Source organism: Rhineura floridana, chromosome 1 (genome assembly GCF_030035675.1).
Source record: "Rhineura floridana isolate rRhiFlo1 chromosome 1, rRhiFlo1.hap2, whole genome shotgun sequence".
Classification (NCBI taxonomy): domain Eukaryota; kingdom Metazoa; phylum Chordata; class Lepidosauria; order Squamata; family Rhineuridae; genus Rhineura; species Rhineura floridana.
In genome coordinates this window covers 238463196-238533797 of record NC_084480.1, presented here as the reverse complement: position 1 = coordinate 238533797, position 70602 = coordinate 238463196, and the positions used below count along the sequence as shown (strand labels likewise).

At 39.4% G+C, this 70602-nt stretch overlaps 1 protein-coding gene across 1 annotated transcript; it reads right to left on the bottom strand.

Moving 5' to 3' along the window:
- Nucleotides 1-10735: 10735 nt before the first annotated feature.
- Nucleotides 10736-63808, bottom strand: APCDD1 (APC down-regulated 1). Its single transcript, XM_061595306.1, has 5 exons — nt 62984-63808; nt 50194-50377; nt 42355-42886; nt 17917-18238; nt 10736-11780 (listed from the first exon to the last, which is right to left on the bottom strand). The coding sequence occupies exons 1-5, from the start codon at nt 63039-63041 to the stop codon at nt 11329-11331; spliced, it is 1548 nt and encodes a 515-aa protein (XP_061451290.1). The 5' UTR covers nt 63042-63808; the 3' UTR covers nt 10736-11328.
- Nucleotides 63809-70602: the final 6794 nt, after the last annotated feature.

The following is a 70602-nucleotide window of genomic DNA, read 5'->3' as shown; positions in this document are numbered from 1 at the left end:
CTAAAACCAATAAGACTCTCCATACTGTGGTGTATAAATGGTATGTCAGAAGAAATTTATTCCTTAAAGGAAGTTGATCTTTGGAAGGTTATGGTTGGGAGGGGGAGACTAATGTACAGACTGTAACTTCTAGATGCATTTGGATATTTCTGTGTGGAAGAAGAGAACTTCAAAGTTATGCTTACTGTTAAAGTAGTGTATACAAAGGCTTATAGTAATAGCTATGCATTTTGGGGTTAGAGAACAGAGTAATTTATCAAAGGCAAACTGAACTTAGAAGCTTGGTATTGAGAAGTATCTGGTGTGCAAATGATCTTATGGCATAAAAATAATGGAAGTTCCAGAGACTACCATCTGATTTTCAAAAGAAGTGAACAAGTGCTAAATTAGGTTATGAGAGCGCATTGGGCTACTTAGTAGGGTATAAAACAAGCTGCATTTGGGTGTCATATCCAGTATACAAAGAGTGAGGTACTCCTACTTATATGGGTGCACATCTGGTTTCTAATAATCCTTTCATAACTGTATATAAAATGTAATGCTAAACTATTTTGCTCTCAGGAGTGATTTTGGATGATATCGATTGTATTCAATGAAATTATGTAACATGGATTAAATTGTCTGTTCCTGAAATGGTTAGAACTTTGCCTGCTTGCTTGTGTACATAAATGTGAGAAAATCTGTTCTTATTACTAACAAGTGCTTGAAAACTGTGTGAGAGCCATCTGTCCCCTGACATTAGATTCCATGTATATTGTTAGTTACTTACTACTGCAGCCTAGGTGGCACAAACCTTACATTCAGAATTTGTAACACGTCTTAGTGGCTGTAGTACAATATAGGCAAATACAAACAAATTATGATAGAGAACATTGTGGATTTCAAATTAATAACAACCAATTATTTGAAAATGTTGTAAAAGTGTTACAGTACCTTGGAGCCTTTCTAAGCCTTAAGATTGGTATTGTGCACAGTAAGTAGAATATGCTAAAGCTTCATAGTAGCTGCATATAACTGCTAATACATGGTCTAAAGAATCAGGCCGCTACTTAGATGGATAAATCATTGCTTTGAGATTTTCTGTTGGTGTAAATATTCTTCTAAGTATGCTGGGAGAAGGCTGATTATTGCAAGTAATTTTGGAACGGGTGGGTGGTGAGGTGCATACATACTTGTTCCTGCAGCATTTCCAGTCAGGTTAATTAAAAGGCCCTGGTTGTGCTTGTCTGTTCTTGAATCTCAAATTCTTCAGCCTCCAATTAATCTTTTTATATTTTATAATATGATTATAATAATTTATAAATTAAAGAGGGAAGCCATTTCTCAGGTGGTTATCAAATGATACCTTGTGCATACGCATTCTTGCTGTGCACAGCTGCAAAAATTCTGGACTTATACACTAGGTGGCAACCTAATATTGCAAGTGGGTGAGATGAATGGGTGGTATCTGTAAGAACAGAGGTTACTACATTTGTTTTCCAATAGCTTGACTATTTCTTACATAAGATAGACTTTGATGGAAGTTGCAGTTTATCAAAGTATATAGATTTTTTCCTTTAGATGATTGCTATATTTTAGCTTATGGTAATCATATAATGGTTTCAGACTGCCAACTTAATCTCCACAAATCAATAGAACTATTTTTAGAAAGGGCATAATGATTCCACATACATCATGCTCATATAAAACCTTTTCATAAAATATTTCCCTTTTTAAGGTTGTGGTTGCATGAAGTCTGAACTTCAGAAATCTTAGCCATGGAGCCAAAATGGACATATAGTGGATGATTATGTCTTAAGCTTCAAATCAGGTCACTGAACAGTTTGCTTGATGTAGTGTAGATGTTCAGCTGGTATGGATGTTCACCTCTTCATAAACAATGGAAATAATTTATTTGTACTTAGTGGAATTCCAAAGTATCAAGTATCATTCATATGATTTCATACATCAGGTGTCTTGGGTAATGTGAAAAATCTGTAGTCATGCTGAATTTGGTTGTATAGGCAGAACCCAGGTAGTTGCTAATGAGATTGATGAGAATATTAATATTCTGCCTCAATCAAGATCTGCTGTTCTGCTTAAAACTCTTAAAACTGAACACTTGCGGGAGTGGAATGGTTGGTGTGATGCGCTTATTATGCTAGCAGCAGATCACATTCCATTTTACTTGCTCCTTTTCATTTGCACGCATTTTGTGTCCTCTCCCAAATGTCAGAGTATGGCTGTCTGGCCACAGTGACTGGATAACCTGGACAAATATCAGGCTCCATAATGGAGCTCTTATACCAAATGGATCATCCTGAAAATTCTTGTTAGGAGAGTGAAGAAGGGTGTAGATAGTTATGCTAGAGGTAGGAATAAGTACCTTTGGTAGATAGTTGCTCCCTGTGGCAGGCTGGACCTTATATCCCCTTGGCCCTTTCCTGGTTCTCTTTGCAAGCCTCTGACTCCACCTTTCTGCCCTCCTGTTTTTTGGTAGTATTTGCATTCCATTTTTTTTTTAAAAAATACACCTTTGTAAGTACAAAAGCAGAATATACATAGCTCCCATGCAGAGCTTACAATCTAAATTTTGACTGTTGGGGGAACAAAGAGGGGAGGGGAAGAGGGAGATTAGGATAACAGGGTGGATAGGCACAAATGCACTAATATATACTTCAGATGTTTAGTTTGGGATGAGAACTGGACTGCGGTTTTGTCTTCTCTTCCTGCCACCTCAGTACCCTGGTTTGCTGGGGCCTTAAGAACATGAACTGAAAAATGCTTAACTTGTGTTCATATTCACCCATAAGCATAACTCATCGGTGTGAGTTTCCATTGATGCGCATTTTAAAACTTTCCAAATGTTTAAAATTGCCATTTTATTTTCGTAGCGTTTCTACAATCACTAACACAGTTTCTGAGTGGTACTTTGGATTCTATCATGGCTCTATATATTCGTAGGTCCTTTGGTCATAGTGTTTTTGAATTTTACAGCAGCATATGTTATGTGAAGCTGACCCTTGAAATTATTCAGGGAGGTAACAGTGATATATTTACTTCAAATCAAAATGGTCTTCAATAACCACCATAATTTGGTTATTCTAGATTCAGCTCCCATTGGTTGCTGTTGGCCAGTTGCCCAGGAATGTTCTTTGCAGTAACGTGCTTCAACACTGCACATTGCACACATGCATTCCCTTGACCACACCATTTGTCTGCTAGGCCACAGGGAAGTATTCTTGAGTTGTCACACAACTGAGACTAAGCATTTTCTAGAAGTGTAAGATCTTGTTTTTATTGATACTGACTTCCAACAGAGTAGCTGATGCACAGTGATAATTTGTTTTATCTTTTTTTTTTTACTTTGAGGTCTTAGCTTTTTAAATGCCTTATACATTGGAGAAAATACAGGAAAGGTATCTGAATTTAACTAAGCTTGTGCCCAGTTTATTTATTTTATTTATTTATTTTTTAAAACTTATATACCGCCCGACTAGCAATAGTTCTCTGGGCGGTGAACATAGATACAATAAAATACAATATAATACAAAAACATCAGTCTAAAATCAAATTTCACAATCTAAAAACAGCAAAGGCTAAAATCAAATTACAAACATTACAATCATTAACAAAAAATTAAAATGCCTCGGAGTAGAGAAAGGATGATAGTGTCGGCGCCAGGCGAACCTCCTCGGGGAGAGCACGAGGTATATTCAGCTCAGAAAATTGTACAAAGCAATATAATTTTTCTGCTTAGTTGTGGAGCCCTGAATATACCAATATTGTGTTCCACTGAAAAGTGCTTTTTATATCTGATATTTGACTGGTTCTAGCAAGTACTAAAATTGGCTTGTGTGTCCACTGTGCCCTCTTAGGGTAACTTGACTACATTAAGTGAACTAATGCAAGGAGGTCCGCATGATATTCAGGGTTGGAGTGATCATAATTCACAAAGAGTTTTGTTCATGTTGTAAGAGTTCTGTTTGTGATAGATAAAATGCTTAATCAGTTTAAGTTATTATATGGTAAATTTGGTTTTGTGAATCACTCCCCTCTACAGTACTGGCAGTGAAACTACCAATAAAATTATCATCTGTTTCTTTCCTTGGCTTTCTATCCCTTTAATTAACCAAGTTTTGAATATAACAAACTGTTTCTACTTTGAAATGGGGAAAATACTTTATATAAGCATACCTTTGGTTGCATCTTGTTATGAATCATTTGTCTGAAAGTTCAGGGTGTCATGAACACATTGTCCTTGAGCATTAAGTGGCCTTTCAAGAGTTTGCAAAGTGGCTTCTGAAAATCATTTATGGGAATTGAGAGAGAAGTTCTGAAGGCTTTTTTATTGTCTATTTTAGTTTAAGTCACTGAAAGCATTGACTTTGAAAGTGTAGTTTCAGTGCAGATTAGAAGACGTCAGCATGTCTGTGTTAGTAATTTGCAGCGCCAAGAACTGTTATGGATTCTCTTTATTGAAAGTTGGAAAGAAAGTGCTGTTGACTAGATGTTGTTTCTGAGACCTGAAAATTTTCCTAATTGCTGGAGTTTTGATGCAAGCTTGAAAGAATTGGGAGAAGTTATTATAATAATTCCCTTTTACACTTTTACCAGAATAGCTACTTAGAAAGGCCTAAAACTGATTCAATGGAAAGTAGGTTATATGAAATGTTAAAGTATAATCCACATCTTCTGATGTAATCTAATTTATTCTTAGTATCTTTATCTTAACCCATTTTGTGTATCATTGCTTTCCTAAATTGTAGCATTAGAGGAAGGAGAGAAAATTCTACACTAAGGTAAATTACAAGTGTACTTACTTTATGAAGTTCTGAAAAGAATGCCAAGAGCTGAACTCATTTGATTTCCTTGAAGAGTGATCCCCCTCTCCTCCACCTTAGCAAAGATTTCTAGTTGATGTGTTTTAAAAACAAGGCATCTAATAGGTAGCTTAAAACAGTAAACTGGAGGAGCTTCATACTGAAGTAGTAATTTCCCATTCTCATTACGCTATGCTTGGCTTTTTCTCAGAGCAGAGTTGCATGCTAAAGTCTACTAATCTCCACTGGTGTTAACGAGCAAAGAGCTCATACCTTTTGAAGACGGTAATCCTTCAGAGTCAAAGGCAAGATGTTACCACTAGGTGGCAATACTTTATTATACATCAGTGGTTCCCAAACATTTTTCTCCATGGACTGTTTGAAAATTGCTGAGGATCTTGGCAGACCACTTAATGATTTTTCTCCTTGTCATAACAATTGTAATTCCATAGAATTCAAATTGTAATACAATACAATAAAATATAAGAAAAGAAGCAATAAAATAAATTAAAAATCAATATATTCAAAATTATGGTTGTGCCATCTCCCATTTTCAATTACAAATCCACAGACACACTATGGGCCACCTGAATGAAGCTCATGGACCACTGATGGTCCACGGACCACAGTTTGGAAACCTCTTATACAAAATGCCTTTTGGAGGCATTCAAGCAACTTCCAGTGTGGATTTATTTTTGTGTGTTTCGGACTAACAGCTGGTATAGCACAGCAGGGAGGAGAGGCTGGCTGGGAGTCCAGAGTTTGTGAGTTCAAATCTCCGCTCATGTCCCCTGAGTGTCAATGGCCAGCTAAAGATCACCCCCACAGTGAGTGGCTCAAGGATTACGTGCCCTGCCACCTGTTCAGCCGTGGGCAAGCTGCATAGTCCCAAGGAGCCCCGTTGCCCCCCAGCTGGCAGTTGTGGACAAGGAAGGGGCTGGCTTGTGCAGCTGTGGCAAGCTGAGCAGGCCCTAGACAGTTGGGGAGGACTAGCCTCAGAGGGAGACAATAGTAAACCCCCTCTGAATACTGCTTACCATGAACACCCTATTCATGGGGTTGCCATAAGTCGGGATCGACTTGAAGACAGTCCATTTCCATTTGGACTCTAATGGGGACTTGTGCTTGTCTCCTACTACCCTACTATTTTAAGCAAATACATATTATGTTTGTATAGCTTATATTTCTAAAACATGCTTCTAATATAGTGTTACCCACCCATATGACTTGAGAGGGGTCAACGTCTTAATGGAAATGAATATGTAAGCATTAACATTAGGTAATTGCCGGTAGGTCCATCAATTCATTAAACTGCTGTGCTTTTAAAAAATAGATTAGGGGTTGCTCAGTAGCTGCTGAAAGGTATAAACATAGGAAAATGTTATCTGCGTACCTGCAACTTGCTGGCTGTAATATGGCTAGAAGCCAGTTGGATGAGGTCCTGAGTTGAAGGAAAACTTTAAAAATATTTAGTCTTCATTTAATTAGGGATAAAAACTTCCATGGTATTTTTTTAAAAAGTCAAAGGAAATTAAAGAGCAGTTTTGAGATCCTGAAAAAGAATCTCCCAGAAAAATAGAAGTGCTTGTATGCCCTTTTGTGTGCTCATCCCTCATTATATGAGCATGCCCATGCCCTATTTAGGGTATCTAAGTATAACTGTGTATGGACCATTTAATCTAATTGAATCAGATTAAATGGCTAATTCCTATCAAAAGGTTAATATTCAACTTCAGATGGCCTGTTTTCTGGCTGTGGATAGTACAATGATTTAATACAAAATCTGCTTTTTTGTGTGCACACATAAAGAGCTTATAGTTAAAATTGTTCACGCTGGTAGACTGCAACTATTCAGTAGAGAAAAACACAATCGCGACTGGTAAGATGGCAGAATTTTAGTTTTATTTACTTTTTATTTAATCCGCATTTTCAACAAGTGCTCAAATTTCCCAGACACTTTAAACTAGAAAACAAAGTTTGTTTGTTTTTAGTATTACAAAAATAAAATATATTAAAAACTCCTGGCCTTTATGCAATTATACAACCACCTTGAAATCTAAAACTTGCCCCCACCTCTACCTTGACAGTCTTCCTCTCTCTCCCCTCCAAAAAGTTCCTAAGCAAAATTATCCTTGCAAAGAGAAAGTGCAAGTAGCAGGGATGGCTGATGGACAGGAGAGGCTTCATAGCAGATTCCCAGATCAGAACTTGTAATCCACCCCATGGGAGAACATTAGTCATACAATCTGCAGCCCAGAGCCAAATATAAGCAGAGCTTTCTCCTTTCTAGTTATGGCATATGTAGCTTTTCACACATGGAGTTGTTTTTCACGGTCACTGTCAGAAAGCTGAGTTCTCTGCATTGTATTTTTGATTGCTTCAGAATAAACGAGCTCCCCTTCCATTTACTGTACTAGTGAAGATGACAAAAATCAATGGAAAGGGGTTGGAACTTTGGCTCATAGTAGGAGTTTCCAATGCATGTTTACACATTATGAGTATAATCCTGCTATTAAGAATGGTTCTGTTTCCCTAAATTTTGTGAACTCTGTTATCTCCCACACTTTCTGTTGTGTCTTACCATGGGTTGTATACAGTAGCGTTGTTTTGCTCATGGAAGGCTCTGTGATCCCATGGAGGCTGCTGTAAATGGGAGTGGAAGAGGCATTTTTTGCTCTGCAGCCCTGCTTCCGCCCCCCCCCCCGAAAATCTCCAGAAGCCTTGTGGACAGCTTCAAACTGTATTGGAAGTGGTACAGGGGGCTGCAAGAGAAAGGGGGATTTTGTGAAAATCCCTCTCCCTTCGATTCATAGAAGCCTCTGCTGGAGCGAAGTACCTTATGTGAGTAGAGGGACAGAGTTTGGTAGAACCCTGTGTGTAAAGAAAATTCTTAACATCAGCTTGTTTCTCAATATAGTTTAAGATAACAACAGTTCACTTCTAAGGTATGGTTATTTCGTTATAATAAATGTCACACTGCTGTTATAAATGTTAATATAGCCTTGGATCTCTAATGTTACACTGAGCTGTAAAAGCAAACTGCTCTAATATGTGTTTTCTTTAAAACAGCCAAATGTACATGATTCCTATTTGGTGATGAGCAACGTCTTCCAGCTTGCCTTGTTAATTAACTCAGGTTTTTCAAGCTTTCCCAGAAAATTCATGGGAAAATATGGTTTCTGAGAGAACGTGGAAAGACCAAGTCCAGGAGAACTTGCATTTCCAGTAGAAGCCTGCAGGACTCCTCCTGACACTTGCAGGGGGTGCAGACACAAAGGTCTGACTGCTAGCAATTCTATTATGAGCCAGCCCCAATTGCTGGGGGAGGTTTGGGTTTTGTTCCTAGTGGATTTGTGATTTTTGAGCTCCCCCAACTCAGTAACTGAATGGCATCAAACTGAAGTTAATACATCGTTATGCAAACAGGTAAGTTAATAAACCTAGTTAAAGATACTACAATTTTAAGAATTCATACTGACTGGCAGCTTACAATGTCTCAAAAGACAAACAAAAACTTTGCTAGAAAGGTTTGCATTAACTCATTTGCAGCCTGACATTATTCAAATACATACAAAGACCCCTACCCTGCGCACGTTTGGGAATCTATCAGTATTTGTTTTTTAAAGAATGCAGTATGTGCCATATAACTTTAACCAGTATTATGAATGAGAATATTAACTAAAAAGCCACTGCATGCTTCTTGCACACGTGCTCTTCAATGTTAAACACAGATAGTGAGATATTTCACTGATCACATTCGGAGCAGAAATGGAAGTCTTGAGAGGAGCAAGTGGAATACGTGCCAAAAAGATGGAGGTGCATAGGAGCCAAGAAAGTGGAAGAAGTCTGGACTTAGAAATCTAAGTTGACTAGAGTCCAGTTTCCCCCACTTGTATGGCTCTTGCCTAGCCTAACAGCTGAATGTTGTTATTAGAGCACTTATTTTGGCTAAAGAATCTAGTTGCCTCACTTAAAAGAAACCATGAACCAGCTGACTGGTGTTCTCAGCAACATCAATTGAGTAAGCAAACAACCAGGAGCTAATAGGATTGATGGAGCAGAGAGATTAGGATTCCAAGTCCGAAGTCTGAAGATTTCCCTCTAATGTTTGGTATCGAGCAGCCTCTGCATATTCAGAAGAGAAAGCGAATTGCCATACCACTCCCTCTTCAACCAGTTACCAACTACTTTTGTAGTCTGCTAATGATCAACATTTTTAAAAGGTTTAGAAGGTAATTTCTGCTATTTAGCTAATCTAAACTGCATTTTTAGGAATTTTACAGGTATTGACTGGAGTGGATTTCTTCTACAGTATTCTGAAACCTGCACATTTGAAAAACTTGGAACGTCTTGATGTATGAACCCAGAAATTGAGTTGAAAAACAAAGCTGAGGTGCTTTTGAATTGCTTCTGTGCTTGATTCTTGAATTTATCACATTTTCAAGGGTCTGTATGGGAATGTGTACTAAAACCAGGCCACATTCATACAGTTCAGTGCCCTTAAAACCATTGAAATTAGTGGGCTTTAAGCACGTCTCTCTCTGCTTGACTGTGGCTAGTCCTTTTCAGTTTAACACAGAATTGGGTACATACAGAAGTATCCTTAAAATGTGATGTGTTTAAAAATATTTTAAAACTAATACAGATGGAGATTTAATTACTACTGCTTTGTGTTCCAAACTTATTTTTAAAGGTCAAACGTGTTTTTACAAATAAAGGATTCTGAAGAGTTGCTATTCTGCTCCAAGAAGTGAAATCTTTATAGAGATTCCTGAAAATGTTTCAAGGCAGGATACACTTGTAAATTTTCATGCTATCATCCCTGTAATACTCTTCAATATGGTCAGCCCAAAGATATGACCAACTGCTGATAGACTGTAATGTTGGCTTTTAATTATGTTTCAAAATTTTCAACATTTATCAGAATTTTTCTGTCACCTTCAAGAGAGAAGCTGGCATTTTTTTTTAATGAAAAGGAGACAAGTCCAGTAATGTTCCTCATTTGTGCAATTGCCAAAGTGAAAGGAGAGATGAAATGGCTAAATTGTATTCTCTACAAGTCTTTAAAACAGGCAATTGGGATCATAAGGGCTGCTTCCCCTCTTCCCTGGTATTCCAATCTGCATGTTTGTGCTTGAAAATAGAACAGTCCTAGAAGGCAAGAGTACCTTCTGTTATACTAAGGGCCCTACCCAACATGGTGATTTGGTTTAGCCACTGCTATTTTTCATGCCTTGATTTGAAAACTGACATATTTACCGTCAATAGATATGTATACATGAATAAAGAAAAGTGATAATTCAGCCTTTAAACTACTGGCTTTAAATAAGATGACATTTAGAGAGGGTATCTTTCGATTCTGTGTATCATGGCCTTGTCATTAGGGCCATATATAAAGAGGCTACTATGAGTCTAAAGCAGGTGTAGGGAATCTGATGGAGTTTATAGGATACCCTGCCCCATTCCCAGTGGAAAAAAAGAAGCACATTTAATCTTCAGTTTCTGTCCTCTAACCAAAGCATTCTACTACCAGTTAAACTCCATTCTTTGCAACAATTCACTGTGAATTCTTTTTAAAAAGCTATCATGTAAAAATAAATATATATCGATATATATTTAGCCCTCACTGCTTCATTAAATTGCCCAGTCTAATAAAATGAGTATTAACAGAAGCATATTGCATTTGGCAAACATTCCATTCACCTGACCTTTTAATGAATATATGGCACAAGTCACGTTGGCTTCACTGTGCCTATATCTGATAAATCTTGTCATTTTCTTCCCTTTGACTTGCTTGTTCAAAATTTGATGGAAAACATTTGGTGGATCCCAGAAATGGTTTTGAACTATCAAGTGTTGGGCAACAATATGAAACAATGTTGGTACCACATGTCACTAAATCTTTGATTAAGTTCGCAACCTATATAAAAATATTAAATTATCTGTGCAGGTTTAATTTGAGATTTTCCATTCAGCATTCTTGACCCTAAAGAGCATTTAATATTTTATGTAAACTCTATAAAAGTGTATTTAGATACATCCTTAGTTGTTGTTTTCATATATACATATATACACTGTAGTATAAGAATGATGCAATTTACCAGTATTGACACAATACAATAAAAGTGTAATTCCAGATAATTAAACTCAAAGAAGAAATTCACTTGAGGAGTAGGATCAATTGCAACAGCAAAGTTGACAGACGAGAGGTTGTATAAGGCATTTTAGTTCATCTAAGTAGTTTTTTTAAAGAGGGGGCAGGGAGAGAACACCTGCAGTTCTAAAGTGCAATTCCTGCTGTGCAGTCATATCAGGCCATGGATCAGACTGGATGAATTTCAAAGCAGAAGCAAACGTGCTGTTGATGATTCAAGAAGGAAAAAATGAACAACAGTTCTCAGGCATTCAAGTGTGTTAAGAAAATAATGTCCTTTTTTTTGTCTGGAAAGATGCCTCCTTGCTGCCCTCCCCCATGTATCCAAAGTCCTACACTTGTCCTGATACTGAGTCTTTTGAAAATGTGCTTCTAGCTGTAAATGTCCAATTTTGGCACAGTGCTAACCGCCAGCATCATAGCCAAAACAAATGCACAGGGATTCTTTGCTGGTACCCCACTGTTGTACCATCCTAGTTTGTTTTCTTCTAAAGTTTCATCTGCTCTTGGTGCTGATGAAGTACATTGAATTAAGGGCATTTGATAGGAGGTAGCTCTCTTTTCTGGTCTGTCTGGGCTGGATCCATCGCTAGGCCTCTGGCCATTATACAGCAAGTATCTCCCTCTGGCATCCTGCTCCATTTTGAAGATCTCATACTCTGTATGAGGCAAACGAATCCCCAAAGCAATACAGCCATTGGTATGCGTAACATCTTGCTGCACCCCAACTTGCCATGATCCTTCTGCTCCACACTCATTCCCATTGAAGACATTCAGTAGTGAGGCAGTAGCTATGTCCATGGGAGTAACCTTCATATGATTCACTGCAAAGAAAACAAAGAAGGGACTGTTAATTGTGCCTTGAGTAATATGATTTTGTCAACACCCAGATTTCTATTTCAATAAGGGCTTGATTTTCTTTTGTAAAAGTTTCCAAATTCATTGACCTTGAAAGACCCAACATTTAAACTGGACCTTTATAATGTGAAGTGTAGCACAATAGCCAAATGTATGGAATGAAAACAGTGGTTTAAAACCAAAATCAGTAGGAGTTGCAAGCTAAGTCATAAGAGCCCTGGTTCATAAGCCCCAGAGTCTATCTTGTCTAGCATCCTGTTTCCAATCGTGGCTGGTCAGATACTTTTGGGAAAACCACAAGCAACAGTAATCCCTTTGCTGTTTGTCCCTAGCAACTGGTTTTCAGAGGTATGCTTCCTCTAAACCATTTCACTATCATGACTAATAGCTATTAACAGATTTATCCTCTGTCAGTGTGTCTAATCCCCTTTTAAAGGCATCTAAGCTAGTGGCTATCAACATAACTTGTGGCAGCTGATTCCATAACTTAGTTAAATAATGCTCTCAGATCTAATATTTAGTACTGACAAACACTAGGAATGTACACAGTTTCGTTTCTTACTAGTATAAACATGTTGGGGATTTCTGGTAACAACTGCATTTATGTTTTGTCTAGATAAAGATCATAACAGATAGAGAGAAATTCTCCATCTCTTAAAACTCTATTACTGTGGACATCCAGCAAAGCTGAATGTTGGCAGATTCAAAACAGACAAAAGAAACAACTTCACACAGCACATAGTTAAAACTACGGACTTTGTTCCCGGAAAAGGCAGTGATAGCCACAAACATGGATGGCTTTAAAAGGGAATTAGACAAATTCATGGAGGATAAGGCTAACGGCTACTAGTCATGATGGCTATGCTCTGTCTCCATAGTCGGAGGCAGTACGCTTCCGAATATCAATTGCTGGAAACCTCAGGAGGGGAGAGTGCTCTTATCCAGGCTTCCCTTAGGTATCTGGCTGCCTGCTGTGAGAACAGGATGCTGGACTGTTGGACTGGCCTGATCCAACAGGCTCTTCTTAGGTTCTTTTTTAAAAAATGGAGAAAAATGTAGATAAGATACATTTGATCACACTTCTTAATTTTTAATTTGGTAACAGTGTTCAACAATTGTTTAGGGCTGCATCAGAAAACAAAGCTTAGACAGCTTTTTTTTTTATAAGCACCTCTTATGCCTTTTAATTTCTTCTCTCTTCTGCCTTGACTAGTTCTAGCAAATCAGGATCACACAGTGAATGTGGTGACATCACTGAGAGCTAAGCTGATCTGAGAGTGAGGGCAGTACTTCCTGAACTGTTTGCATAGGTAACCTCGGTCAAGTAGGCCATTCCCCGCCCCTGAATGAGCAAAGACTTTTTTGCCCACTCCCTGAGTACTGTAACTCCTGAAAAAAATTCACATGTGACTGTGATGGGGGGTTGTTTTTTGCCGCTATTGGAAGACTTTTGTAAAAAGTACCATTCCTTTTAGCTGAGTCTTGGCGACATGCAAAGGAATTAGTCCTTGGACATGCCCTAGCATTTGATATATACTCTCCCTCATGATATACAAAACAGGTTGCATCACCTCCTGTGCTATAGTAACCATTCTTGGTCTGTAGTGTGCATGTGATCCCCCCCCCGACTATTCTTTTATCATTCTCTAGTCAGCTCCTTACCTCTGTGGCAAATCAGAATGGTTGTGTCAATAGCTGAAGAGGGACCATGGATGTTGTCACTGGAATATTGCATGACTTATTTTTACAGCAATGGTATAAGAAAATATTTAAATTGACTTTAAAAATAAAATCATGCAAGTGCTGTGCATCACGTGTGTGTAGAATTGCTACATCAGAGGACAGTGAGCTGCCAATTTGACTGATCCACTGATCATGAACAAATATTTCAGCAAGTTAAGAACATATCTTCATTTTTCCTTGATTTAATGAGTATGGTCACTGCAAGTATGTAAATTTGTTATCAACAGTGTGGTGTAGTGGTTAAGGTGTTGGACTATGACCTGGGAGACCAGGGTTCAAATCCCCACATAGCCATGAAGCTCACTGGGTGACCTTGGGCCAGTTACTGCCTCTCAGCCTCACGAAAACCCTATTCATAGGGTTGCCATAAGTTGGAATTGACTTGAAGGCAGTACATTTATCAACATTCACATCTGTGTATCTCTTCTGCATTAATTTCAATGAAGGACTTGAATCAAACACATGAATGGATAAGCTTTATGAGCAAGAGCTCTAAAGTGGAGTTCCCTCATCTGCAAGCAGTCACTGGTTTGTAGAGTTGTCTGTTCTTGTCGAGATTTTTTTTATGCATATAATATAGGAAATGGCATAAAATGTGAGGCTACATTGCCGTCTTCTTTCACTTAGGAACAAGTAGCATCTATTTTATACCTTTACTCTTGAGTTTAGATAATGAGCTTACTAGAGTGGTTCTGATCTAAGCGTCAGACATACATGCATCGAAACTTGTTTCAAAACATATTTGTACCCCCAGCTAAATTGGGGGTGTTTCTGTCCAGATGTTCAATAACAGCTCTTTAAAATAAGCACAAAAATTAATACACTTTTAAAAATAAGCTGCCAGTTAATTTATTTTCTATTAACTATAATTCATTTTTCTAGTTTGATAATCTTACTACTTTTTGAAATATGCATCTAAATATCATCAAACAATTGAATTCTATGAATTCTTAAACATGCCTAACATTTTAAAAAGTAAAACTCATACTAATGTATTTATAATAGGTAGCAATACTTGGACAGTATTTGACTCAACTGGCCAGTTACTCTTGGAACAGTCAGTTACTCAGTCTTTGCACCAGTTTTCAAAAGAATTTCAGCTTCTGTGTTGTGAATGTGTTCAGCAAATGGACTAACATTGTTTCACGATTTACGCACAGTTAGTCTTCAAGGGAAAAGAAAGTTACACACACACAAAAGACTGATGGGAAAGTCAAAGATTAAACAGTTTCTATTTCACAATCCCCCTGCTCCAGGCAAGCCTCCCAAAAAAAAATCAAGTTGGTTTTCATGACAGAATAAAGGAGAGAGGATGCTATAAAACTGCACTCAAATTTCATTTAAAAATTGTTCTATAGCCAGGATATATAGTTATGTCTTTTAACATATACTTGCTCACAAAGCTAATGAAGTAATCAATTCCAAATGCCAGCTCCATTACCATCGTATATTATCCACACTTTTAAAGCTTCATGTGCACAACATATTGAGCATGGCTAACCGATAAACTTCAGAGCTTTAAAGAAACAACCTTGATTTATATCAGCCATGTTCTGATCCTGAGAAGACTGACTAGATTTAATTTGAAAGTAATTTAAACAACTTTATTTTGACTTCCAGCTGAACAAAATGGACCTGATCAAAGGGAATTTCAAATAAAGTTAAACTGATCTAGTTTCAGGTTTGGGTGGTATGTTTTAATACATTTTAATGAACAATTTCAAAATATCCTAAAAAAAATTCAGGCTCCCTTGCATGTAAATTTGTGCTGTTTGATTTCACCCTGTATTGGGCATAGTTTTATTTATTTATTTATATATTATACCCCACCCCATAGTCAAAGCTCTCTGGGCGGTTTACAATAACTAAAAACATTAAAAACAAATATACAAATTGAAAAACACAAATTGAAAAACAAATTTATGATCTGTGCTTAAGATCGGAATGTAAGTCAACTGTTCATGAACCCAGGAATGCCATTATGGAAATAATGGGTGAAGTTAACATTTTTGTCATGATTTGACAGGAGTGAAGGCTTTTTGTTCTTCAGGTCTGCAGGAGTTTGGTGCGTTCTCTCATTATTTTGGAAAAAGAACTCATAGCCCTGCCCTTTAGGCACAACTGCATTTCATTTATAGTTGCCATGCATATTTTCATTTGATTGCTTTATTTAAAGAACAATTCGTAGGGTTCTATATAAAAGGCTAAGGAGAACTGCTTATGTAAGTAACATAGCTGTGATAACAATAGTTTAGAATTTAATTTCATTGGGCAATATCCAATGAACTTGTTCAGTCAATGCAAGGATTTCCACTTGTGCAACAGAATTCCTCCCTCTCCGCTCCCTGTGCCCTCCTCAGATCTGCCCTGGAGGGTTGGTGGAATCCCCAGAACAGATTGAGGGGGGACGCTGGGGGAGGAGAGGAGGAGAAAATTCCATTGTACAAACAGAAATTTCTGTGCTGACGGAATGAGGTAGCTGGATACCACCCAATGTTTCATAACAGGTATCTTAAAACTTGAATTTTTGTAGTTAGTTGAAGTCTGTCTTATAGTACTTCTAAGCTTTAAGTATGTGACTTCTTTTACCACTATTTGACCTTGCTGTATTGGAGCAACTTTCTTCCTCAAATTACTGTGGTAGCACAAGACAGGAAGCATGAGAACTACAGGGATATAATCCACTATTTGAAGGTAGTAGAAAGCATAGGTAAGATGCTGCGTGGTCACATGATACTGAGCTGGTACAACAGACAGCCAGGAACATAGTGGGGAATTTGGTGTGATATTAATCCCTTCACATATGTATCACTTGGCACATACTTAAAAAATCTGCTACATCTTACTTTGGTTTCAGGAATGGAACCATTTTTGGGCTGAGTCTGAGGAGAGCATCATTCCATTTACTGTGTTTATATTGTCTACCTAGCTTTGAGGAGGTGGCACCTGCAAGATGTTTTTATAAAAACATGTACTGTCCTTTCTATTAATTCTTAACCCTACAGCCCATTTTACTGATTAACATTTAAATCTCTTTTCCGCTCCTCTTTTCTGTGCATACTGAGGGAACATTTGACTGAACTTCTACCATGCATATTTCACCCTTCTACCCCATTATTTCATTCAATTATTTATTTCCAAGTTTTCCTTTCTTTTTATTCATTATTTATTCCACATTTTGTTTCTACAGTAAGCCTAAATAAACACCAATAACAAAAAAATAGCAATATAAGCAATTTAACAAACCTACGGAATTAACATTAACTTATACAAACTGAACATTAACTTATAAACTGTTAAATAATAAATCACAATAGCTTAGCTTTTCTGGAACCGAACCAAACCAACAGTTCAATAACGATAAGCAACTACCTAACCAAGTATCACTGTAACATTAACTAATCCAGAATTATTTAATTTCAATAAACAATTGTGCTTTCTACTTCTAGCTCCATTTATTTTGCTGACATTTTCTCTAGCCATACATTTTTCACCATTAAATTGTCTTCCCCATTGCACACCACCAATCATCCCATTTCCTCTGGTTCACACTATCAGTCACATTTCCATCCACTCCAGCTATCATCCATTCTTCCCTTCCCTTCCCATGTAGAGTCCTTATCCGGCAGTTTAAATAACTCTCATCCAATTTGCTCCTTTCTAAACTCAACTCAGTCTGGTTTTGGTTCTTTGCACTGTACTGAAATTTCTCTTGCAGAAATCACTAATGATCTAGTCTACTGGACACTCAGTAAATGAACCTCTATTCTGATCTCTGCCATTCTTGGTTCATTTGATTGCTGTCATCTATTTACCCACCCCACTCCAGGGTTTAGGGATTCTGTTCACAGCTAGTTTGCTGGCATGTATTACAGTCTCTCTTATTGGTACATCCTCCTTCTTTCCTGCTCTTCAATCCCAAGGTTTAGTCATCAGCCCTCTTCCCTCTTTGGCAAACACCAAATCTTACAGTTTTCTCTCTCCAGTATAATGATATCACTTTTTATATGTTCCTCTCTGCTTTTACCCTTACAGTTCAATAAGATAAACGTCCTCTTACCAGCTCTAATTGAATATATTAAAATCTGAATCCTTCACTTTCCCTTCTAAGCTTGTGCCTATCTTCTATGTTCCCCTTTATTGTTCTACCCTTTTCCTAGTCCAACCTTAAATGGTGAAGCCCTTTTGAACAAGATCAAGAACATTAATGCTTTTTTGAAGTTAAGTGTGCTTCCAGTGTCTACTTCATAGTTTAAATATGACTTTGCAAAGTTTTCCATACTTTATTATATAGTCAAACGATCCTGACAAGTTCTTTTACAGCCCATGCCTAGATCATATTAAAACTTATAACCTTACCTTTAAACACAAATTCTGTTCCACCCATCACTCTGGATGAATGTACTCCTCGGCTGTAACGACCCTTGGCATAGATGGTGAAAGTTGGGTGCTTGCAGATTGGGTCAGAATAATGATAGTAGTGACCTTCCCAGGTGTTGTTGTTGTCATGGAAGATAAAGTGCCTGGTTAGAAACAGCACTTCAGGACGCACTTCACAGCGCTGGCTCACCCATTCCCCATGTAATCCAATAGTCAAATCAGCCTTTGGAGGCAATATTGGTGGGTGGTGTTCATCTGACCGATAGATGATCCTGCATGCTATACATGAATGGTCATGGTTCTGAAAAAAAACCAATAGAAAGCTTGTAAAACTGGTATATACCTTGTAAGACACAGAGCCAATTGCTAGCAAAAGACTTTCTTATAGGTTCAGTAGACAAATAAGGCAGGGAATCCAAAGATTCACACAACTAGTTTGAGTGCCTAAGGTGGGCAGGCAAGCGTGCATTTTTGAAACAGCAGGCCCTCATGCTACAGGGTTAAACCCTTTTTGAAACCAGAGACTTTCACAAGCAGTTTGCAATATGACATAGGGGCAGGAGGAGCTTTTCTTAAAAAAAAAATCCCACTGGGCATGTCCAAATACTTGAGCAAATCTAAATCACTTTAGGATGCTTAATGGGAAGTGAATAAAGTAGTAGTTCTGTAGATCCCAGCCTATAGATGAGAGTTGGTGAAAATGAATCACTTTTTTTCTTATGTGACAACAGCAACAGATACAATCTTTCCTTGATTGATCATAAGTCACTGAATTAAAAGTGTCACATTTTCATTGTCTCCCATGGGTTCTTTCAAGCTATTTTATAAATTAACACATGTTTAGCTTCTCTGATTTTATTCATGTATGATTTAGCTAACAATTGTGGAAAACTAACATTCTGATGCTTCTATCTTTTCATTCATACGCCAATATCCTATCACACTCTGAAACTGGTAGAAGGCATTCTTATTTCACTGGGGCAGTGTTTTGTTCTCATTCCCACCAAGAAAATTTCTCAAGCAGTATGCATTTTGAAGAGGCATGGATTTGACATGGGAACTGATGTTTCAGCTGGTTGAGATGTATCACTGTGTCTCTTCACTTAGCACACCTCCAGTATAATCTTTCTGGTCAGTGCTGTATTTGTAACCAGTTTGTTTTTTAGAAATCAATTTTAAGTTGTGCTAAAATTCATCAAAAAATAAAATTAAAATAGTAACATCACTTAAACAAAAAGGTGTTTTAGCAGAAATATTTAAATTGATCTAAAAAGCAGCGCACTGCTTAAATGTTTTGTATTGTCCCTCAATTACTTAATACTCACTAGTAAAAAAAAAATCTTATTGGAATGTTTGCACACAAAAAGTGTTTATACTCACCAAAGTGTGGTAAGTCAGTTACAATTCTGCATGTATAACAGAAGAACAATATCTGGATAGTGCTAAAAGCCCCAGAATCTACTGGTTCTATATCATGTGGGATAATCCTAATGATAGGATTATACTGTGTATGTCACTGACACTGTATAAACATAATAGGCAGATGCTTATCCAGAATCAACATTTGTCATGCAACTTGCAATAGCCATTGGGATGCAAGCATGCCCTTATGCCAGGAACAGGGAACCTATAGCCCTCCAGAGGTTATTGAAGTCCAATAAGCTAAGAGTTGCTTAGCCCCAGCCACCAGGATCAATGGTAAGGACTGGTGGGAGTTGTAGTCCAACTACATTTGGAGGGCCACAGGTTCTGCATCCCTGCCTTATGCTATGACATATATTCTCTTCACCATTTTGCATTAATAATACTCTTCAGTATAACCATATTGATTTATTCCAGTGAATGGTTTACTATCTTTCTGAAAAACAAATCATGTATGTCATGTCATTTTTCTTTGAAAACACCCTTGTTCTTTTGTGATCCAAGCCTTGCTGTTCAATCCCATGCAAGCCACCACCTGTTTCAATGTAACTTTTTTTTTTAGTCTTTAGGAGAGCTCTGGGCATTTTAACAGGAAGTAGTAGCCATACGCTGTCTCCAAATCCTAGATACCAAATGTAAATTGCATGAAATGAACAAAAGAAGGAAATGCAGTATTTTGTTCTGCAATGACCAGAAGTAATGAAGAAGTCACTGTACAAATTTTCTTTAAGGATGGTTAATTCTTATTTTTATGTTTGCTGTTGTACATTTTCCCCCAAGTGTATTTTGTTATGTCACCCTGGAACATCTTTGTGTTCACTACTTTTCTGTGCATGTCTGACAAAGACAACAATACTGTCTTACTTAATGGGGACAATAAGAGAAAGCAATAAGCACCACTCACTATATGCTCAGAGGCACACATTACCAAATTCTTTCAAGCTACACAGGAAGTGGATTGGACTGGGAAAGATCAACCCAAACTGTGTTTGCATTTTTACAAATTTGTGGGAAATGGACTGCCTTCAAGTCAATTTCGACTTATGGCGACCCTATGAATAGGGTTTTCCTGGTAAGCAGTATTCAGAGGTGGTTTACCATTGCCTTCCTCTGAAGCTGAGAGGCAGTGACTGGCCCAAGGTCACCCAGTAAGCTTCATGGCTGTGTGGGGATTTGAACCCTGGTCTCCCAGGTTGTTGTCCAACACTCTAACCACTACAACATCTCAGAGAGGTGAACAGGTCGCCTACTCCCCTGATGCATTCACTATAGCTGCCCAATTTCCCTGCTTTTTAAAGTTTGATAGAAATATCTGTTGGCAATAGGTATGTTCTAAAACCACAAGGTTTATTTGCCTATTAGTGAACATAATAATTATGACTACTGAAGGATGCCTAAAACCATGTTGTTATTTGCCTACAAGTCGATTACAACTTATGGGGACCCTATGAATCAGCAACCTCCAATAGCATCTGTTATAAACCACCCAGTTCAGATCTTGTAAGTTCAGGTCTGTGGCTTCCTTGATGGAATCAATCCATCTCATTTGGTCTTCCTCTTTTTCTACTCCTTTCTGTTTTTCCCAGCATTATTGTCTTTTCTAGTGAATCATGTCTTCTCATGATGTGCCCAAAGTATGATAACCTCAGTTTCATCATTTTAGCTTCTAGTGACAGTTCTGGTTTAATTTGTTCTAACACCCAATTATTTCCCTTTTTCGCAGTCCATGATATGATACACCACATTTCAGATGAGTTGATTTTTCTCTTATCCGGTTTTGTAAGTCCAGCTTTCACATCCATACATAGAGATTGGGAATGCCATGGTCTGAATGATTCTGTCTTTAGTGTTCAGTGATACATCTTTGCATTTGAGGACCTTTTCTAGTTCTCTCATAGCTGCCATCCCCAGTCCTAGCCTTCTTCTGATTCCTTGACTATTGTCTCCATTTTGGTTAATGACTGTGCCGAGGTATTGATAATCCTTGACAAGTTGTCAACTTTAAAGTTACATAAATCTTCTGTTGTCATTACTTTAGTCTTCTTGACGTTCAGCTGTAGACCTGCTTTTGTGCTTTTCTAACTTTCATCAGCATTCATTTCAAATCATTACTGGTTTCTGCTAGTAGTATGGTATCATCTGCATATCCTAAATTATTAATATTTCTCCCTCCAATTTTCACACCTCCTTCATCTTGGTCCAATCCCACTTTCTGTATGATAAGTTCTGCGTATATATTAAACAAGTAGGGTGATAAAATGCACCCGTCTCACACCCTTTCTGATTGTTTCTCCATATTCTGTCCTTACAGTAGCCTCATGTCCAGAGTATAGCTTGTGCATCAGGACAATCAGATGCTGTGGCACCCCCATTTCTTTTAAAGAAAACCATATTTTAGCACAAAACATTTAAGTGACTATTAAAATATTTATATTCCACTTTTCAGTCCGTCACGGGACTCCCTAAGATGGCTCAGAAGCAAGTAAAACACTACAGACTAAACAAAAAATTGATTAAAAAGAAGGTGAAGTTTTCAATTTCTGCTTCTCTAAATGGAATGCGTCTGTAACTCAAAGACGATAGTTCTCAGGTCAGTAATTATAGAAACTTCCCTTGCAAGTCTGGTTTGATTTTCTTTCCTAAGTAATGCTAAATGCTCTGTGTGCATTGCTGTGATGCACTTGCTCAAATGCTTGTAAAGCACTGTGGCCTGGACTGTAGATTAATCCCAGAGGGTACTGGTAGATGGATAGGTTTTCCTTTTATGCAGGGAAACTAGCTTACCTTTGATACTTCGCATTCCACTGGAATAAGCTTGCTCCAGAATATGTGGCTCAAGAATGGGTGTAGGTCTTGAAATACAGCACAGCTACTCATTTAGTTCATTTAGAGTCCATCTGAAACATCACATGACCCAAGAGTTGTACCTCAACATTCTCTGTGGTATTCTTGCACGTTTTTAATGCAGTTGTTATGGTAACAAAGAGTCTTGGGCAAGCCTTCTATGGTGGTCATATATTATGTAGGGTTCCTACATACAGAGTGTACACTGCATATTTGTCTCATGCGCTGCATACAGTTTTTCTACAGTATTTTTTGAATAGAAAAAAAATGTGAAACGGCCCTAATTCCAGAATAAATACAGGACATGGACAACTGCATGGCATATGGATACTTCCAAGGGGAAAAGATGTCTTTCTCCAACCACAAAATACTGCCTTAAAACAAAGGAACCGTTTTGCAAGGGAACATTTATTGCTGTTCCTGTGCGGTAACACAGCCAAACCTGATTGAGATATAGCATGTAAAACTGAAATGGCTCCAGGAAGGCATGAGATAATGTGCCTTGCTATGAAGTCCTGTTCAGCAAAATAGATATAAAATATATATTCTTGGGTGAAAGCCAACAAACTATCTTGAATGTCTTGGAATTACTTTCCTGTCATTGAACCTCATATTTATTAATCATTTTCATGTTGCCATCCTACAGATGCATATAATAAAATTCTTCATGCTACCCTCATTCCAGGTGACTGATTTTCCCTTCTTTATGCTTAATCAACCAAAAAGCCCAAATATTTTCCCCTTGCATACTATTTTTAATGAAACACCATGTTAACTCTAGAATCTCCTGTTCAAAGCCAAAACAACGTCACATAAAAAAAATACAAAAAGGTACACAGAATACAGATTTTAAAACAATTAATTAATCCCTATGTGAAAACAAGCATGAAAAACAAAGAACTGAATTTTAAGTCATGGAAAAAGAGAAACAGTTTAGAAAAACGTTTGTCTTCCTTATATGTTGCTTGTAACTCTGATGCCAACTTTATCGGGAGCTGTAATATGCTAAATGTATCCTTTCCCAAATGACAAAGGCAGTAAGTAAAAACACAGTCAAGCTTTCCCTACTGGGAACAAAAAAAAAGAGCAAATGTTTTTCTTTATCCTTCTTGCTGGCCTTGAAGTCTTCTTTATCCCATTCCTTCCTCTTCTAGTGATGCCACAATAAAACATCAACCCAAGAACTGTACACAAGTGCTTGTAATTTTCTGTAATATCTCACTTGTCAGTACACATTTCTGTCCCTCTTCCCGAACTTATCTGTAACAGTTCTTTCTTCTTGTTAATGACAACAATTCTTCTACTTCAGCTGTGGTGAAGGTACTTGCACCATAATTCTTTCTAAGAACTTTGTAAACTTAAAGTAAAAATATTTCAGGAATTCTCTTTCTGCTTTCTCTTTGTGTGCACTCTTTGCGTGCTATAGCCTGGCACGCAAGTTAAAAAGTCCAGATTCTCATCTGGTGTAAATAATCTTCAATCCAAAAATTTTAATGGAATTGTGTTGATATGCCAGATGACATTTGTAGACCAAGAACTGGAACTTGTTTTGATTAAAAAGTTGAGAGTATTGCAAAGAGTTAAGAACTAGCAGTTTTAGCTTATTATGCATATTGACTAAGAGAATTGTTTCATTCAGCTGACTTTAGTTAGCCTTAAAAGATGTACTTAGCAGCGAACCATTAAGCCCATAAAATTGTTGAGTTACAGGCACACCTAACTAATGGCATGTTAGGTCAAGATTATACTCAGTAATTTAAAGGCCTATTGTGATAGCTCTTGAATCTGTGTCCAGGTCTTTTGGATAAGATTTCCCATGATGAGCCCAAGAGAAAACTCTAAAAGTGTCTAATTCAAAAAGAGATCTGAAAATGACTTAAAACAAATGGAAAAGTCTGTAATTGTTCACCCTATGTTGCTGTGAAGCCGATCCCATATAAAAACACTTTCATGGATATTTAGCACAGTTTCCCACTACAGTGTTCCAAGACCCGGATACCTCAAGCCCAAGAGAACACTTTAATGAACGGTTAGAATCTCTCCCCCACAAAGTGATAAGTAGCAGGCTTTCCATGACCTCATAGATGAGGCTAACATAGATAACAAGGCAACTCGCTAGGAAAGTACCCTGAAAAATGAATATATAACTCAAGCTTACAAATGATGCACAAGTATGATTGCTAAGTAATGATAAGGGGATGATACTGGAAAGTCATTTTTTCGGAGCTCCAAAGTTCAGGGTATCTTGAATAGTAAGGTGGCATTAAGAAATCAGCTGCAACTCACTTTAAGTGATATTTTGAAACCATTCTGTCCCATGAAATGTAAGCTAAAGAGCTGAAGCTGTCTGGATTCTCTCTTTCAATAGAATTTTATAATTCTTTGAAGACAAATACTTCTCAGTCTTTTTTTAAATGCTCATTTTTCTTTGAATTTCAGCCTTAGCATATTGGGTGAAATATGAGAAATGGGGCAAACAGTGTCTTTCTCAAATGTAGCATGTCTACATCTGTTATCTGTTCTACTGAAGCAATACTAATTTGCAATGACAAATGTATATATTTTGGGAAAGAGTATTGCAAAGGGTTGTGTTTGCTTTTTGCAAAAGGTTAATCGGGAAGCTATAAGATACAGGGGATAGAATGTGAGAATGTTTTTCGTCACAATTATTTTCTGCATTCAAATTTGATATCAAATTGATTGATGATAAATTCTCTTCATTCTGTGCTTAACCTGAGTACTGAATAGACTGCAATTAGCTGTATGCTATGGTGAACATGATACAAAAACAAGTGCATTTTTGCTAAACTAACCAGTGTGGAGTCTTTTTTGTGTACTCTTGTTGAACAGTACTTGTCAAAAACTTGTAATAGCCAACTTTCAAAAGCTGCCTTCTTTAATATTTATCATTAATTCAAGATAACAAATTATATTTATTCTGTCATTCAGCTGTTTTAGGATATCCACTGCAAGCACAAGTCACAAGGTAAGTACACAAATAATACAAGAATATTCAGTCAAATTCTGGAGACAAATGTTATGAGAACCCCATATGACTCTTGTTAAAATACTGAACACTGCTCAAGGAAATGAAAATGCCAGAAAATCATGCCCAGAAAGTTGAGAATGTCTTTATTTGTTCATTTATTGCTCAATCAAGGAAGGATCCTCCAATCCTATTTTTAAAAGCAATTAGGCAGGGCTGACATAGATATCACTGCTTTTATTATGTACGAAACTAATACTGATTTTTTTTAATGTTCTGCAATGACCAACTGGTTGATCTACGACCTGGGAGACCAGGGTTCGAATCCCCACACAGCCATGAAGCTCCCTGGGTGATCTTGGGCCAGTCAGTGCCTCTCAGCCTCAGAGGAAGGCAATGGTAAACCACTTCTGAATACCGCTTACCATGAAAACCCTATTCATAGGGTCACCCATAAGTTGGAATCGACTTGAAGGCAGTCCATTTTATTTTTTTCATATATTTTTACATATCCAGTTTGTGTATGTACATGGAGTCTTCCCAATAACACTGTAAGGTAGGGTTGGTGACCGGAAACCAAGGCAGCTCACAACAAGAAATAAATCCCCTTAAAATCCAATAACCATAAAAACAAGTATAAACAGTTGCAAAACAGGTTAAAGTGGCATGATTCTGAATTTTGGGGTTGAGTGAACTTTGTTATCACTTGAGACTGCAGTTCTGTGCACACTTCCCTGTTTGAGTAAGCCCCATTGAATACATTGGGACTTGCTTTTGAGTAAACATGCATAGGATTGCACTACAAATATCTTTACAGGTTGTGTAAATAATAAACATATTTGACAGTCATGCTTATATAAATATTTCTTCATTTAAAGCATGACATCCCCTAAAGAATCCTGGGAAGTGTAGTTTCCCCCTTACTGTTATAGTTCCCACTACCCTTAACAAACTACAATTCCCATGATTCTGTGGTGTGATTCATGTCCTTCAAATGTGTGTGAATGTGCTTTAAATGAATGGTGTGGATCTGCCCTAGGTATGATGTGCATTCATTAGTGAACTGAAAAGAACGAGTTTAAAAGATACTTTTTAAAACACGGGCAGGACTATAGTTCAGTGATGGGGCATATGCTGTGCATGCAAAGGTCCAAAATTAAATTTCTAGAAAAGACTATTGCCTGGAATCATGGAGAGCCAATGCTAGTTCATGTCATCAGTACTGAACTAAATGGTATCAAATGGCCTGAGTTGGTATAAGGCAGAATCCTTTATTCCTAAAAGTGGAAAGAAACCCAAGGGCCATAGTGACTCCAAAATTTATGTATGTATTTTATTTACAACATTTACATACCACTTTACTGTGAAAAATCTCAAAGCAGTTTACAGAAGGAATTAAAACAGTAAAATTATTGGCAAAAACAGTTAAAGACAGGTATTTAAAACATTCAAAATAATAAAACCAACAATGAATTAAAAACAGATAAAAACACAATAGCTTCTACATGCCTGGATAGGCCTGGATAGGCCTGCCTAAACAAAAATGTTTTAAGCAGATGCTGAAAAGAGTACACTGAAGGTGTCTGCCTAATGTCAATAAGCAGGAAGTTCCAAAGGGTATGTGCTGCCACACTAAAGGACTGATTTCTTACGAGCAGAACAAGTACTGTGTGGCACCCGTAACATGGATAGCACACCTTGAACTTGGCCTGGTAGCAAATCAGCAACCAGTGCTGATTTCAGAGCAGAGGCATTATGTGCTGACAGGGTCTCATTCATGTCAGCAATTGTGCCACAGCATTCTGCACTAACTGCAACCCCCAAGTCAGGTTGTGCTACATGGGGATTTGTGTGACCTTGGCTGGCTGGCTCACAGGATATTTTTAGTTTTGTTTTTTGGTTAAGAATCCTAACTAGTTTTGGGATGCTGGGTGTTCTGCCTTACTCATAGGAATTTTGTTGTGGTTGGTATGGTACTGCATTTAGGAAATCATCACTGTCTTCATCTTTTTCTATTTGCATTTCATTTACCTTTAACTTCACTCCCTTACAGTCATAGAGCAAAAACAGTGATTCCATGTGCTCAGTTCAAGCCCTTAAACCCACTGATGATGCACCTTGTTGGTTGCATGATGGTTTGTTTCTTGCCTAATAGTGGTAAAACAGAATTCATGTACTGGGAAGCGTGGCTGCAATTGTTGTTGTTACCAAGCTGCTGCCTATGAAGGTAGACCAAATCAAGTGTTGTTTTCTCTATGTCAATTATTACTCACTGGAATTATGTTGGCTGTCAAAGTGAGTTTATAGCAGCCCACAGGTTAGACATAAAAGGGAAGAGAATCTTCTTACTCTTACTCATTTCTCAAATCTCTTTCTGAAGTGAAGGGTCAAATCTGTAAAGAGGTTTGGAGCAGCCATGTTAAAAGATAGGGATAGGGCATTCCAGGTCCACCTTGCTTGGATATGGATATCTTTGCAGAGGATCCCTAGTCAAGCTTTACCAACAGCACAATCCAAGCCATATCCAAAAAAACCCTGGCAGCCAGTCAGCCAAAGCCACAGAAATCCCCATGAAACATAACCTGACCCAGGGGCTGCAGTTAGTGCAGAATGCAGCAAACAATTGCTCACATGAATGAGACTCTGTCAGAATATAATACTTCTGCTCCAAAATCTGCACTGGTTGTCAATTTGCTACTAGGCCAAGTTCAAGGTGTGCTTTCCATGATACATAGTACTTGTTCTGCTCTTATAAGAAATCAGTCCTTTGGTGTGGCAGCACCTATACTTTGGAAGCCTATTGACATTAGGCAAGTGCCTTTATTGTACTCTTTTCAGCACCTGCTAAAACGTTTTTGTTTGGGTAAGACTACCCAGTATGTAGACACTATTATGCTTTTTATCTGGTTTTAACTCATTATTAGTTTTATTATTTTGAATGTTTATAAATACCTGTTTAACTGTTTTTACCAATAATATTATTGTTTTAATTACCTATGTAAATAGTTTTGAGGTTTTTTAAATAAAGCTATCTATATTTAGATCCATACCAATCGGGTTTCAGAACTGGACATGGAACTGAAACAGCCTTGGTCGCTCTGGTGGATGATATGAGGAGGGCATTAGATAGGGGAGAATCCACCTTTCTTGTCCTCCTAGATCTCTCAGCGGCTTTTGATACCGTCGACCACGGTATCTTGCTGGATCGTCTGGAGGGATTAGGAATAGGAGGCACAGTATTAAACTGGTTCTGTTCCTTTCTTTCCGATAGGCACCAGCAGGTGGCATTGGGAGATGAGGTTTCAGACCCTTGGCCCCTCAATTGCGGTGTGCCACAGGGTTCTATCCTTTCTCCCATGCTATTTAACATCTATGTAAAACCGCTGGGAGCTATCATCAGGAGGTTTGGGGTGCAGTGCCACCAATATGCGGATGACACTCAGCTCTACCTCTCATTTAAGTCCTCACCAGAGTCGGCTGTGGAGACCATGTCCAAGTGTCTGGGATCCGTGAGTGGATGGATGGGAAGAAACAGGCTAAAGCTGAATCCTGATAAAACTGAGGTACTGCTCGTGGGAGACAAGGGGGGGTTGGGAAACATCGACCTGGTATTTAATGGGGTAAAATTGCCCCTGAAGGACCAGGTCCGCAGCCTCGGGGTGATCCTTGATTCCAAGCTGTCCATGGAGGCTCAGGTTTCATCGGTGTGCCGGGCAGCTTGGGGTCAATTGCGTCTCATACGAAGACTGCAAACCTACCTTCCTGTCCACCAGCTCCCACTCGTAGTACACGCTCTGGTCACCTCTCGTTTAGACTACTGCAATGCGCTCTACGTGGGGTTGCCCTTGAAAACAGTCCAGAAATTACAGCTGGTACAAAATATGGCAGCTCATCTACTTACGAACAGCCGCCGTTATGATCATATTACCCCAGTGCTGTACGATCTACACTGGCTTCCAGTTATTTTCCGGGCTCAATTCAAGGTGTTGGTATTAACCTATAAATCCCTGTACGGTTTTGGCCCAGTATACCTGATGGAGCGCCTCCAACGTCATAAATTGTGCCACCCTACAAGATCTGCCACTCAGGGCCTCCTCTCAGTCCCGTCAACTAAAGTGATTGGGTTGGTGAGGACTCGGGAGAGGGCCTTCTCTGTGGCGGCCCCCACGATTTGGAACTCCCTCCCAATAGATCTTCGACATGCCCCTTCCTTATATATATTTCGCCGAGGCCTGAAGACTTGGCTTTTCCATCAGGCCTTTATGAACTTGAGACTTCTAAGGTGAACTAGCTTCAGAATTGTATTACTGACAACTTTACTAAATATTGTAATTTTGCATTGTGCTGTACTGGTTATATTGTTTTTATTGTATCATATTTTACCATATATTTTATCGTGCTTTATTGTACGCCACCTAGAGTGGCCATTGGCCAGATAGGCGGCCTATAAATTAAAGTTTATTATACTTTATTATTATAAATGTTGTAAGTAAAATAAATACACTTTAGAGTCACTGTGCCCTTGGGTCTCTTTCCTCTTTTAGGAACAATGGAATCTGCCTTATACCGAGTCAGGCTATTTGGTACCATCTAGCTCAGTACTGATGACATGGACTAGCATTGGCTCTCCAGGATTCCAGGCAACAGTTTTTTCCAGAGATTGAATTTTGGACCTTTCCGTGCAAAGCATGTGCCCTACCACTGAGCCACAATCCTTCCCTAGTTTAAAAAAGTATCTTCTAAAATTGTTCTTTTAAATTCACTAATGAATGCCCAGCATAGCAGATCCACACCATGCATTTAAAGCACATTCAACACACATTCAAAGAACATGGCAATTATAGTTTGTTAAGGGTGGTTGGAACTATAAGTATGAGGGGGAAACTAAACTTCCCAGGATTCTTTGGGGGAAGTCATGCGCTTTAAATGCGAGTTGGATGTTCTTTAAATGTATTATATAGATCTGCATTACTTAATAAACTCTGCCTGCATGTAAACCATTTTAATTAATATTTTAAAATGGAAACCAGCTACAAAATTTACTGAGTGACCATGGGTTACTCACCATCTCTCAGCCTAATCTGCCCCTCAGAGTGAAAACAACAAAGGGGGATCATGACCATCCCAAGGAAGAAGGGCACACTTAAAATGTAGAGGAAATTATAATGTACAACCATAGTGTGAAATCAGATACTTACTGGGACATAGTATGAAGAAATATTTACATAATTTGTTTATTATTTGCACAACCCATAAAGATATTTATAGTGCAATCCTATGTTTACTCACAAGCAAGTCCTAATGTATTCAATGGAGCTTACTCAAACAGAGAAGCGTGCACAGAACTACAACCTCACCCAATCCAAAATTCAGAATCATGCCTCTTTAAGCTGTTTTGCAATTGTTTTATACTTGTTTTTATGGTTATTGGATTTCAAATGGATTTATTTCTTGTGAGCTCCCTTGGTTTCCAATCAGCAACCCTACTTCAAGGGTTCCCACTCCATATATACGCACATTGGAGATGTAAAACTTCATACACCCCATATAATAGTTTTTTGTCAAAACCAGATGGTCATTGCAGAACATTTTTTTAAAAACAGTGACATCTAAGCCCTTCGTAATTGCTTTAAAACAGGATTAGAGAGGGAGAAAAAGATTTACAGCACAAACACAATCCTTTGGTATGTTCACTTGAAAATCCTGTTGACAGCACAATCCTAACCATGTCTACTCAAAAGTAAGTCCTATTGAATTCAATGAGGTTTACTCCCACAATGCTAATGTCGGATTAGTATTGCAGCTTTACTCCCAGAAAAACGAGTATAGGATTAAAGGTTCATATTGGGAAGGTTTTCAAAACACTGCCCTCTTCTACAACCCAGGAAAACTAATACTTGTTTGAGTCCTCGTAATTAGAAAAGCATAACACATTATAATGGCACTTATATCTACTTCACACACAGAGAGAGACTTTTGCTACTACTGGAAGCTATAAACTTACTCAGTTTATGAGAGTTTCAAACAAGCAGGGAGAACCAAGTTTTCTGGACTTGCAATCAGTTCTAGCTATTGCCTGGAGGTCAACAAATCCCTTGTAAATCACAACCCTGACTTCACTTATTGGCTTACAAACCTGAAAGGGTGGGGTTAGAGCAGCCAGCTATGAGCTCGGGGGGGGGGGGAACGACAGCTGACGTGTTGGTATGTATCTCTTGAACAGGACCACCTAGAAACTTAACTTTTTTTAAAAAAAGAAGATGAGGTGATTCACCCAGAGACCCAGAGAGAACGAAAAAAATCCGGAGTCTCTGGGCGAAACCCAGAGACCTGGCAACCCTATGAGAGAGTGCTATGTAAAGGATGCTCTGAATAGCTACTGTGGCTTTGCTAGGATGTGTTGCTTTGACTAATGCAGCTACATACGCATTTGGGATCAGATTGTTAAAGGCATATATTGTTTAGGGTATGAATTTATACAAAACGCATGAATTTTATAGTGATTATATTAAACTGTAAATAAACATTGTTTACTTAGGGCCACAAAGATGATATTTTAGGGGGTAAAGTCCCAGCTTTCTTCTGTGTGCTTGAACAAAACTTGAGTCTTTGGAAACTTGTTCAAATTAGCAGCTTGTCTTAGATCTATCTAGCTTTCATTTTATCATTTATCATCCTGTAGTTAAACTGCTGTAAAGAATTTGGAATAATATCAGTTCTGTTTGACTATAGCATTCCTAACATATCCAGCAATCATTTGCTTTTAATTACCATTCAGTTCAACCATACCAATAGTACAAATGTGGCTTCCACATCCAATTTTGCAGCTTTATCAGCTTAAGAAACTTCAAGGTTCTCTTTATTTTTCATAGATGTTTTTATTATTTTAGCTGTGTTTTTGTAATTTAAAATAATAGAGGAAATGAAACAAGCCTTGCCAGACAGATTCTGTATAATACACCTGATTCACTTCAGAGGTGATTTCCTCTCCCAACATACTGTGCGACCATAAAGGCCTAAAAAACAAGTTGATTTAACGTTTCTGTTTATGAATGGTGTCCAATTTCTAGAAAAGTCTGAGACTAGTGGTTTTGTTTAAGCTCATTTTCAGCTGTGTCCCTGTGGACTGACAATTAGAAAAGGAAAGCAGTTCAAAGGAGAAGAGTCATAACCTTGTAGCACAATGATTTGTGTGGTCTCAAAATGCATCTTCTGCTACCATCCTTCATATATTTAAAAAAGCTATTGCAACCTATAGCTAATTACACAAGGAGTTAAACTGCCCACTCAGTTATGTAAATGTTTTTCCCAAGGGTTTCTATTATTATGTGACAAAACGGTTGTGAGAATCTGTAATCTGATGTGGAAGTTTGCAGTGAAGATCATCCATGGGGGCCATTTTTTCTTTCAAAATTGTTACCTCCAAGCTACTTTATACCCTTTGGGGGAATATACAAATACCCATATCTTCCTTCCATGGTAACCCCCACAAAAAAACAACTTGGAGGTAATTTATTATTATTTGATTTATTACCTGCCCTTCACCAGGTCCCAGGTTATAGTAGTTTAAAAATGCAATCTTAAAACAATTTAAAACAAACTACAGACACTAGACTAGGTGGGTCCTATAAAAAAAGAGAGGGAGAGGGAGTATAAGTGTGAGGCCAGGAAACTATATAATGAAGGTGCCAGACCTCTTTGGGGGCTCCCACAGAGAACGCCCTCTCTCGCTCACTTCCCAACGTCTGAGGGCGGCAGAACTACCAAGAGGACTCTCTGCTGATCTTAAACAACCAAGACGGTCTTTAGCGAAGGAGGCAATCTTCAAAATATTTGGGGCCCAAGTCATTTAGGGCTTTAAACACTAATGTCAGCACCTTAAATTGAGCCCAGAAACAAACTGACAACCAATGCAGATTTTCAAAACAGGGGTTATATGAGTTCTAAATGGAACCAGTTTGGACCAGTTTAACTTTCATAAGAAGATTAGACCACTGGCAAAGTGATAAGCTCCCTTTCCCCTACCTGCTTTGGGGTTAAATATAACCCTTCAAAAACCACAAGGAAATCAAACTGAATGGTGCATGTAGTTTTGACCCAAAATGTTATACTCATGTCAGCATTAAAATCAGTAGTATCTGCATTAGGCCCATATTGGAAACAGAATAAGAGACTAGCTAGTTCTTATGTTGCCCAACTGAATTCTCATAAAAACAAAACAATTTATGCCTTTGAACAGAATATAAAATATAAATCAGTGTTTAAATTGTTCTGTATTAGAAAAGACTGCAAACAAGATAAATATCACTAATAGGCAAAACAACCTTGCAGTTTAAGAACGTACCTATAGCCAACAGAGAGGAGCTACAATGCAAAGTCTGAGCGAGTTGTATCAATGAGATTAAATGGGAAACCTATTAACATGACCATCATCCACGTCTACGCTCCAACTGCAAACGCAGAAGCAGAGGAATTGGAAAGTTTTTACGCAGAAGTAAAGGAAGAAATTGATCACACACCAAAATAAGATGTGCTGATAATCATGGGGGACTGGAATGCAAAAGTAGGGAACAGAGAAGGAATTGTGGGGAAATGGGGCTTAGGAGATAGAAGTGAAGCAGGAGAAAGACTTGCCGAATTCTGTGAAGCCAATAATTTATTTCTTGCAAACACATTTTTTCAGCAACCAAAAAGACGACTGTACATGTGGACATCACCAAATGGTCAATATAGGAATCAAACTGATTATATAATTGGTAGCAGAAGATGGAGAAGTTCCATACTTTCTGCAAAAACAAGACCAGGAGCAGACTGCGGTACAGATCATGAACTGGTTGTATCGAAAATCAGAGTACAGCTAAAGAAGAACAAAACAAGCATAATGCAAAAATACAATTTAAATAACATCCCAGAAGAATATAAAGATCAAATAACAGATTTGAGGCTTTAAACTTAGTTGACAGAGAACCAGAAGAACTATGGAATGAAGTCAGACTCATGATCAGGGAAGAATGCAAAAAGACAATACCTCTTGTTAAAAAGAGAGAAAGACCTCAATGGATGACTGAAGAAACTCTTAAAATGGTTAAAGACAGAAGGAAAGCAAAAGCAAAAGGAGACAGAAACACAGTCAGAACCCTAAATGCAACAATACAGCGACTAGTACGTAGAGACAAAGAGAACTATTACAATAGTTATTGTATAGAAATAGAAGAGGACAACAAAAAGGGTAGAACAAGAGCCCTATTCCAAAAGATTAGAGAAATGAAAGGGAAATTTAAACCAACAGTAGGGATGTTGAATAATCAACAGGGGAACACACTGACTGGCCGAGATGAAATAAAAGGAAGATGGAAGCAATACACTGAAGAACTCTATAAAAGAGATGCCAGGATGACAGATTCATTCATGGAGGAACCATATGATGAAGAACCAGAAATTTTAGAATGTGAGGTGAAAGCTGTTCTTAAAATACTTGGAAGAAACAAATCACCAGGAACAGATGGCATACCAATAAAGTTGCTACAAGCTACTGAGACTGAATCTGTTCAAATTTTGACAAAAAAAAAGTTGTCAACAAATATGGAAAACTAAACAATGGCCCACAAACTGGAAGAGTTCAATATACATCCGAATTCCAAAGAAAGGGGATCCCAGGGAATGGAGTAATTATTGAACCATTACCTTAATATCCCATGCAAGTAAAGTAAAGTAATGCTCAAGATTCTATAACAAAGGCTCTTACCATATATGGAGTGAGAAGTGCCAGACGTCCAAGCTGGATTTAGAAAGGGATGAGGCACCAGAGATCATATCGCAAACATACGTTGGATTATGGAATGGACAAACAAATTTCAGAAGGAAATCACCCTGTGCTTTAGATTACAGCAAAGCATTTGATTGTGTAGATCATGAAAAACTATGGAATGCTTTAAAAGAAATGGGGGTGCCACAGCATCTGACTGTCCTGATGCACAACCTATACTCTGGACAAGATGCTACTGTTAAGGACAGAATATGGAGAAACAATCAGAAAGGGTGTGAGACAGGGGTGTATTTTATCACCCTATTTCTTTAATCTATATGCAGAACATATCATACAGAAAGCAGGATTGGACCAAGATGAAGGAGGTGTGAAAATTGGAGGGAGAAATATCAATCATTTAAGATATGCAGATGATACCATACTACTAGCAGAAACCAGCAATGATTTGAAACGAATGCTGATGAAAGTTAAAGAGAAAGGTGCAAAAGCAGGACTACAGCTGAACGTCAAGAAGACTAAAGTAATGACAACAGAAGAGTTCCTAGAAGCTACAAAGATGAAACTGAGGTTATCATACTTTGGACACATAATGAGAAGACATGATTCACTAGAAAAGACAAAAATGGTGGGGAAAACAGAAGGGAGACGAAAAAGAGGAAGGCCAAACAAGAGATGGATTGATTCCATAAAGGAAGCCAGAGACCTGAACTTACAAGATCTGAACAGGGTGGTTCATGACAGATGCTGTTGGAGGTCACTGCTTCATAGGGTCCCCATAAGTCGTAATAATCGATTTGAAGGCACTTAACAACAAAATAGCCAACAGATACTTCTATCAAACTTTTAAAAACCTGGAAATTGGGCAGCTATAGTTAATGCACCAGGGGAGCAGGAGACCTAACCTTCCCTCTGAGATATTGTACTGCCCTACAAATTTTTAAAAATGCAAACACAATTTGGTTTGGTCTTTCACAACCCAATCCACTTCTTGTGCAGCTTGGATGAATTTGGTAACATGTGCCTCTGAGCATATGGTGAGTGGTGGCAATACCTGCCATCTCCAAAGATGGAGAATTACATTTTTGTATGTTTGTTGGTGTTCTTACTTTGCTTCTTTCCTGTATTACTACTGTTTCTTCATAGTCTAACCTAGAAAATTATATCTCTTTCATTATTCATCCAAGAATCTGTGTCAAATTTATTTTTATTAATTTCAAAGCCTTTTTACTGGTCAATGTCAGGATGTTGAAGACAGCCTTTTGTGTTTCAAATTGGAGGTTATGTTCTATATCTATTTTGGGTACATTAACAGTTGAATCTGAACCTGCAGTTTGATGTAAAATCAGACTGATTACAATAAGCTGCTACTTAAGCAATTAATCTAGCTGTTGGAAAAAACAAAACTTGGCTTGCCCAAAATACATGTGTTCAGCCTGCTATGTTTAAACCACTTCACTTAAGGTGGGCATGGTCAATTAAAAACATAGGACACACCTAGAAACTTGTTAGAGTTTTATCTTGTGCAAACTGAGATATTCCTCATGTCCAATGGAGACTATTCTGCAAAATAGTCAGTGCCATTATTCCACAATTTTTTTGGAATTTTTTTTAGTGTATATTTTACAAAGTGTTGCTGTACTTCACATATTCACAGAAACAAAAGCAAAATAAAATGATTTACTATAGGAAACTTACTAAAATTGCAAAATACATTGAACATATTTAAAGTGACTATCTGAACTATATCAACTGTCTTAATAATGTTGCTTCCTCCCTGCTAAAACAAGATCAGCACAGCACATGTCTCATTTCTGTTATTTGAGCTGATTGCAAGTGTTGCCACCACTCACCATATGCTCAGAGGCACATGTTACCAAATTCTTCCAAGCTACACACCAAGTGCATTGGACCGTGAAAGACCAACCCAAATTGTGTTTGCATTTTGATAAATTTGTAGGGGAGTACAGTATCTCAGAGAGAAGGTCAGGTCTCCCGCTCCCCTGGTGCATTCACTATAGCTGCCCAATTTCCCTGTTTTTTAAAGTTTGGTAGAAACATCTGTTGGCTATAGGTACATTCTTAAACCGTAAGATTTTTTGCCTATTAATGAATTTCTCTGCTTTTTAATCCGGGAGGTAAGAAATGGGATCCTTAGCAAGTTTGCTGAGAATTGATTGATCGTTTGCATGCTTACTGAGTTCAATGGGATTTACTCCCCTGCAATTATGCTTACGTTAGGTGAAACTGACCAGGAGGGAGGGAGGGCTGGAGTGGGCAGGAGAGGAGGAAGAAGGAAGAAGGGAGAAGAGGAAGAAGGGAGGAGGAAGGGAGATGAAAGAGGGAAGGGAGAGGGAAGGGGAGGGGAGAGGGGAAAGGTAGGTCTGATCATTTACATGCTTATTGGGTTCAATGGGATTTACTCTCATGCAATCATGCTTAGAATACATAAAACTGACGATGGAGGAGGGGTAGGGAGAGGGGACAGGAGAGGGAAGGAGGGAGTGGAAGGAGGGGGAGAGGAGTGGAAGGGGATGGGCAAAGGAAAGGGGAGGGAAGGGGAAACAGGTTTGATCATTTGCATGCTTTTTGAGTTCAGTGGGATATACTCCTGTACAATCATGCTTAGGATAGGTGAAACTGACTTGTGGGAGGGGCAGGGAGGAGCAGGGGAAATGAGAAGTTTGGGTGGGAGGGCACTGGGCAGAGGCAAAGCCCATTTCTTTTCCAAAAGGAAAACATTGTGAACAGTATCATTGTTTTTCAGGGTTTCCCCCGCATTTTCATTCTAAAGCAAGCACATGTAGTCTCCCACCCAAATTTAAACCAAAGCTGTCCCTGGCCACATTCAAACCAGGCCTTTATTTCACACCAGACCTTTATTTCACTTTATAGACAGTCATGACTTCCCCCAAAGAATCCTGGAACGTGTAGTTTGTGAAGGGTGCTGAGAGTTGCTAGGAGATGCCCTATTCCCCTCACAGAGCTACAATCCCCAGGACAGAGGATAACTGTTAAACATCTCTGGCCACTGGAGCTCTGTCAGGGGAAAAGTAGTCCTAACAACTCTCAGCATCCTTCACAAACTACACTTCCCAGGATTCTTTAGGGGATGCCATGGCTGTCTCAAGTGGAATAAAGGTCTGGCATGGGTGTTGGCCATTTGATTAGCCAAGCCAAACAGTTGTTAGTCTGGCTTTTAGAAAACTGACAGTTGGTTCTTACTGAGCATGCCCGATGTTATAATAGACTCCAATGTTAATTTTTTTAACTTTTAAACAGCTGAAAATGAAGGTCAGTATGGGGCAGTGTCAATAATAGGATTACAGGTACTCTGTGAACATGGCTGATTTTTTAATTAATTTCAACAAATTAGGAGACCATTGACAGAAAAAAGTCCAACAGGGGACTGTACTGTTTTTCTCGTTTTACAATATGAACTCTCTATTCTCTCTGACTGTTGTGTGTATTGCCATAAAAACTTAAGAGGGTTGTTAAGCAAGCGTTTCTGATTTCAGGACTATAAGTTTTATAAGGTTTTGTTTTGAAATGTGCTTACAAGAAGCAGCAGAATGGCGTGGGGGGTATTTTCAATTTAACATTGCGGAATGCGAAAAATCCATGCTGGCTATAGTATATAACCACTCTCGTGGCTGTATAATAACCCAGTCAATGTAAATCTATTTCTCTTCAGGTAAGTAAATATTTTACATGACCATTCAATTATGGCTTATTAAATAATTATACCAAACTGGTTTATGAGCATGTTTACTGCTGTAAAAATATTTAAAACTAATGAAGAACTCTAAACTAGAAATGACCCAAAAAGCTTTCTTCTGGAATTAATTGATGACAACTAAATTCTCAAGTGTGGTTCCAATTGTGATATGCATTCCTTTGAGCTGCCATCAAAAAAGATGTGCAGATGCCACATTGTAAAACCACACTGTATTTTCATCTCTTTCTCTCTGTACATATAGTTTGGTATTCAGTGAGGTGCTAATCCTTCAGCTTTCACTATAGATAAAAGGTCCTTTTGTCTCTTCAGTTTTTCCCTCTTAAAATATAAAAGAAGCATGTATCTATTCCCTGGATTTACACATGATTTACTAACAACTTGTTTCTCTGCTAATTCTCTCAGCTGTAATCCTTGCTCTTTTGCTATAGCTAGATTGCCATCATTCTGTTTTCCCACAATGCTTTCTTTCCCTACCTTCTCAGCAACATTTGCTTTCTTCAATAAAAGTCCCTCTCCTTACCCACAAATCTTTTGTTCTGGCTTCAGTTTTCATGGCACATATCAAAGTTGTTATTTCTAGAGGTACTAAAGTAATAACCTCAGGGAATACAGAATAACAGGAAGACAAAAGGGAAGCACATATTTGAATTCAGCTAGCAGAGAGGTGATGTACCTAAACTATCAAACATGAAAAGATCATTTGCAAACTTGGGTAGATAGAAGAGATGCTATCCAGATTATTCTCTTCAGCCTTCAGTGTCACTCCATCAGGACCTTGGAGGCTGGAACTTAAGGTAGAAACACACTCACTGTTTTGCCGGTTCCAGTGCGTCTCCATCTCTCTCTTCTGAACGCCGGGTCACTCAATGCTAGTCAAACCCTGCCCCTTTTTACTGTACAACCTGGTGAGAGCAGCTTGAGTGTTTCTTTTAATTCAATTTCAAAGAGATTTTGCAACTGATCAGCAGATCAATTTGTTCCCCCTCCAGGTGTGGCTAATGGAAATGCTTTGCTCTGGCGACTAGTGTGTTTACAGCCTGGGTTGCATGGCTCTTATACACATTAACAAGTCCTGAGGCATTTCTTATGTCCTTCTATTATAACCAGTTTCATCTTTATGACAAGAAAGTTCTAGGTGCTATAGTTAGGCTTGTCTCAGCGTGACCCGAACTAAATGGTGGAACTTCAAAAACCTTGAAAAGAAAGAGCCACTGCCCACCGATTCATATAATTATCTGGCCCCATTTCAGTCTGGCTTCAGGCTCACTTTTGGCATCGAAACAACTTTGGTTGCCCTGGTTGTTGACCTTTATTGGGAGACAGACAGGGGAATGTAACCCTGTTGCTTCTCCTTGAGCTCTTGGCAGCTTTTGATACTACTGACCATCGTACCCTCCTTGAACAGCTCTGTGGGTTGGGAGTTGAAGGCATGGGGATACGGAGATTCCACTCCTACCTTCAGGGCTATTTCCAGAGAGGTGCATTGGGAGATTCCGCCCTGGCCACTGACAATGGGTCTGTGCTGTGGGGTCTTGCAGGGTTCCATTTTATTCCCCATGCTTTTAACATATGAAGCCGCTAGGAGAGGGCATTGGGGGATTTGGGCATGGTGTCACCATTATGCAGATGGCACCCAGCTCTATTTTCTCCATACAATCTGAATTGGGTAAGGCTGTGCAAGTGCTTACCAGATGTCTAAAAGCAGTAATGGAGCAGATGAAGGCCAGCAGCTAAATCCCAATAAAATGGATGTGCTGCTGTTGGGCGGTTCTTGTGTCCAGGGATGAGAGACATGGGGTTCTAAATGGGGTTGCGCTCCCTCTAAAGGAAAAGCATGTAATTTGGGATACTCCCTGATACAGCATTGCCATTTGAGACTCAGGTGGCATAGAGTGCCTGTTTTCAGCTCTATCCAGTTTGCCAGCTGGAATAACCTCCCCACTGTAATCCATGCCCTGGTAACCACTTGATCAGATAACTGTAATTCATTCTATGTGGGACTATCCTTAAAGAAGATACATAAACTGCGGCTAGCGCAGACTGAAGCTACCAGAGATCTGAGTTGGGCAGCTTAATAGATTTTAAACAAATTATATACTGAGAACTTGGTAGCATAAAATATGAAAACAGTACATTCTTAATAGATGTACTTTGAGATTGTAAGTGTTGAAACGCAATGAATTAGCCCAAGTTTTATTTGCTGCTTCTTTTATCAGGATTTTAATGATAGGCTATAGACCACACAACAGTGTTGTGACCTTAAGGTACTTTTACCTGACCTGTAGATATACAAGATTTCTAGTAAAACAAAAACTCAGAGAAATAGCCTCTGGGATGGTGGGATGGTCAGCTGGAAGTTTCCAGACACTCAATAAAAATGGAATATATTTTCCTGTTATTATCAGGAACATTTCAAAGTGCATGAAAGCTTGGAAGGGCACTGGCTAGTGGGAAGGGATGGGAAGTTTGCTTTTTAAGAATCTGTTTGTAACAGTTTGGTATGTTGCTGCATCTTTATTTCTAATCTAGGTATTAGCAACAAGAAAGTGTAGCCTGGTAAATGGAGGTGGCACACTTTAGAAAGACAAAAGATTTAAAACAGGAGTGGAGATTAGCTGACCTGGTGGGCCACATTAAGCCCACCTGGTCAGCTAATTTGGCCAGCAAAGCAGTTTTGCCATGCCCACCTGTCACTCACATGACATCATATGATGTCAAGTGTGGGCCAGGTAAAAGCTGCAGCTGTCAAGAAACAATTGGGAGTGCACATCTGATTGTTCCTTTGTAGTGAGGCTTGCATTTGGTATTGTTTAAATTTGATGCTGAATGCAAACCTTGCTGATTTGATTTCACATAGGAGCTCCCAATTGGAGCTCCTGAATTAGCCAATCAATGCCCAAAGCAGCAGGGCTCATATTCAGTGACACTGAATACTATGCTGTGAAGGAACTTATGCTTAGAGTGCGCTCCTGATTGTACCTTTGCAATGGGGCTTGCATTTAAATTCTGCCCCACTGCTGAATGAAAGCCGCACTGCTTTCCAGTGGGTTCAGATCCATCTGACATCATAGGACATTAGCTAATTGACAGGTGAGAAAACACCTCCTGTCAAAAGTGGTCTGCGGAGAGGTTGTCACTTCTTGATCTGGCCTGCTGGACAAAAGTGGTTCTCCATGCCCAGTATAAAAGAAAGCAAAGTCTATGATGAACCAGCAAGGGGAGAAGAAGAGTTTGGTCTCAGGGTACATTCTGCAGGTACATAAGGCCATCACTTTGCTGAAGCTCAGCAACCTAGGTCTGGTCAGTGTCTCCATTTAAACTGCCTTGGTGCCATGATGGAAGAAAGGAGAGAAGTAAATGTATGTATATAAGTTAAATAAATTATAAATAAATAAGTTTGCTGGTCAGAGACTGGAAGGAGGGAGCAATGGAGGCTATGGGGCAGTGCCTGTAGCAACATGCTATGGGCTGGGGATGGAAGTAATAGAGAAGCAACAGTTGTAAGGGTATGTGATAACATTAGGCAGAAACCGTGGGGGACACAGACTCATGCTTTCGACATATGAAGATTTTTGCATGAGAGTTTGGGAGTTAGGCATATTGAGCATTTCCTGTAATAACAACACTCTATCTGTGTGTCTTGGAACTGAAATGTTCACATACCTTCGCATTTTGAAGAGGAGGTTGGTAACTAGATGGACGATAATACATCCTCTGAGCAGGATCAGTGTGGATGTCTCCAAGAAATAACTCCTCTACTAAGTGATCTAAATTATGGTGAAGGTACTGTTTCTCTACACGGATGAGTTGAAGTTCATGCATAGCAAAATTCAGTGCTCTGGTGCATTCGTAACCATTCTCCTCTCTCCATAAATCATAGCTCACATTCTGCTCCCAGGGTTTATCTTCTGAGAGAAATCCAGGACATGTACAGTTCACCAACTGACTTAGTCTTTCAGCTTCTGCTTCACTGTGGCAGATGATCTGCATGTTGTGCAGCTGGTAATCAGCTTCAGTCCCTCCTCGAATGATCCAGGATGCTTGGCGAAGACGAACTTTACCACGAATAACTAAGGTATAGATTGGGTTTGTGCAGCGGTTACCCTTATAGTAAAACTGATATGCCTTGAATGTATTATTGTGGTAAAATCTGTAGGATCTTGTGATGAATTCTGGGCCCGACCTTACTTCACAACTGTAACCAAATTGAAAATAAAAACAGAAGTTTAGGGAGGTATGAAATGGAAGAATACCAGCCAAAGCACTCAATAAGAGGTCCCCACCAGTATTAACACATTTTATTTATATCACAATATTCCCAATAGTGATAACCAAAATACTAATTTTCTCACCTTCATATATTTAACAGTATTTATTTTTAAAAAGATGTCAAATAAATACCCTTTATTTATTGCTTTAGTTTTAATGTTGCATTTGATATTTTCATTTTATTGCTGATTTCCACTTTTCTTCATATATTTAGGACTATTTTATAGCCACAAGAATGGCTGTATACTATAGCCAGCATGGATTTTTCACATTCCGCAATGTTAAGTTGAAAATACCTCCCATGCAATTCTGCTGCTTCCCATAAACTCATTTCAAAACAAATCTTACGAAACGTATAATCCTGACCTCAGCAACGCTTGCTTAACAACCCTCTAAGTTTTCATGGCAGTACAAAAAACACTCAGAGAAAATCCAGAGTTCAAGGTCTAAAATAAGAGTAAAATAATCCAGACTCTTCTTGGACTTTTTTCTGTTAACCATCTCCTAATTTGTTGAAATTAATTAAAAATCAGCCATGTTCACAGAGTACCTGTAATCCTATTACTGACCTTGCTCCATACTCTGACCTTCATCTTCAGCTGTTTAAAAGTTTAAAAAATGCATGGCTAATTTTTAATTCATTTAAGAAAATTAACATTGGAGTCTATGATACTGCAGGCATGCTCAGGAAGAACCAACTGTCAATGTTCTAAAACCCAGAATAACAGCTGTTTGGCTTGGCTAATCAGGGGGCCACCCCCACACCAGACATTTATTCCACTTTAAATAGTCATGGCTTTCCCCAAAGAATCCTGGGAAGTATAGTTTGTGAAGTGTGCTGAGAGTTGGAGATTCCCATACCCCTGACAGAGCTCCAACGGCCAGAGTGGTTTAACACTCAAGCCCTCTTCTGGCGATTGTAGCTCTGTGAGGGGAATAGGGCGTCTCCTAGCAACTCTCAGCATCCTTCACAAACAACACTTCCCAGGAAATTTTGGGCAAAGCCATGATTGTCTAAAGCAAAATAAATGTCTGGTGTGGATATGAACAGAGACCATTTTGGTTTAAATTTGAGTGCGAGACACATGCTGTAGAATAAAAAGGTAATAAAAAGGGTTTTCAGTAACCCTGAAAAACAATGATGCAGTTAACAATGTTTTCCTTTTGGAAAGGAAAGGAGCTTTCCATCTGTCCAGTGCAAAACCTCCCAATCTCCTCCCCTCCCCCCAACTCCTCTCCCCCCTCCCCCCTCTCCCATCCACCTTTCTCCCTCCCCTCCCTCAGGTCAGTTTCACTTATTCTAAGCATGAATGCACAGGAGTAAATACCATTGAACTCAATAAGCACTCAAATGATCAAACCTGCCTTTTCCCTCCCTCTCCTTCCCCATCTCTCCACCCTCCCTCCTTTCCCCTCCCACCCCCTTGCCCCCTCCTCCTCTTTCCCTCCTTGCTCAGAGACACGTTACCAAATTCTTCCAAGCTACATAGGAAGTGAATTGGACTGTGAAAAGACCAACCCAAATTGTGTTTGCATTTTGACAAATGTGTTTGTTGTTGTTATGTGCCTTCAAGCCAACTGCAACTTATGGCGACCCTATGAATCAGCAACCTCCAACAGCATCTGTCGTGAACCATCCTGTTCAGATCTTGTATGTTCAGGTCTGTGGCTTCCTGGATGGAAACAATCCTTCTGTTGTTTGGTCTTCCACTTTTTCTGCTACCTTCTGTTTTTCCCAGCATTCTTGTCTTTTCTAGTGAATCATGTCTTCTCATTATGTGTCCAAAGTATGGTAACCTCAGTTTCATCATTTTAGCTTCTAGTGACAGTTCTGGTTTAATTTGTTCTAACACCCAATTATTTGTCTTTTTCGCAGTCCATGGTATGTGAAAGCTCTCCTCCAACACCACATTTCAAATGAGTTGATTTTTCTCTTATCCGCCTTTTTCACTGTCCAACTTTCACATCCATACATAGAGATCGGAAATACCATGGTCTGAATGATTCTGACTTTAGAGTTCAGTGATAGATCTTTGCATTTGAGGACCTTTTCTAGTTCTCTCATAGCTGCCCTCCCCAGTCCTAGCCTTCTGATTTCTTGACTATTGTCTCCATTTTGGTTAATGACTGTGCCCAGATATTGATAATCCTTGACAAGTCCAATGTCCTCATTGTCAACTTTAAAGTTACGCAACTCTTCTGTTGTCATTACTTGAGTCTTTGTGACATTCAGCTGCAGTCCTGCTTTTGTGCTTTCTTCTTTAACTTTCATCAGCATTCGTTTCAAATCATTACTGGTTTCTGCTAGTAGAATGGTATCATCTGCATATCTTAAATGATTGATATTTCTCCCTCCAATTTTCACACCTCCTTCATCTTGGTCCAATCCTGTTTTCCGTATGATATGTCCTGCGTGTAGATTAAACAAATAGGGTGATAAAATACACCCCTGTCTCACACCCTTTCTGATTGTTTCTCCATATTCTGTCCTTACAGTAGCCTCTTGTCCAGAGTATAGGTTGTGCATCAGGACAATCAGATGCTGTGGCACCCCCATTTCTTTTAAAGCATTCCATAGTTTTTCATGATCTACACAGTCAAAGGCTTTGCTGTAATCTATAAAACACAGGGTGATTTTCTTCTGAAATTCCTTGGTCCGTTCCATAATCCAAAGTATGTTTGCGATATGATCTCTGGTACCTCTTCCCTTTCTAAATCCAGCTTGGACGTCTGGCATTTCTTGCTCCATATATGGTAAGAGCCTTTGTTGTAGAATCTTGAGCATTACTTTACTTGCATGGGATATTAAGGTAATGGTTCGATAATTACTGCATCCCCTGGGATCCCCTTTCTTTGGAATTGGGATGCAGATGGAACGCTTCCAGTTTGTGGGCCATTGTTTAGTTTTCCATATGTCTTGACAAATATTTGTCAAAATTTGGACAGATTCAGTCTCAGTTGCTTGTAGCAACTCTATTGGTATGCCATCTGTTCCTGGTGATTTCTTTCTTCCAAGTATTTTAAGAGCAGCTTTCACCTCACATTCTAAAATGTCTGGTTCTTCATCATACGGTTCCTCCGTTCCTTCCATCCTGGCATCTCTTTTAGAGTTCTTCAGTGTATTGCTTCCATCTTCCTTTTATTTCATCTCGGCCAGTCAGTGTGTTCCTCTGTTGATTATTCAACATCCCTACTCTTGGTTTAAATTTCCCTTTCATTTCTCTAATCTTTTGGAATAGGGCTCTTGTTCTACCCTTTTTGTTGTCCTCTTCTATTTCTATACAATAACTATTGTAATAGTTCTCTTTGTCCCTGCATACTAGTCGTTGTATATTTGCATTTAGAGCTCTAACTGTGTTTCTATCTCCTTTTGCCTTTGCTTTCCTTCTCTCTTTAACCATTTTAAGAGTTTTTTCAAGTCATCCATTGAGGTCTTTCTCTCTTTTTAACTAGAGGGATTGTCTTTTTGCATTCTTCCCTGATAATGTCCCAGACTTCAGTCCATAGTTTTTCTGGTTCTCTGTCAACTAAGTTTAAAGCCTCAAATCTGTTATTTGATCTTTATATTCTTCTGGGATGTTATTTAAATTGTATTTTGGCATTATGATTGCTTTGTTGTTCTTCTTTAGCTTTACTCTGATTTTTGATACGACCAGTTCATGATCTGTACCGCAGTCTGCTCCTGGTCTTGTTTTTGCAGAAAATATGGAACTTCTCCATCTTCTGCTACCAATTATATAATCAATTTGATTCCTATATTGACCATTTGGTGATGTCCACGTGTACAGTTGTCTTTTCGGTTGCTCAAAAAATGTGTTTGCAAGAAACAAATTATTGGCTTCACAGAATTCAATAAGTCTTTCTCCTGCTTCACATCCGTCTCCTAAGCCCCATTTCCCCACAATTCCTAGTTCTTCTCTGTTGTCTACTTTTGCATTCCAGTCCCCCATGATTATCATATCTTGTTTTGGTGTGTGATCAATTTCTTCCTGTACTTCTGTGTAAAATCTCTCCAATTCCTCTTCTTCTGCGTTTGCCGCTGGAGCATAGACTTGGATGGTGGTTATGTTGATAGGTTTCCCGTTTAATCTCATTGATAGAACTTGCTCAGACCTTGTGTTGTAGCTCCTAATTGCTCTTGCTAGATTACTTCTCACTATTAAAGCAACCCTGTTTTTTCTTAATTTCTCATTTCCTGCATAAAATATTTTGTAGTTGCCCGATTGAAAATGTCCCATGACCATCCATTTTAATTCACTCACACCAAATATTGTAATGTTGATACGTTCCATTTCTTGCTTGACAATTTCTAACTTTCCCTGGTTCATGCTTCTCACATTCCATGTTCCTATTGTGTTTGTTGTACAACTCTGGACTCTCCTTTCGCATATGTGAGCATCAGCCTCCGGGCTTCCTTTCAGCTTTGACCCACCTGCGTCATTAGTCACAGCGCTACTCGTACTTGTCCTTTGTTCTTCCCCAATAGCTCAGTGAGTGCCTTCTGACCTGGAGGTCTCATCTTCCAGCAGTATCTCATGTTGCATTTTAGATACTCTGTTCATAGGGTTTTCATGGTAAGAGATATTCAGAGGTGGTTTTCTTCCTCTGAGGTTGGATGCATCTTAGTCTGGTGTCTCAGTTTTGACCATTCTGCCTTGGGTGCCCCTGCTAGGAGTCTAGCCTCTTGGTCTAGACTCCTGATGGTGGTGTTCTCAGCTTCTTCAACACTCTCAAACCCCCTCACCACGTTAAGGTGTGCATCCTCTTTTTTGTAGGGCAGTACAATCTCTCAGAGAGGAGGTCTCCTGCTCCCCTGGTGCATTCACTATAGCTGCTCAATTTCCCTGCTTTTTAATGTTTGATAGAAATATTTGTTGGCTATAGGTACATTCTTAAACAGCAAGGGTTTTTTTGCCTATTAGTGAATTTAGATTTGTAGGCAACTCTATTTCCAAGTACTCACACCACTATCTGTTTTCCACAATGGAGGCTATGGCTGTAGAAAGCACAGTGGATCAAATGCTACTGCCAGCAGTACCCACTGTAACACCTCAAAAGGATGACGTGGAGTGGAGCTGGCCATAGATCTGCTCAGTCCAAAGCTTATCCACTCCCCAGAAACAGACCTAATCCATGCCCCTCACCTGCACAAGCCTGGAGCTAGCACAGCAGAATGTGATGGAAAAGCCACCACTCTCTTCTGTTTTGGTTAGCATGAGCTGGCAGGGCTTTGGATATGGCAGTTGATCCCTCATACTGCTCCCAGCTAAGGTTTAGGATTGCTTTGCCTGTCACGTTTAGAGTACACCCACTGTACTTAATGGAGCTTAAGTTAGTCCCATTGATTTCAATGGCTCTACTCAAAGCATGACTAACAGAGCAATCTAACTGTGAGAGGAAGCCAGTGTAAGTTGTGCTAGAGCAAGAGAAGCCAGCGTAAAGTTCTTCTGCATCCAATTGCCATTCAGGAGTCTCTGGGTTGGCTGAACGTTGGCTCAGCCAGGCGCTGCACACAGGGACCAGAAAGTAAAAGCCTGCTCTCCCAAATACCCCTACTGGGGAATAAGCCCTCTCCATTGTGATCTATTGCAATATTTTCTGAGATTGACCTTTCTCCCGGCGTAACTTTTGCCTAGATTGGGACCTGCAGGAGCACTTCAATCACAAGTTGAATGTGGCCTAAATCCCCTCACTTCAGCCCCTCCCCAATACGCCCCAACATGCCCCTTTTTCAGGCCTTATGTTCGCTCCACTTGGTCTGGTCGCAGTTGAGCCATCTGGGTCCTGACTCAACTGTACTAAAGGGCTTATACCGGCATAGCCCAGCTGAGCCAGGACCCAGCTGGATATCTGCCACATCCAACTTCCCTCAGCCCAGGAAGTAGAATCATGCTCTAAGTCTAGATCCAATTCAACAGCTTTTTCTTTTTTTCTTTAAAATATGTATATCTAACATGAATAAGTTGCTGTCAAAGCCTTTAGACCTGAAGATAAATATTCCCATAATCCTAATAGATTTTCTACGAGCTCTTTCCCATTTTATTTCTGTGTGATAATGCAGTTATTATTTTAAAAGACTGGCAACACTTTTCAATATAGTTCTACTTCCATGGTGATTAAATCAACAAGGAAAAGGACTGACCACACCTGCCTGGCTTCAAGCAAGCAAAGTAATAAACATGCTTTAATGTGTTTATAAAATAAACCCAAACTATAACACTGAAATATTTGTATAAAGCTTATAGTTGCAACAAAAAATGGTTTATAAGCTGAGCGCTTGCTAGTCTGCTCGTTTTCTGCAAGTAAAACAGATTCCCTCCTAAGTGATGAACTTCCACATCTTCTCCCTGAACTTTCCAGTAATATCTGTGGAGGATTTGAAAGAGGATTACTGCTTGCTATTCTCACTAACTTCAGTGGTGGTTTTGCCTCAGTAATGACTGCAGGACTGGGCTTGAAGGGAATCTTATATCCCAAAGAGCCTTCCTAAGGAAATAATTGAGAGCACACAGCTGTATATTGCAAGCTGAGACTACCAAATAAATACCTCCCTCTAATTGAATATTTGTAATCTCAGATAAGCACTTATGCATGCTTGGGCTTGTCAACTGAAGCTTCATAATTTCATTTTGTTAATGAACTTCGTTATATATAGATGTCACATGATATAGCATAAAGCCAAATTTTAATCACTAGCCCTCGCAAATAGTATGATAAGCATATGACATATGAACAACATCTGAATAAGCAGACTATTTTCAACTACATTGTGATTTCCAAAGTAATGAAAACTGAAATTATCTGGAACATCTTACTTTTTTTAAATACAGACAATAGTCACAAAAGTTTGCGGGTTAATTGTGTGGCCAGAAAGGCTTCTATGTCCATAGTACAGTTTTCAGCCTTCCTCACAACAGCAGACTTCCTGTGTTATAATACACATTTATTTTAGAAGCATTTTTTTAGTTTAAAAAGCAGCATCATGTGGTACAGGGAGGCTGCTGCATTGAGGGAAACAAAAGATAAAAGCCCTCTGGGTGCTTTAAGCTTGTTGTGAGTTTCAGTGGGTTACAGCCTACAGAAACTGGTCGAGAAGAAAGCAGCTATACAGTATGCTATCCTCCTCTTTTATGTATCTAAAGCACTTGGCTCCTACATTAATGTCTATCAAAGCATTTTAGCATTTTGGGGGGGCCTATATAGTATGATCATCATGTTTGTTGATATCCTTACCCAGTGGAGACCCAGTGTCCTTCAATGGTGGGAGGCATTTGTACAGTGATGCGGGCTCCATTATGGAGATGCTTCAACATGTGATGACACTGCGACTCCTTGAAAGTTCGCCATGCACTCTTCTCTAGCGATCGAGGGTGTGACCTACTGTCTGGATGAAGAAGTGCAGAACCTTCTCCCAGCCCTGTGAGAAATCAAATATGAAGCATGAAAGAAATCTGGTGAATATGGACAATTAAAATGGTTTGTGATGATATAATCAATTTCACTTGGTAGTTATCCGATCCAAAAGTCCCAGGTTATGGTCTGAAGCCACATAAGGCCAGCTCCCTGCTGAAGCTAAGCAGGGTCAGGTCTGGTCAGTGCCTGGATGAGAGACCGCCTGCGAACCATATGTAAGCTGCCTTGGGTTTCTATCATGAAAAGAAAGGCGGGTATAAATGTAATAAATAAAAAACTCCTTTATGAACTGGCTTTGTACATCTGACATATTTAGGGTGGAGTCTCACATTATGTTCCTATGCCTGCACATCAACACAGTGTATTTTATCACATAAAAATAGGAATGGAAATTGGAAGCATACTCTGAGCAGCTTCCTGACACTTGAATAAAGCCAAAAAACACCGGCAGAAGTGCATACATCTTCGTACATGAGTATGGGCCCATATATATAGAATAATATAATATGGACATCAGCCCTGGAAACAGTCAACAATTATTGAGTATTTACAGAAGGTTTGGAGACAATGCTGAATTCTTACAGGACTGAAGTATATTATTCTCTGTGCCCTACTCACAGGGGAATACGTATAACTGCACATCTACATCTAAGAGATATCTTAATGCAAGGAAAAATGCTTACTTTATTATTTTAAACAAAGCAAAATACCAAAGGATACTTCTGACCAGGTTTATCAATAACAGCATTGTTTGTCATTTCAGAAGTATTCAAACTCGCCCCCCCCCCATCCCTCTTCAAACTTGCACATTCCCTGATTTACCTCAGTAAGACATTACTTTACACAAGCTGCCAGGTCCTGCAACTTTACATACTATATTTTCAGTTTTGGAATCTACTTCAGTTTCCAACATTTAGCACAGCCACATAGATTCACATGGCATGAGCTGCTGTTCCAAAGGCCCATGGTCATGCTAAGTCTGTTAAATGAGGACTGAGGCAACATCAGCTAACATCATGCTACCCTGGGCTCCTTCTGGGAGGAAAGCCAGGATATACATTTAAAAACATATATAACCACACATGCAAGTGTGCACAGACATATAATGCACATTCCAGAAAACAAATAAATTTGGGAAACATACAGATACACAAAGGCTGGATGTGTGACCTGATTCTATATGAAGAGCTACAGTATTTATAGCGCAATCTTAAGCATGTTTGCTCAGAAGTAACTCCCACTGAATTCAATGGTGCTTATTCCCTACAAAGTATATTTATTTATTTATTTATTGCATTTGTATACCACCCCATAGCCAAAGCTCTCTGGACAGTTTACAACAATTAAAAACGTTAAAAACAAATATACAAATTTAAAAACACATGCTAAAATGCCTGGGAGAAGAGGAAAGTCTTGTCCTGGTGCCGAATAGATAACAGGGTTGGTGCCAGGCGCACTTCATCAAGGAGATCATTCCATAATTTGGGGGCCACCACTGAGAAACCCTCTCCCTTGTTGCCAGACTCCCAGCTTCCCTCGGAGTACGCACCCAGAGCAGAGTCTTTGATGTTGAGCATAGGGTACGGGTGGGTTCGTGTCAGGAAAGGCGTTCCATCAGGTATTGTGGTCCTAAGCCATGTAAGGCTTTATAGGTTAAAACCAGCACCTTGAATTGAGCTCAGAAGCATACAGGCAGCCAATGAAAGCGGGCCAGAATCAGTTTTATATGTTCGAACTGTCTGGTTACCAATCTGGCCACTGCATTTTGCACAAGCTGCAGCTTCCAAACCATCTTCAAAAGCAGCCCCACATAAAGCACACTGCAGTAATCTAGCTTGGAGGTTACCAGAGCATGGACAACTGAAGCCAGGTTATCCTGTCCAGATAGGGGCGTACCTTGGTAGAAGGCACTATGTGCCACTGAGGCTACCTGAGCCTCAAGTGACAGAGATGGTTCTAGGACAACCTCCAAGCTACGAACCTGCTCCTTCAGGGGGAGTTCAACCCCATCCAGGACAGGTTGGACATCCACCATCCGGTCAGAAGAACCACCCACTAGCAGCATCTCAGTCTTATCTGGACTGAACCTCAGTTTATTAGCTCTCATCCAGTCCATTGTCGCAGCCAGGCACTGGTTCAGCACATTGACAGCCTCACCTGAAGAAGATGAAAAGGAGAAATAGAGCTGTGTGTCATCAGCATACTGATGGCAACGCACTCCAAAGCTCCAGATGACTGCACCCAACAGTTTCATGTAGATGTTGAACAGCATGGGGGACAGAATTGACCCCTGCGGAACCCCATACTGGAGAGTCCAGGGTGCAGAGCAATGTTCCCCAAGTACCACCTTCTCCAACCCACCAAGGAGGAGCAGAACCACCGCCATGCAGTCCCTCCCACTCCCAACTCAGCCCATCTTCCCAGGATACCATGGTCGATGGTATTGAAAGCAGATGAGAGATCAAGGAGAATCAACAGAGTCACACTCCCCCTGTCTCTCTCCAGACAAAGGTCATCATACAGGGCGACAAGGCTGTTTCCGTGCCAAAACCAGGCCTGAAACCCAACTGAAATGGATCCAGATAATCAGTCTCATCCAAGAGTGTCTGGAGCTGGCCTGCCACCACTGATCCAAGAACCTTGCCCAAGAATGGAACATTTGCTACTGGCCTACAGTTATTAAAATTTTCTGGGTCCAGGGAGAGTCTCTTCAGGAGTGGTCTCACTACTGCCTCTTTCAGGCAGCCAGGGACCACCCCCTCTCGCAGAGAGGCATTAATCACTTCCCTGGCCCAGCCGGCTGTTCCATCCCTGCTAGCTTTTATTAGCCAAGAAGGGCAAGGATCCAGCACAGAAGTGGTTGCACGAACCTGTCCAAGCACCTTGTCAATGTCCTCAAGCTGTACCAACTGAAACTCATCCAAGAAATCAGGACAAGGCTGTGCTCTGGATACCCTGCTTGATTCACCTGCTATAACACTGGAGTCTAAGTCCTGGTGGATACTAAAGATTTTATCCTGGAAGTGCCTAGCAAATTCATTACAGTGGGCCTCTATTTAGGGTAGAATCATAGAATAGTAGAATTGGAAGGAGCCTATAAGGCCATCAAGTCTAACCCCCTGCTCAATGCAGGAATCCAAATTAAAGCATACTGTTAATCTTAAAATGGTGTAATAGGAAAACTATTTACTGGTATCATAAATTGCATACTTGAACAATTTGTATCATGTCTATACTACTGTGTGAAACAGAAAAGTATGTCAAAAAGTGAATATAATCTTTCCTTAGATGCTTTATGCATACAGCTGTCCAGTCTACAGCTGTGTAGAAACATAATTCTTAGCATATACCAGTCCCTTTGTTCCTATACTCCACTGGTCAACTAGCCTACTACTGTGAATCAGCGGATAAAGATTAGGATTGAGACGTGGGTTCAAATCTTAGCTCAGTCAACAAAGCACGGGGAGACTTTAGGCAAGTTGTTGTATCTCATCCTGTTTTCCATCCATAAATTGGTAACAGCAAGTTTGCTACACAGGGTTGTTACAACAAATCATTTCAACATTCTAAACAATTTTGATTGTTTATATATTTCCTTGCACGTCTCTGCACAATGAGTAGAGACACACTGCACCTCTTTTTGAGATCCTTGCTAATGGGGGTCCCCGCTTGTTACTCCAGTGTCTGGAGAGTAAGTCAGATTTAGATTTCTCTCAGTTATCCGACACCAAATACAGTCTACAGTAGGGTCCCACCCATATGGCGGGTTACGTTCCAGACCCCCACTGAATGGCGCGCGATGCCTGAAAACTGCCATAAAAGCGGAACAAGCACCGTATGAGTGGGGCTTTAGTCTTATTGGATTTAATGAGACCGCCGCATTAGTGAAGTGCCGTAAAGCTGGGCCCTACTGTATTGACTTTGTCACCAAGAACTTAATGTGTGCCTTTGAGAATCTAAGTCTGTTCCTGTCTATATAGCTTTGCCCCTTCATCTGCATACCTTTCCATTTCAGCCTCATGCTTGAGTGTGAAAAGAGTCTTGGAGGCCAGCTTTAATACAGATGCAGATATGAACAAAAGGGTTCATTATATAACCCTATGGCATGTCCACTTAATTCCAGGTAATACTATCCAATTAATCACTGTATGGGAACAGGAAAGTGTCAAGTTCCAGTCGCATCATTATTTTATATTTTTGCATGCTTGCCTGCATATTAATAGGCCCTAAATACACTTAACAAGGAATAAGTGACCATTTTCAGACATTAGGCAAAATAAGTTTACCATGACATTAACAGGCTGCACTGAGCCTTGGGTTCATATGCTGCTCGCTCTCTCCTTCGCTTGCAATGACAGGCAAGCATTTGTTATTTTGTCTAAACCAACAAATTGTAATTAACATTAATAAACATTAACTATGGATTGTTTTGAAACAGTGTTAATGTTAACCAGCTTGTCAACTCAGAGCAGAAGCAAACATTTCTCAATTCCTCCTCCCAGCTGTGTGGGAGGAGAGCAGGGGGTAGCGCATGCACTCAAGGCTTGCTGTGGCTTCTTTACTTCACAGTAAACTATGTTTAGCATAACATCTTAACTGGGCTGTGGAACTTACTTTCAGGCAACTATGCATAGGATGTTACTATAAGATTGTCAGTTAATATTTCCACTACAGTAAATTAATACTTTCTCCATTTGGTTCAATAAACAGAGTTCTTGTGAAGCCTACAAACATTAACTTTGTTATGACAATATTAATATGAAGATTTCTTCTCTGTAGCAAACTTTTCAAGTGGAAACTTAAAAGCAGATTGCCCCTTTCTAATTGTATTTCTGACTACAAATGCTTTTATTTCTCCCAATGGAGTCAGTAGAAGCCATTCACTTTAATGAAAGAAAGACTGTTTCCATTCAGCCTACACTTTTGGTCTCTGATGCTGAGTTGGCAGCCATGCACACAGCATGGAATATATAGCTGGCAAAGATCAGATGCAAATGCACATCCAGATGTTATCTAATGCATGCAATCCCCATCAGTGCTGTAAAGTGTAAATAGGAATGCATCTTCCCACATTTTTTTATATTGGTAGGAATATACCCATTATTTCATAGAATCATAGAATAGTAAAGTTGGAAGGGGCCTATAAGGCCATCTAGTCCAACCCCCTGCTCAATGCAGGAATCCAAATCAAAGCATTCCTGACAGATGGCTGTCCAGCTGCCTCTTGAATGCCTCCAGTGTCGGAGAACCCACTACCTCTCCAGGTAATTGATGCCATTGTCGTATGGCTCTAACAGGAAGTTTTTCCTGATGTTCAGTCGAAATCTGGCTTCCTGCAACTTGAGGCCATTATTCCATGTCCTGCACTCTGGGATGATCAAGAAGAGATCCCGGCCCTCCTCTGTGTGGCAACCTTTCATATACTTGAAGAGTGCTATCATATTTCCCCTCAGTCTTCTCTTCTCCAGGTAAAACATGCCCAGTTCTTTCAGTCTCCCCTCATAGGGCTTTGTTTCCAGTCCCCTAATCATCCTTGTTGCCCTCCTCTGAACCTGTTCCAGTTTGTCTGCATCTTTCTTGAAGTGCGGAGACCAGAACTGGATGCAGTACTCAAGATGAGGCCTAACCAGTGCTGAATAGAGGGGAACTAATACTTCATGCGATTTGGAAACTATACTTCTGTTAATGCAGCCTAAAATAGCATTTTCATTTTTTGCAGCCACATCACACTGTTGGCTCATATTCAGCTTGTGATCAACGACAATTCCAAGATCCTTCTCACATGTCGTATCGCTGAGCCAAGTACCCCCCATCTTCTAACTGTGCATTTGGTTTATTTTTCCTAGGGTAGAACTTTGCATTTATCCCTGTTGAAGTTCATTCTGTTGTTTTCAACAGCAGCGGAACCAGGAGCCTGCCAGCACTGCCAGGGAACTGCAGCATCCAACTTACCTCAACTCGGCAGAAGGGCAAGTTGTATTGCGCCCCAAGTTTATTTTATTTATTTATTGGATTTATTATCTGCCCTTCCTCATAAGGTCCCAGGGAAGGTTACAATATAAAAATATAGTATCAAAATCAGTTAAAGCAATTTACAGTCAGAAGAATATGATGGGTCCTTTAAAAAACTCAGATGTCAACCTTTAATTGAGTAAGGATCCTCTCCCAAGATTTAAATTGTGCATGGAAACATTTTGCATTCAATTTTTCAAAGACTTAATTTGTACACTTTATGTACCAACAAACAAAAAACGTTCAAGACGTGCATTCCGATATATAATGTAGGATCTCGTTATTTAAGTAAGAGAGGATTTTAGTTAGTTAGTTAATAAGGAGCGCAGGTTTACAATATCTCAAGTATTATATTGCAAAAAGAAATTAGATAACAAATAAATGTAAACAAATATATGAATTGAAACACTATGTGTATGCTCTTGGAGCCTGCAATTATGCCCTTTAATCTCATTTACCACAGATTTCCATTTTCAAAATTAACTGATGAGATGAAAAAAAAAATCCAATCAAAATTCAAGTGGCATCCTTAGTTTAATAAATGCCTGTGAGAGATGTAGAACAGTATTGATCCAAGTCCCAATTCTTAATATTGGTTACATTTTTAACTTTCTGCTGGAGAAAGGAAAGGAGCTGTGTTTCTAATGAAGTCACCTGGAGAACATTTTGTTATAGAACAGTCTATAAATACTGTAAACCAATAAATAAAAATAATCATATCACAAAACAGTAACAGTATTGCACAAACACATTCCAAGCAACTGAAACATGCAATATATTTTCAATGCTCAAATATTTTACATTATGTACTGTACTTGAAAAACTCAATATGGCTTCAACAAGTTCTACCTTGGGGAATTAAAAAGAAAATAAACAAACATAAATTTATTGAACACAAAAAAACCTAATAATACAGAAACACTGCAAGGCTGCTATGTCTCTTCTATGAATTTTTAATATTTGGGGTCAAAAAATGACATTTAGAAATAAATTAGGCAAATTGTTTTGAATCCACTTTATTGCTCATCTTATTAATCAGAGTTTCTGGAGCAATATGATTTTAGCATTTGACATCTGAAACTTTTGTGGCTTTTTCTATATGTAGAGAAAACCACGATAATGGACAGGTTCCAGCCACAAACCTCTTTTGACATCCAACAGGGTTTATTTTGATTAATGAAGGTTTTTTTAAAAACGCTATCCCTGTATTGTTGAGATATATTTATGATGCAATATTAGTATGAATCTAAGTCTTGAATTGCATTTTACTTTTACTTTTACATTTGATAAGCTAACCAAACTTGACTTCAAAAAGGTGTGCTAGAATTTTAATGCCTATTTATGTAATCCCATTTAATACACTCCTAGATTGCCAGATGCTGTCCAGCTGGCTGTGATACAGCTATGTGATATCTTGACAGCATTTCTTTTCAGTTGTTTGGCTAGCTGTTGACGAATGCTAAGGGGTGCTTAAGAGGTTAGCATAGCTAAACTAAGTAAGAGTCAATATATGACAGTGTAGCCCAAAAGGCCAATTCCATTTCAGCTTGTTTTAGTAGAAGCAATATATCAAAGTGTGGGAAGTAATATTAGCACTGCGCATCACCGATAAGGAAAAAATGGAAATGAAATGGACTGCCTTCAAGTCGATCCCGACTTATGGCAACCCTATGAATAGAGTTTTCATGGTAAGTGGTATTCAGAGGAGGTTTACCATTGCCTTCCTCTGAGGCTGAGAGACAGTGACTGGACCGAGGTCACCCAGTGAGCTTCATAGCTGTGTGGGGATTCAAACCCTGTTCTCCCAGGTCGTAGACCAACACTCTAACCACTATACCACACCTGTCTGGAATTCTATCCAGTTTTGAACACTGGTTTTTATGGATGATGATAACTGTAAAAGCAGAGGTGGGGAACCCGTAGCCCTTCAGATGTTATTGAACTTCAATTCCCACAAACCCCAGCCAGCTTGGTCAATAGTCAGAAATTGTGGGAGATGTAGTACGGCAACAAATGGAGAGCTACAGGTTCCCCATCCCTGTGATAAAGGATTTAGAAGAGAACAGAGAAAGAAATCTACAAAACAAATAATAAAAGGAATGGACAACATATTGTATTCTTAGAACTGAGAAAGTTTAAAAACATAAGCCCTTCTAGATCAGACATGAAGGTCCATCTAGTTTATCAACTTGCATACAAAGCAAGAACTCTTCTTGGCATTTGCCAACAGGCACCTGTTATTCAGAGATACACAGCCTTTGAACATAGAGGTTCTATATAACTAGGATAGCTAATGCCTATTGATAGACCTATTCTCCTTGAATTCATCCAGTCTTGAAAGTCGGTTAAGCCAGTGGCCATGAGTACATCTCATGGCAGTGATTTCCATAAGTTAATTACACATTGTGTGAAGTTCTTTCTCTTCTTTATCCTGAATAAATTTTACAGGGTAACCCCAAGTTCCCATATTACAGCAGAAATTAAAGAAGTTATGAAAATGCATGTTTAATTTACAATCTGTCTAACCAACAACATTCAAGGTAGCTTCAATATCAAAAACACCTGTATTAAGTATTACACACATCTGTACCATAATTAAAATAGTTGCACTAAAAAAATTAGGGTAAAGATCAGTTGCAACCCCTCATATTAAACACAATGGGTGGTATTCAATGCTAGTCCTACTCAAATAGACCCACTTAAGACACAATTAATTTAGATTCATTAATTTCAGTGCATCTTCTCTGAATAGGACTTAGTTGAATACAATGTTCCAGACAAGTTTTACCTATCAGTGATGCATAGTGCTAATATCCACTCTGCGGCTGGATATCTGGTCTAATGCTGAATATCTCAAAAGCTATGTGGGCTCATAAGAAAGGAATATGCTCTGAGATACGCTGACAATCTTACAACTTGATCCTAAACATGTTTATTAAAAAGTAAGCTCTGCCAAGTTCCTCTTAGTAAATAGGTTTAGGATTGCAGCCTTATATTATTTTCTAGGAACAGGATGCAAAATGGATTGCAATTATTAATGTATTACAGAACATAAATTCATTGTGTCTTGTTTTTACTGAAGGTTATACTTATGTTATAAGTTAGGGGGGGAAATTGAGGCTGTAGTCTTGTGCATGTTTACCTGAGTGTAAGTCTCATTGAGTTCAACAAGACTTATGTCTGACTAGACTTGCATAGGATTATAATGCATAAGTAGTACATACATTGCATAAGTAGTTTGGTAAAGGAATATTCTCTCAATGGCAGTTATAGAATCTCCTCTCCTAAAAGCTTTAAGGCAAAGCCCAATGAGCCTTTGTGAATGGCAAGTTTCAAGATACAGTGTGGCATGGGAAGTGGTACAAGAAAACCAAAAGAATTAAGATTGTACAGCTATAAATGAAAACACACCCAGCCCAAATAAAAAAACTTGTAAGGATCAAACTGACAGTGAAAAAGATGTTGTTCAAACCTATGGATTATTATTAATGAACAAGCCACTGATTTAAACCAAGTACTTTCATTAAGCATGTTTCAGAGTGAAAATGCAGTGAAAAAAGTTACAAGACCAAGTATTACATCCAACTGTCTGTCCATATTTGAGCCCAAGGGGGCAATGGTTTTCCACAGCAGATCTTCATCCCTATATAGTTAATAAGTGACAGTGGCCTCAACAAGTTTATTCTTTCTCCTCCCCTTTTTTCTTTTTAATGTTCCCATCTGATGACACTATAGTGGGGGGGGGAGCCAACAAGTCTCCCCATCCCAACTTCTCTTGGCAGCGGCTTGTTTGATCTGACTATTGGCCCTGATTTGTTTCACATTTCAGCCAAAGTTTAAAACAGCTCGGTAATTCCAAGCAGATGAGCCTGGGAGTCTAACCCTATAATTATACCTTCTCTCCTTACTTAGCCTCTAACTTCAAACCTTCCGTTTTGACTTCTAGACGCCCAGATCACAGAATTTTAAAGTGCACCTTGGCGTCCATGCAGGTCTGTCTCAACCAGACATATTTATACAGTCTATATATTTTGAAGTTGAGTTGTGGGAGGAGAATAAGAACCCCTTTGATGAGCAAGTCCTCTGTCTATAAAGACACAAGACACCCAGAAATCTCATGATCTTTATTATTTATTGTGTGGCATTTGGTATTGTCCAAATAAAGGGGCAGATTAATTCCTATGTTCAAAAACCTGTACAAAGTTCTGATTGGGATTTTAGATATGAATAGGGCATAAAATGAGGCATACTTAGTAAAGTATCTGAATAATGTAGAGTTTGATTTTTATTTTTATTTTATTTTTTATTTAGTTTAATTTATATACCGCCCTAAGCCCGAAGGCTCTCTGGGCGGTGTACAAAAAGATTTTCATACATATTGACTTGCCACAGCTGCCCCTGAAAAAAATAGCTCAGAATGTCTGAAAATTCAATAATGTATTTAGGTGCCAGGGTCATTATCAGCCTAAATGCCAGTTCATCTTATACTGGATGGTTATCTAGCAGTAACAGTAAAACTCCCAATAAACATTTTGAAGTGTTCAAAGACCACTTAGAAGGAAATGCTAGATACTTTACTATAGGTCTGGATTTGGCTTAATTAAAACTAGAATTATTGTGCCTGTGGACAAACATGCTTTTCTGGGAAAGACTCAACATGTCTTCTACAAAAGGAACTTCTGCCTCACTAGTCTTTTTGTGTTCTTTGAGGGGGTCTACAAACATGGATCAAAGTAATCTGGCATATTATATAACTGAGCTTTCAAAAAGCTTTCAACAAAATCCTTATCAAAGTCTCCTGAATAAACTTAGCAGTCATAGGATAAGAGGGCAGGTTCTTTTACAGATCAGTAACAGGTTAAAGGACAGAAAGCACAGGGTAGGAATAAATGGGCAATTTTCACAATGGTGGAAACTAACAAGTCCCCCAAAGTTCTATATTACAGCTATTTCATTATGATATAGAGTTAGGGGTATACTGTGAGATAGCCAAGTTTGGAGATCACATCAAGTTTTTCAAACTGTGGAAATCCAAAAGCAGATTATGAAAGATTCCTTAGGGGAATCTCCTTATATTGGGTTATGGGCAGCAAAATGGTAAATAAGTTTCAATAGAAGTAAATGTAAAATAATGCACATTTAGGTAAAACAAAACAAAAACAGCTACATATATCATAAGATTGGAAAAGGTTGTGATTATGCAGAAGATGCTGTGGTTGTGGTAGATATATCACAATGAAAATATCAACAAGGGCAGCAAAAGGGCAAATTGCATTTTAAGAATAATTAGGAAAGGACTGAAAACAGCCAATGTCTTATTTATAACTGTATGGTGTTGTTGCATTTTGAATACCATGTACAATTCTAGTCTTCCCATTTCAAAAAAGCATTATATGGAAAAGGTGCATAAAAGGATAACCCAATGATCAAGTGATGGAGGCATGTTCCATATCAGGCACTGAGGCTTTTTATTTGAGACAAGAAGACAAAAAGGAGAACATAGTACACTTCATTTAAAATAATGATTTATGTGAGGAAAGCAGAGAGTTTTTCCTCTTCATGCTAAAATTCAGGGTCACCCAATAGACCCTGCCAATTCACTGGCAGATTCAGGACAGACTAAGGAAAGCATTTCTTCACACAATGCGTAATCAACTTATGGAACTCACTGCCACAAGATGTATAGATGGCATCTTAGATGGCTTTGAAAGAGGATTAGAACAGGATAGGTCTATCAATGGCTAGGGGGAATTTCCATATTAAGAAACCATCCCTGAATACCCGGTGGGTGGCGGCTATTGCCATACATACAAACATACAGCTAGAGCTGATTGAGATAGTTTATTTTTAAAAATAAAAATTAGAATGGTTAAGAACTGCAGCTGCAGTCTACTGCCCTTTTGTGTCTCAGCAATATAACTGAAGTCAATAAAATAAATAGTTTGGGCCTATGGCCTGTAACACTTTCCACGTGATCACACATACAGAATCCAGGTTATGCTCTACACATTTTGTCCATGGGTTTTATTAATATAATACAATTAAGAAAACTGATGCAAAGGAAAATCACTCCATACACACCAACACTGAGACAAAGCTAATGTAGATTACATATATCCTGTTCAAATTCACATAGGCAAAAATCTCTTTTTGCCATAGACAGCTATTATACCCAACAAACAAGTGACCACAAGAAAGACACAAGAAAGTGACAGTTTCTGACTCTAGAAAATATGCTACACACATTTTGTCTATTCAAGTTGGCCAGCTTTTCCAGGGAACTAAGAGCTCTTACTGCCATGCAAATAAGTGAAATATACTGATAAATACTTCAGTACTGATATTTGAGACAATGTTAAGGTAAAACTAAAACAGGTAAAATACAGCTCTCCAGTGTGGATAGCCATCAACCTAAAGTAACAGAGAAAAGAAAAGGCATAAAAAAATAAGAATAATGATGTGTGTTGTACACCACTGCCAATGTGCATGGCCCTTCATTACAGGGATAAACTAAGAGACAGGTTGCAGCACTACTTCTACTACTACTACTACTACTAAACATTCCAAATGCATTCCACCTTCTATCTGCAATACTCACCATGCAAGAGAAGGGCTAGGAACAGGTATCTAAACAGGCTGCAGCAGGGACAGGACATTTCCAACTCTTCAAAGCTTCTCCACTCCAAGCCTCTTTTTTCCGCCCCTGTTTCCCTTTCCTTTTATTCTCCGACGCTTTCTTCCACTTTCCCCCGAGGCTTTGTGCTTCCTTGAAATGCCAATAATCCCCACACAAAAATCCCGCGGAAAGGTGACGGGCGGGCTAGAGAGCCTTTCTGGACCCACCTGGCGGTATTAAAATCCCAAAGGACCGCGGCAGCCCCAGTTTCTTTTCTCCCGAGCAACGGGGCCAGCGGTACGAGAGGAAGGCAGTGAAGTTCCAGTTTCCTTACGCAGCTGTCCGAGCCTTGACTCCACGAGTTTCCCCTCCTGTGAGGGCTTTCAAGTGAAGACGGCGCGCCCCATACCGGGCGCGCCGAAGGACTTTGGGGCGTGCGCCGAGGCGTCTCGGGCTCCTCTGCGCCTTCCCTGCCCTGAGCAACCTCTGCTCAGATCTCGCGTTGGGCGACCGCAGGCGTCCCTTTTTCCCAAGCGATTTCCCCGCCGCGTCTCCTCCTGCGGCTTTTTTCTTCTCCTCACTGAACCGAAGAGGCAGCGGCGGCGGCAGCAGCAACTCCCCTTCATATTTCCCCTGCCAGCAGCGCGAGGAGGAGGGGTCGGGGTGGTGCGGGAGGAGCTCTCCTCGCCGCCGGATCCCGAAATCGGACACCCCTGATTTGAAAGGAGACTACAAAGGCTTGGAGATATTTGCAGGGGAAGACCCCGCCCAGGCCGCTTTCGCCGCCTCTGCCTTCCCCTCCGTCCTGGGTACCAAACAAGTCGGATGGCCTGGACTGAGAAGGAAATGTCGGAACCCATCAAAGAGCTTCACGAAACTTTTATCAGGCGTCTCAGCAATGACGGCCTGAACAGCTCAAAGAGCGGGAAATGGCTCGTTGGCCGTTGTCGGCTTCCTGCAGAGAATGACTTCCTAAACATGGAGGAGTCTATGGCCCTCTTATCCCTAGCGAGCCTCCAGCAGGCACCTCAACCCTCGAGTTTTAAAGATTTCCCCAAAATTGAATTCCACATGGGCACAGATGCCTTGTAGTTATGGAGCATTCCCAATTTTAAAAGAAGATCTTTAAGCCGCCTTCACTCATGATATTAGGAAAATTCATCCACACACTCACACACGTAATGGTGCAAGGAGCACACAGGTAACCACAACCAACTGGGGATTTCTTTGCAGTATGTACACACAAGCATTTAAGTAGTGTTCATTCCAGCATGTGTTGACCCTGTAAGGCATTGGCATGGCTCCCCCATGTACAATGTGTCTGTTATTTCTGGAAATCTGTTTCTGATAGTTCTTATAAAATTACCCAACCCTAAGCCTTATAGATTTCTCAAAAGGGTCCCAAAGGACACATTTCAGCTAATAACATAAAGCTCAACAACCGGCCAAATTCACACCTCTGTGAAACAGCTCCCATTTCAGAGTTAATTATTTAGACTGAATATGGCCAAAGAGGGGCTTATAGCACTCTTTTAAAAGCGGGAGGTTGAAACCTTTAATGCTAATCACACATCCCTGCCCACCTGTATATAGCCACAGGGACATTGAGGGTAGAGACACACTCACTGTTCCTCCAGTTCCAGTGCATCTCCACTTCTTTTCTGAAAATGGGGACACATGTCGCTAGTCGAGCCCTTTTTACTGTAAAACCTGGTGGGATCAGCTTGAATGCGGTTTTTAAAAAATTTGCTTCAAAGAGATTTCACAGCTGATCAGCAGATCAACCTGTTCCTCCTCTAAGTGTGGCCAATGGAAACACTTTGCTGTAGGTGACTAGTTTGTTCATAGCCTTAGAAATAGGAAACAGGAACAGCTCATTTGACTGCTGGGTCTATCTCCTTCTGGTCCTCCCTCCATCAACTGCTACCTAACTACAGACATTCTATGAAGGTGAAGCAGACTGGGAAGCAGTGCCACTTCATCAGGTCTGCTGTGAAACCAGCTCCATTTGACTTCTCCCCCCCGCTTGCCCCCCCCTTTCATCTAGCATCAGCCTTTCCTCCTGGACTCATCAGAAGGAGGGATGGGAACCAGGGCTATTCCATCATCTCTGTTGAGAGGCCAACTTTATTATGCACCTCCCTGTCTCAGCTGTCGCCTGACATTCCATCAGGGTGCAGCAGCAGAAGAGATGGGAAGCAGAGCCCCTCCCTTGGTTCTGCTGAAAGATCAGCTCCAATGGTCTCCTCTCCCTGAATTGTTCAGCTGGTCATTATAAAAAAATTAAGTCAACTGCCAATACAGACCTGAGTTTGGGTTTTTAGTGATTATTTTTATACAAAAAATGTGTGTCCTGTCATAATTATCTGTTTTATGATTATTTGACCCTGAGTGTATTTAGTCTGGTCTTTGACCATAATAAAGTACTACTACTACTACTGCTGGTCATTATAAAAAAATACTATGTAACTGTAAGAATTGGTGGCTGATTTTGCTCATTTTCCTTTTCTCCTTTTGCATCATCTTTGAAACTTGCATGCAGGAATCCTCTTGTTTTTATTTATCTTATGTAGCCACTCTGGGCCTCTTTGGCTGAAGGGTGAGATAAAAATGCTTTACATTAATGAATGAACTTTGGTGCAAACATGCCCAAATAAGTTTTTTAAAAATAAAATATTATAAATTGATTTCTAGTTTTAGCTGAAGTTGTTACCTAGTAGACTAGCTGCTTGTTCTTCTGATTTAGCAAGAAGCTATGTTTTTGAACATCAACCTGTTGATTAAGATTACAGTCTACAGATCTTTCCTTGCATGCTTATTTGGAAGATCTTCCACTATACCCCTGTGCCACAAACAGAAGAGTTGAGTGTAATCCAACCTACTGTCTTGGTGATCTAAGTCCAAAGAAGACATGGTATGAGACCAGAATAAGTGTACATGATCCAAGTTGCAATGCTGGGCGCAGGACTGCTTCACAACACATTGTATATTCTCCTGAATTTAGTTCTAATGGGTTGAACTAAGAGTGGGAGACATTTCTGATCAGGTGTGCTGTTAAGGAAGCTCTCTGTTACATAATTTGTAAGGGGAATATGAGGAAGGAAAACCAAAATGCTAGAAAAATAAGTGTTTGCATTGGTGACAGCAATTTCCTTATTGGAAGATACTTATTGCCAGCCTTTATTCCCTTGATGAAGGCCTAAATATACAAAGGCTGAAACGCATTGGGCTTGGATTACAAATAAACACTTATTTTTCTAGCATTCTGGTTTTCCTTCCTGGTTTTATCTGCTAGCCACTTTCTGGTGTAGTTTTACATAATTTGTAAGCCCTTGATCTTGATGACCCATCTAGCAAGATTTATTTTATGCTAAATTATCAAGCTGTAGAAATTAAATGAATTGTTTTGAAATAACTATTTATTCAGTAAATGGACATGTAGAATAGATAGAAAGGGACATGTTGCACAGCCTAGGAAACAAGCTGTACAGAAAAGGGGGTCTCAATGAGAGTGAAAGTCTCTGCTGCCACCAGTATAAACCACCTGTCTAAATTGCCTACACTTTGAAGTTTAACACTACATTCTTTGACTCACCCAGCATAGAATTGTATCCCAAAGTGAGAGTTCAAGAGCACTTTGATTCTGGCAACTTAATGTATAGACCTAGGCACAAACAAGCATTAAATGTAATAAAAGTTCCACTAAGGAATCTTTTTAATAAAAAAAACTGTGCACAACTGTGCAAAACAAGACTGAGTAAAAATGAAATTGACTGCCTTCGAGTTGGTCCCAACTTATGGCAACCCTATGAATAGAGTTTTCATGGTAAGTGGTATTCAGAGGTGGTTTTACCATTGCCTTCCTCTGAGGCTGAGAGGCAGTGACTGGCCCAAGGTCACCTAGTGAGCTTCGTGGTTGTGTGGGGATTTGAACTCTGGTCTCCCAGGTCATAGTCTAACACCTTAACCACTAGTTAACTCAAAATTGTTTCATCCCACAAACACATTAGCAGCCTGGTCCATAAGCAAGTTGGAGTACTCTGATTTGTTTGACAAAAAATGTGTATTTAGTTGGGTTTAGTTTAAATCCATATACTCTGAGCTTCACTGGTAGAACTTCAGTGGGGCTATATTGGCTTAAATCTGAGCAGTTCACTTAACTGTTTCATGGATCGCTGTCAGTTACTCTCAGGGGACTGCACTGCAGAAACAGGAATTTCCAATAGCTTGCTGGATACAGAAAGGGAGAAAAAGACTTTATTACTGCCTTTGCCAGCTGCTTAAATGAGGCTCTGTTTGTGATTTCCTATCAGTGCCATTTCAGATGTAATGCAATCACAACCCAATGAATGAGCTTAAACTGTATACAACATTCCAAGAATAAGACAGAATTTATTTATTTATTTATTTAATTAAGCTTATATACCGCCCGACTAGCAACAGCTCTCTGGGCAGTGAACATTAAAAATACAATAAAAATAACACAAAACTGTACACAAAACTGTACAGTCTAAAATCAAAATATAATAATTTACAATTAACAGGAATTAAAATGCCTCAGAGAAGAGAAAGGTTTTAACCTGGCGCCGAAAAGATGATAGTGTCGGCGCCAGGCGCACCTCCTCGGGGAGACCATTCCATAGTTCGGGGGCCACCACTGAGAAGGCCTTAGATCTTGTCACCACTCTCCGGGCTTCCCTATGAGTCGGAACCCGGAGGAGGGCCTTCGTAGTAGACCGTAGTGTACGGGCCGGTTCATATCCGGAGAGGCGTTCCGACAGATATCGTGGTCCCGCGCCGTATAAGGCTTTATAGGTAAGTACCAACACTTTGAATCTGGCCCGGAAGCATATTGGAAGCCAGTGCAAACGGGCTAGCACAGGTGTTATATGCTCAGACCGCTTAGTTCTTGTTAGCAGTCTGGCTGCCGCATTTTGCACTAGCTGTAGCTTCCGAATCGTCTTCAAAGGTAGCCCTACGTAAAGCGCATTGCAGTAGTCCAGGCGCGAGGTTACCATAGCATGTACCACTGATGAGAGGTCCTCCTTACTCAGATAGGGACGTAGCTGGGCTACCAACCGAAGTTGGTAGAACGCATTCCGGGCCACCGAGGCTACATGAGCCTCAAGTGTGAGGGAAGAGTCTAAGATGACTCCCAGACTACGTACCTGTTCCTTTAGGGGGAGTGTAACCCCATCCAGGACAGGGTATATATCCACCATCCGATCAGAGAAACCATCCACCAACAGCATCTCAGTCTTGTCAGGATTGAGTCTCAGTTTGTTAGTTCTCATCCAGTCCATTGTCGCAGCCAGGCAACGGTTCAGCACGTCGACTGCCTCACCTGAGGAAGATGTAAAGGAGAAGTAGAGCTGCGTGTCATCACGTCAGAATATGCCTTGCCTTAAAACGTTCATTATTTTTTATTATCTTAGGGATATGTCACTTTGCTGATATTCAGTAGATTTGAAATCTTCACGTGATAGTCCCATTTTCTTGGTAACACCTATTACTTTATTATGGGAAACTCAGGTGGTGGAGAGGGGGACAAACTTCACTAGACTGTAACCATTGATGTTTTAGTCTGAGGAATACTTTCCATAAACGGTCATAAAGAAATAGAAGATAAAATCAGAAATATAATTTCTAGTTTAAATTGGGGCAGAATATATCTAAACAAAGCTATAAAATGGAGCTGTAGTTAGTACAAAGCTTGTCTGTATCTGAGGAGTATCATTAGTTCAGAAGAATTTAGAGAAGGAAATCAAGATGACAGCTGTAGTGTTATGGTAACAGCCATTTTGCCTACCCACCCACCCATCAAGATCACAGCTGTACCTGCAGAATGCTCCTGATCCCCATATACTACTAAACGGGTTACTACTGTTTTCAGAACTGAAGTGCTGAACAGGTGTGACTATACTCTGTGAGCAGATCAAGAGGCTTGTAGCTTACTGCTTGAACTTCGGGTTGCCGGGACTGGAGGGAGTACTGTGCATGCAGCCCCCCAGGAGATAAAAGGGCGCTTTGCTCCTATAGCTGCTTCCTTGCTCTTGTGGTAGCAGAAACTTAGGCACTGAATCTGGTTTCCATATGTAGATCATCACACAATGGGTGAAAGCAAAAATTGATATGATTATGTACCAATAATGTTTAAATGATGTAAAAAAAAAACTGGAGAATCAACCTGTCCAAAAATGGTGGGATTGGGGAAAAAACTAGACTTTAAATCTTCAAAGAACAAAGGACATGAACAGGTTGGTAGTCAATGTAACGGAAACAGTGAAAGATGTTTTAAAATGTGTACAGAATAGATAGGAGATATATAGATCTGTCTCCTATATGCATACATTTTAAAAATAAAATCACCATTGCCTTGACATTAACTGCCAGCCTATTCATGTCATCATGATCAACCCATGGGACACAACCCACCAGGAAATTATTCTGCAGAAGACCTTTTCAAATGACATTATATAAGAGAGTGGTGGCTGTAATTCATTTAAGCAGGGCTTGCATAGGAGAATTTCTTGATCAGTTGTGTACCTCATGTTAATTAGGGAGAGGAGGATATCTGGAATTTCCATCTCAGGCATCAAAATATCTTGGGCTGCCTTTGGCTGGTGAGACAAAGTAAGGAAAACACTACTGTGAATGACAGAGTTTTATTTTTGCCTAACAAAAACATCTTTCACCTGGTTACCAAATTTTATAAGCATCTAATGTTTAAAATTTGTACAAATCCATCAGAGTTGGAGTGAGAGATCTGCTTGCTTGCTTTGTAGTAGAAGCTGACAAGTTGTTGATACTGCAGAAATTTTAATCCAAGATCAAACGCTTGCTTGAGGTTTGTAGAAATCATCTGGTGGGACAGCTGGAACAGATTCTCAGTAGGTCCACTGACAAAAACTCCAGTATAACAATGAACAAGTTCTACTAAAACCACAGTATTATATGGCTGTCCTAACCAGCCCCTGCTGCTAATGTACTCAAGAAATAAGAGCACAGAATACATTGAAATATATTGGGCTAATAGTTATACAGCCACGACAGTGGCTCTATACTATAGCCAGCATGGATTTCTCACATTCCGCAATGTTAAATTGAAAATACCCCCATGCCATTCTGTTGCTTCCCATAAGCTCATTTCAAAACAAAACCTTACATAACTTATATTCCTGAACTTAGAAATGCTTGTTTTTCATGGTGATATACAAAACACTCAGAGAGAATTGAGAGTTCAAAATGTGAAACAAGAGGGGGAGGGAATCCAGACCCCAGTGGGACTTTTTTCTGTCAGTATTCTCATAATTTGTTGAAATTAATTAAAAATCAGCCATGTTCACAGAGTACCTGTAATCCTGTTACTGACCTTGCCTCATACTCTGACCTTCATCATCTGCAGTTTAAAAGTTAAAAAGATGTCCGGCTGATTTTTAATTAATTTAAGAAATTTAACATTGAAGTCTATTATAACATTGGGCATGGTCAGTAACAACCCGCTGTCAGTGTTCTAAAAGCCAGACTCACAGCTATTTGGCTTGGCTAATCAAGTGGCCACACCCATGCCAGACATTTATTTCACTTTAGACAGTCATGGC

Coding starts and splice junctions, on each gene's coding strand:
- APCDD1 (XM_061595306.1), bottom strand. CDS start 63,041: ATGTCCTGTCCCTGCTGCAGCCTGTTTAGATACCTGTTCCTAGCCCTT. Junction 50,378..62,983: donor CCTAGCCCTTCTCTTGCATG/GTGAGTATTGCA, acceptor GATTTCTCACAG/GGCTGGGAGAAGGTTCTGCA. Junction 11,781..17,916: donor AACAGAATTTGTGTTTAAAG/GTAAGGTTATAA, acceptor TTTTCTTTGCAG/TGAATCATATGAAGGTTACT.